This window comes from Coffea eugenioides, chromosome 5 (genome assembly GCF_003713205.1).
Source record: "Coffea eugenioides isolate CCC68of chromosome 5, Ceug_1.0, whole genome shotgun sequence".
NCBI lineage: Eukaryota > Viridiplantae > Streptophyta > Magnoliopsida > Gentianales > Rubiaceae > Coffea > Coffea eugenioides.
In genome coordinates, this window is record NC_040039.1 from 39,985,141 (window position 1) to 40,057,229 (window position 72,089).

General features: G+C 37.4%; 4 protein-coding genes across 5 annotated transcripts; 1 reads left to right on the forward strand and 3 right to left on the reverse strand.

Moving 5' to 3' along the window:
* Positions 1-33,053: 33,053 nt before the first annotated feature.
* LOC113772286 (disease resistance protein At4g27190-like) lies at positions 33,054-36,118 on the reverse strand. Of its 2 annotated transcripts, XM_027316871.1 has the most exons (4): positions 34,613-36,118; positions 33,933-34,029; positions 33,661-33,841; positions 33,054-33,390 (listed from the first exon to the last, which is right to left on the reverse strand). In XM_027316871.1, exon 1 carries the CDS (start codon positions 35,974-35,976, stop codon positions 34,672-34,674), a length of 1,305 nt encoding a protein of 434 aa, XP_027172672.1. In that variant the 5' UTR covers positions 35,977-36,118; the 3' UTR covers positions 33,054-33,390; positions 33,661-33,841; positions 33,933-34,029; positions 34,613-34,671. The 2 variants fall into 2 exon arrangements, with proteins under 2 accessions (XP_027172672.1, XP_027172671.1); XM_027316870.1 differs by having other exon boundaries at positions 33,054-33,841.
* A 274-nt stretch (positions 36,119-36,392) lies between these two features.
* On the reverse strand, positions 36,393-38,070 carry LOC113771627 (disease resistance protein RFL1-like). Its single transcript, XM_027316200.1, has 2 exons — positions 38,035-38,070; positions 36,393-37,616 (listed from the first exon to the last, which is right to left on the reverse strand). The coding sequence occupies exons 1-2, from the start codon at positions 38,068-38,070 to the stop codon at positions 36,393-36,395; spliced, it is 1,260 nt and encodes a 419-aa protein (XP_027172001.1).
* A 6,340-nt stretch (positions 38,071-44,410) lies between these two features.
* On the reverse strand, positions 44,411-47,668 carry LOC113770837. The gene is made up of 2 exons (XM_027315434.1): positions 47,463-47,668; positions 44,411-45,022 (listed from the first exon to the last, which is right to left on the reverse strand). The coding sequence occupies exons 1-2, from the start codon at positions 47,531-47,533 to the stop codon at positions 44,587-44,589; spliced, it is 507 nt and encodes a 168-aa protein (XP_027171235.1). The 5' UTR covers positions 47,534-47,668; the 3' UTR covers positions 44,411-44,586.
* A 241-nt stretch (positions 47,669-47,909) lies between these two features.
* On the forward strand, positions 47,910-56,239 carry LOC113771628. Its single transcript, XM_027316201.1, has 6 exons — positions 47,910-47,984; positions 52,117-52,283; positions 53,671-55,454; positions 55,548-55,752; positions 55,855-56,024; positions 56,118-56,239. The coding sequence occupies exons 1-6, from the start codon at positions 47,910-47,912 to the stop codon at positions 56,237-56,239; spliced, it is 2,523 nt and encodes an 840-aa protein (XP_027172002.1).
* Positions 56,240-72,089: the final 15,850 nt, after the last annotated feature.

The following is a 72,089-nucleotide window of genomic DNA, read 5'->3' on the forward strand; positions in this document are numbered from 1 at the left end:
AATAATGGAGGTTGTGAAGAAAAAGATACTCAAACTCCTGGAGGTGGGGATCATCTTCGCTATTTTGGACAGTCCCTGGGTGAGCCCGGTTCAGGTGGTCCCGAATAAAGCGGGAGTAACCGTAGAGGAGAACCAAGAGGGTGATATGGTCCCGGTTAGGAAAGCTAATGGTTGGCGTCAATGCATTGACTATCGGAGATTAAACTCTGTAACAAAAAAGTACTATTTTCCTCTCCCCTTTATTGACCAAATGATTGAGAGATTGGCAGGTCGTGTTTACTATTATTTTTTAGATGATTTTTCAGGGTACTTCCAGATCGCGATAGCACCGGAGGACCAGGAGAAGACCACGTTCACATGCCCATTTGGTACGTTTGCTTACCGTAGGATGCCTTTCGGTCTTTGCAATGCTCCAACAACTTTTCAAAGGTGCATGATAAGTATTTTCTTAGAATATGTGGAAAAAATAATTGAGATGTTCATGGACGATTTTAGTGTGTACGGGGATAGTTTTGATGAATGTCTTAAGAATCTAACTTTAATTCTGAAAAGGTGCATAGAGACGAACTTGGTTCTTAACTGAGAGAAGTGTCACTTTATGGTAGATCATGGCATTGTCTTAGGGCACATTGTGTCGGTTAAGGGAATAGAGGTAGACAAAACTAAAATAGACCTTATTTCTACTCTACCTTACCCCGTATGTGTACGGGAGGTACGTTCGTTTTTGGGCCATGCAGGTTTTTACAGGCGGTTCATCAAGGATTTCTCGAAGATCGGAGTACCCCTGTTCAGGTTACTGCAGAAGGACGTGCCATTTGATTTCACTAGTGAATGCAAGGCGGCCTTTGATACATTGAAGGAGTCGTTGACATCACCACCCATCATTCAACCCCCAGATTGGAGCCGGCCATTTGAGATAATGTGCGACGCTAGTGATTATGCCGTGGGAGCCGTATTGGGGCAAGAATTGAAAAAGCGCCACACGCGATCTACTACGCATCGAGAGCATTGAGTGGAGCTCAACTTAATTACTCCACGACGAAAAAAGAATTACTGGCCGTTGTTTTTGCACTAGAAAAATTTAGGTCATATTTACTGGGTGCAAAAGTAATTGTTTTCTCTGATCATGCAGCTTTGAGGTACCTGTTAGCGAAGAAGGATGCCAAACCGAGGCTTATAAGGTGGATCTTGCTTCTGCAGGAGTTCGACTTAGAAATCAGGGATAAGAGCGGAGCCGAGAATTTGGTGGCTGATCATTTGAGTCGGTTGATCACAAATCAAGAGGATCTGCCGCTGAGAGAATCATTCCCTGAGGAGCAACTACTAGCCATTGATTCGTCGGTACCTTGGTATGCTGACATTGTCAATTTTTTGGTAACGAATCAATTCCCTGCAGGTTGGCCAAAGGCTAAGAGAGATAAACTGAAGAGTGATGCCAAACATTATATTTGGGATGACCCGTACCTGTGGAGGCAATGCTCGGATCAAGTACTTAGAAGGTGTGTAAGTGCCGATGAGTTTCATTCTATTTTGACTTTCTGCCATTCGTTTGCATGTGGAGGGCATTTTGGTCCAAAGCGGATGGCTTGTAGGGTGTTAAAAAGTGGTTTTTATTGGCCTACTCTTTTTAAGGATGCATATTTGTTCTGCAAATCTTGTGATAAGTGTCAAAGGGAGGGGAATATCTCTCGTAGAGACCAAATGAGTCAAACCCCCATATTATTTGTTGAGATTTTTGATGTCTGGGACATAAATTTCATGGGACCTTTCCCCTCGTCCTTTGATTTCTTATATATTATACTCGCTGTCGATTATGTTTCCAAATGGGTGGAGGCAAAAGCCACCCGAACTAACGATTCGAGAGTGGTTGCAGAATTTATCAAATCTAACATATTTATCCGTTTCGGAATGCTAAGAGCCATAGTCAGTGACAGGGGCACCCATTTCTGCAATAAGACAATCACGGCATTGTTTCGTAAGTATGGTGTGCTCCATAAAGTATCCACTCCATATCATGCACAGACGAATGGTCAGGCCAAAGTGTCGAATAGGGAAGTTAAGTCCATCTTGGAGAAGATAGTACGGCCTGATAGAAAAGACTGGAGTTTGAAGCTGGAAGATGCTCTCTGGGCCTACCGCACCGCCTATAAAACTCCGATTGGAATGTTCCTTTATAGGTTAGTCTTTGGGAAGCCATGCCACCTCCCGGTGGAGTTTGAACACAGAGCGTTCTGGGCACTCAAACAGTGTAACATGGACCTTATGGAGGCCGGAGGACATAGAAAGCTCTAACTACAAGAATTGGAGGAGTTAAGGAATGAAACCTATGAGAACGCCGCAATTTATAAAAAGAAGAGCAAAATTTTTCATGACCAACAAGTCTCAAGGAAGTCATTTGTCGTTGGGTAGAAAGTCCTACTTTATCACTCGCGACTTGATAGGTTGTAATTTATTCATTTATTTTATTACTAATTTCCCCTATTACCTGACTTGATGTGGGTTAATTGCTGGATTCTACTCACTTTTAGTATTTAGCACTTTTTTCAGGGAGTAGAACGGAAATAGGATAACAAGTGAAAATTGAGCAGAAAAAGAGTCCAGGTGGCAGAACTTGTTCTAGGGGCCTTTTTGGAAAAAGGAGTAGTTGTGCCCATTTTGGTAAATTGCGGAAAAGGGCAGCGGACGAAGGGGTCTTCTATTCTTGGGGAGCCGCCGCACAGGGGGGAGCGAGCAATAGATAGGACTAGAATTAGATTTGCAGGAGATGACCACTAGCTTAGTCTTTGATGGTTGACTTTTCCTTTGGAATGCTTTTTGCTTTCTTCTTATTCATGGCAGGCATTAGCAATTCTTAGCTTTTGACTTTTCTTCATGTTGGACACTTAGAGCTTTTCTTTTCTTTCCTCGTATGTCGTCCGTAGTGAGACAGGGAATCACTTCATGTGACTTTGCTATTTCCTCCTGATTGGAACGGATTGAATCCTCAAAAATCAATGACAATGGCCGCAGCTTTATCTTCAATTTCGTGTGGGTTTTTCGCACCAAATATGAACTAATCTCTCCACTCTAGTCAAGGGACAACGGAGGCTTTGGTTTACCTAAAAATTGTGAGATCGATTTAATTTAATGTTTTTCTTTTATTTATTGGTATTCGCATATCCCTTGATTGCTATACTTATGGTTATTTAATTAATTGATTGTCTTCGATCCGGATAATTAATTGATTTGGTAATCTATTGTCAATTAAGGCATTAAATCCGTAATTGTTTAATTGTCTTGAATTAGTGACAACTAGCACGTTTAGGTTTGTGTCAGGGGGATACGCGGGCTAATCTGAAATAACCCTGGTAGTGCGTTATTTGGTTAGAATAGGGCTCCTCTAATACGTAAGGCAATTAGGGAATTAAATCTTATAAGCGTACCTATGATTATTTCCTAATTAGAGCAGTAATTAACGGGTGTACCTTAATCACCGACACAGTAAGGAGGGGTTGACTGCCATCGCTTGTTTGGTAGTTATAACCTATTTATTGATAAATAATTGGGATTGCCTTTGCATCGATGATCAATTAGGTGAACCATTGCTGAAGTTAATCATTGGCTAGATCTTTAATTACTATTACCTTGTTTTTAGTGAATTGCCGTTTGATTTTTAGTTACCTATTTTATTTTATTTTTAAGTGTTTTCTTGTTTTAATTGATTTAGGCCTTTAATTATTGTTACTCTGAGTTCAGTGAATTATTGTTTAATTTCTAGTCAGTTACTTATTTTTATTTTCTTATTTGAATTTATTTGATTGTCATCGTTCCTACAAAATCACCGCCTGTGTTATTTTGAATTTCTTAAGAGACAAATATACTCAGCCCCTGAGAATACGACCCTACTTGCCTGTCTACAAATTCATAATTATTTGTGAAAAAAATAACCATCCCATTCGGGTATATCGGACCAAGCAAACTCTTCGGGAACAGGGTGAATCAAGTAACCCATTGCACACTTAGAGTCCCTGCTCCAGTGCTTGGAATTGGGTTTTGGTCATTTAACTGGCAATTAGGTTTAATTTTATTATTGTACAGGCTTCAACACCCTGTCACGACTTAAGCTTTTTCCGGATAAGTTACGTTCACGTTGGATTGGTCTATTTGTTATCTCAAATATTTTTCATTATGGTGCAGTGGAGATCCAAAGCTTAAAGACGGAGAAGAAATTCGTGGTCAATGGTCACCGTTTAAAACCCTATTATGAAGGGTTTAATAGTGAACAAGTGGAGGTTATACTCTTTGATGATCCAAGTGATGAGATCTAAACAACCGATGGCCATGTCTAGCTAAAGACGTTAAAGAAAGGCGCTGCTTGGGAGGCAACCCAAGGATTACCACATTGGTTGTGATCATTTTTCATTACTTTGCAATTTTTCAGTTTTATTTTTCTATTCTGATTGTTTTGTGATGCTAGACAGAAGACTAGCAGTTCCAAGGCGTGCCCACGCCTTCCAACCGTTCCGATAACGAAAGTCAAAAAAAATTTTTTTATTATTTTGACCCTACTTTTTCCACTTTCCCTTCTTCTTTGGCTAGTCTTGGACAATCCCTTCCAAATTTCTTTTGCCTAAGCTCCAATACTACCTCTCCCGGTCTTGACCAAGCCGCCGCTTCCTATCACCGCCCGTCGCCGTCCGTCGTCCGCCGCCGTCTACCCACTCGCGCAACCGGGCCGCCTGCTCCACCACCGACAAGATCTGCGTGCGCCAAGCAGGCGCGAGCAAGCCGCGCACCTGCGCCTCTCCAGCGCACGCCCCGTCGCACCAGGCAGCAGGCCTGTGCACGGTCCTCGACGCCTCAGCCGTGCGCAGCCCCAGCAGCAGGCGCGCTCAGTCCCAGCAGCGCGCAACCTCAGCGAGCACGACAGCAGCCCCTGCGCGCCTGCTTCCTCTCCTCTGCTGCTCCATCGCGCGCCTCTCCAGTGCGTAATCCCTCCAGCGCGACCCGTTTCTGCGCCCAGCAGGCTGCAACCCCCTGCCCGCCTGCTCCCTCTCCTCTGCTGCTCCATTGCACCCCTTTCCAGCACGCAGTCCCTCCAGCGCGACCCGCCTCTACGCCCAGCAGGCTGTAACCCCCTGCCCGCGCGAGCACCTGCCCGCCTGCGCAGCCGCCTAGCTCCAGCGCACTAGCCGCGCGCGAGCATCCGTGCGGTGCCCTCAGCAGGCGCGCTTCAGCCAGCACCAGCGCGCAGCTCAGCACCTACCAACTCCCCTGCGCTTGCTCCCTCTGCGAGCAACCTCAGCGCGTGCGACAGCAGCCCATACGCACCTCCTCCAGTGTGGACCAGAGAGTAAAAGTGATACCCCTATTTGTCTCTCTTGTTGAATTAGTGACTTCGATTTGGGACTTTTATTGCTGAATTTTTGCCTCCTGTCGGGTTGACATACTTGTTGATTTTATCGGGGGACCATTTGACTGTTGACTGAAAGGGTGAGATTTCATATCTGTCTTTAGTTAATTATCTGTCTTGGGGGCATCTTTGGATTCTGGAGATCTAAAGTGATACACGTGGCTAGTGGTTTCCCCTTTGCTAGACACAATTGCCTGTTAACTTCTTGTGTGAGGTGTTGAATTGGTTTTCTCGATTTGTGTCGGGCACGTGACGCAAGTGGGGTATTTTTGGTGTTTGTTGGCTTGTCGTTGTTTTGGGGAAAATATTTGTGTCTCTCTGTGCTGAAATATTGACTGTTGAGCATCACTTATTGCCTGTGGTCCCCTACCCCCCTTTGGTTGTTGACTAGCTGTTTCTGTGCTTGATTACACTTTGTCTGTGGCCTCCGAATGCCTCCAAAGAAGGCAACAACTGCTAAGCTATCTGGGTCCCAATCTCGTAAGAGGCGAGCCCCAGTACAGCCTCCTATTCAGTCCCGGTTGGATCTCAACAAGACCACTATATCTCCTGGGGAATGGGGGGAGCCTATTACTGACCTTACACAGGCACAAAAGGACCGATTAACTAGCTTAGTGCAGCGTCCTTTTGCCCCGTGTAAGTGTTTCCATGCTCCCACCCTAGATCATTTACAGATTGCTCGGGAGGTTGAACAGTTGTTCTCGGCGATTGGTTGGCAGAGATACCTGACCATTGACTACCCTACATTTGAGGAGCTGTGTTATGAATTCTACGCTACCTTTGAGTTCAAGACAAACGAATTCATCACTTTGGATGAGTCAGGGGTAATTACATTTAGATTAAGGGGTACGCCGCAGGATATGTCCATCAATGCTTTCAATTTGACTTTGGGGTTTGTCAGTGAGGATACTCTTTCCTCAGGGACGTACATCAACAGTGCCTGTGATTACACTCGACCCTTTTCTAGTGAATACATTGGCATATGGAGGGAATAGTCCACAGACCGTCAACTCTATGATCCGACTCAGTTTAAGGCATCCTATCTTATGGACCCGGTCTTAAAGGTTATCCACAGATTTTTGGCTTATCACTTCTCGGGCCGAAAGAACTCCTCCGACACCCTTACCAAGGCGGAGTTCTATTTTCTTTAGTGCATGCGCAACAAGGTGCAAGTTAATTTTGGGTGTTGGACTGCCACTCAAATGCAGTCCATCGTTCAGAAGCGGCATAAGCCGGTGATTATGGGTTCACTCATTATTCACTTAGCCGTTCGATTGGGATTGCTTGACCTTGATCAGGAGCACAAGTTCACTCTTGCCCGTTCAATTGAGCCCCTGGATTTGCGCAGTTTGGAGCGAATGGGGGTTATTTCCAAAGTAGGCGATGTCTATCAGTTTACGCCCCTTGGTGAGGGTGGGCCACAGCCCCGGATGCCTCCGACTGCTCCCTCCACTGACTCTCCACCCCATCCGGATCAAGTGGGTCCGTCCTCCTCTCATACTCCTCCTGTTTGGGACCCCCGCTACCAGAACCTCCAAGATTCCTTTGATGAGCTAAACACCCAGGTGTCGAGATTAGATGGCCGTCTTGAGGCGCTACAGGTTTTCGCCCGTATTCAGGCAGAGAACCAAGCGGCCTTCTTCGCTCACATTGGATTCACCCCGCCTCATCCTCCTCCACCTTAGTGTCTCGGTGCCCCTTCTCGGTAGTCAGGGAAGTTTCTCTTCTTATCCCTTCCTACTTCATTTGGCATTTCTACATTGAGAACAATGTAGATTTTAGGTGTGGGGGGTGGTTGCTATTATTTCGTTCTGCTTATTTCTTTCTACTTCCATTATTTCCTTTTATTCAAAAAAAAGAAAAAAAAAACAAACTGAAAAAAAATGAAAGAAAAGAAAAAACGGCAAAGGGTAGTTAGTTTACTTTTTGTTTGCTATGATTAATTATACAATCACAGTGCATGGGTGTGTGGTTAAATATACTAGTTATGCATTTTGTATTCCCTTGACAGTGTTGTTAGATGTTGAATATGCTGGACTTGACTCATTCTTGAAACTTTTGGGAGCTTTTGGGCCTTGCATGAGCACATTATCCTTGTTCGCTCTATTCCTGTTTGATTGAGTGGGTATCACACATGGTACTGGCATTCTAGAACTTGCTATTTTGTACATGTCGAGACCACATTTTGTTGAATTGGATGTATTTGAAATGATAAGGGCATTTAGGATTAAACCTCCTTTAACTTCCTAAAAATCATGCCTTCATCTTGTCTCCCAATAGTAAACCAATTTGAGCTTTTATCCGTCGAGTTTGTTTGTTAGCCATGTTGATAACCCAGGACCTTTTTAGACTTTCTTGTTCAACCTTATGTTATTAAGAGATGTCTGAAATTCATTGCTTGTGCAAGGTGAATAAATCTAGGGTCACAAGTGTTATCAGAATAGATGCTGTATGATGTTGTTTCTGTACATCTGAGATCGAAAGAAAAAGAAAAAGAGAAAAAAAAAAGTGAAGAAGAAGAAGAAAAAAAAGAGGGGCTCGTGAACAGAAGACTCCAGCCTACAAGGCATGCCCACGCCTTGCAAGCCGCCTGTTAAAAAAAAAAAAAAAATTTTTTTGGCGACACTTGCACAGTGGGAATAGCAAATGGAAATGCCCTGTTTGTGAAATTTCCCCGGTAAAGCGTTGTGATTATGTGGTGGATATCGGACATTCTCTTGACACATTACATCTTATTTGCACCTTCTTACCCCGCTTTTTACCTAAACCCCATTACAACCCTATTAAAGTCCCTTTGATTTGTGTATTTAGTTCACTTTTGAGTGGTGGAGATGTGATAAATGTGCAACCCTATGGTAATGTCATTCCGTGATGTTGATTTGAGCCTTCCCAGTAGTTATACATTCTCTTGAAACTGATGAATATTACTGAGCACATTCTGTAGTTAAATTGCCTGTCCAGCACATTTTCATTTTGACGACCTTGTCAGGGTTGCGGGATGCCTATGTTAGTATAAATTATTGTATGACCCTTGCTTTCTTGATTGTGTTTTTGAGCTCCGAAATGCTTGAGGACAAGCATTGTCTAGGTGTGGGGGGATTTGATAGAGCGGTTGTTTGGCATATTTTGCACTATTATTTTGTCTTAATTTTGGCTAATTACTGTGCTAAGTATTGAGGTTTTGCTCATATTTCATATTCGTATGAATTATAGGTGATTGGCGTTAAAAGTAATCTCTTGAGGCAAATTTCCAGAAGACCCTTCATCTCAGGGCGTGTCCACGCCAGAAAAGGTAGATGTTGCCGAAAAGTCGGATCCGCGGGACCAATGACAGGAGACCCAATTAAGAAATTCGGTCTACGTGGACTACATGCGTGAGATCAGAGCCATTGGACAAAAAGCCTTGTTCCTAATGCTTTTCTATGGGCGGCGCTACAAATAAGAAGAAGCCAGATTCATGTGAATGAATACATTAGCTTTAGTTTTCTTTTTCTTTTTTTTGTCAGACGCTTTTGGTCCTTTCTCTTTAGCCGCAATTAGAAAAAAAGTGAGATTGACGTCTAATCAATTAGCTGAGCTTCAATTTCCCTTTGCCCATCGGTCAGAAGAGGAGGATTTCTCCATTGCTTTTTGGGCTTTGTATGAACGACACTCCTTTCGCTCGACTTTGGCTCTGAACAATTTTCATTAGTTTTTGTTCTTGCACTCGCGGCTCCAAAACAAAGGCGAAGGCAGGGCCTTCTCTGTGGTTACTGCAATTAATTCCCCTTCCCCAATTCTTCGGCAAATAAGTGAATGAATTCAATTAAATCACGCGGGATTGACACGATAAGGAGCGGCTACTTTTCTCCTCTATCCAAGGGTCGAAGCGAAGGCGCGGTCCATAATATCTGTGAGATCTAATCGAATCTTCATTATTTCTTTCAATTTGTTGCTATTCGTGCGTTTCCTGAATTAATTGTTAATGGGTATTTTATTAATTGAATATCAACGGCCGGGTATTTGATTTAATTCAATAGCCTACTGTCACATTAACTAAATTGAATCCGTAATTGTTCATTTAGTTGATACCTAGTGGTAACCACCATAATTGGCTTTATGTTGGGGAAACGTAAGATCTAGTTTAAATGAACCCTCTTAGCGTGTTTATTGGTTAGGGTTGGGTTCTTCTAGCTTCAATGCAATCAGATAATTAAATTCCTGTGGTCGTACCTAGGGTTGTTATCTGGTTAGAAAAGCAGTCAATGGTCGTACCTTGACTGTCGAAAAAGTAAGGAAGAACTGGTTGTCAGAGTTTATTGATAACTATAACCGACCTAGTGATGAATGGATGAAATATCTTTGCATCGATGATCATGTAATTGGACCGTGCTTGAGTAGTTGATCATTTGGGTAGAATTTTATTAATTGCTATTTTTAGTAAATTGTACTTGTGGAGTTAGTTTTTGAATTTTGTTTGTTTTATTTTCATCTTCATTCCCTTAAATATCCCCCAATTTTGTTCTATTGATCTGGAAGAAACAAATTATCCCCAGTCTCTGTGGATTCGACCCTACTCACCGCTATATACAAAATTTATAATTTTCTTGAGTAGGTAATTATTATTGCACAGGCTCGATACCTGTCATTTATATATGCATAATATTGATAATAAATTTACTAAACATTCTTCTGAATTTTTAACCAAAAATTCAACTTGAAATACAATTTAAAAATTATTTTGATCTTTGTGAATTCATTTCTTCATATTTAATTTTAGATAAAATCTAAATCAATTATCATTTTTTTTTTAAAAACAGCATGCCCTACGTAAACAAAAAAAAGTAATCTAACGTTCAAAAAAATCCTTTTGCCAAAAAAATAAACAAGAATGATTATATTATTTTACCACAATTTCATATTACATATATATAATCATATTATGTTATCTATTTTATATTCCACACACACGCACGCACACACGCACACACACACACACATATATATATATCATTTAAATTATTGGTAGGGTGGAGTGTGAGGTTTCCTTCCCCATCCCTCACTCCATTTAAAGTTGGGGGAGAAAAATGCCCCCCATCTTCTCCTCCCCTACCCTCTCTCTGCGGCGCCCCAATCCCTGTTGTCCTCATCGTTATCTCTAAAATTGTTAGGTGAAATTAGAATGAAATAATTGGCATCTAGTAGGTGATTATTTTGCAAAGTAAACACTAGTATTTGTGTCCCTAAAATTTAACTGATAGAAACATTAGTCAAGTAATGATCAATTAAAGGTAAGATTGAAAATCTTCTCAAGCTCCCTTTTCTCTCCTGCCTTCTTCCTCTTGGATTTAGTGTCTTCCTTTGAATTAAAAAAATACTAATATTTGTAAGGTATCCATTAATAGTCAAGGTTTCCTTACCTATTTTATGCCAAGTTCTTGGAAAAATATGATTCTATTTTTTTTTCCTTTTCCTTTTTATAATGCAGTTGCTACTTTAGTTAAGACGCAAAACTTGATAGTTAATACCCTCACGTCCAACTTTTCTTGTAAATACCAGGTTCAACCCTTCAACTATTAAATAGATACATGTGCATAACCATTTTGCTTCTTCCTTTTTGTTATTTTGACAAAAATGTAGGTGCATGTCTGTGACTCCCTCATAATCAGGCCATAAAAAATTTTGATGCAGTACTTGTAACATCCCGAATATTAGGAGGTTGTTTGTGAAGAAAATATTAAAGTGTATTTCTTTGGGTTTGATTTAAAACCTAATTTTGTTTTAAAAAGACTAGAAACCCTAATATTGTAGCCAAAAACCCTAGTTTACTTGTGACTAACCGGTTTTCCTAAATCTCTCATATTTTAATTGAAACCCTAATTTTAATTACTGGAATTGAAAAATTTCTCACGTTTTCTTAAAAATTTCTTTTTATTTGAAAACTATCATTTATTAAAGCCCTACTATCCAATTATTCCATGATAAGTGCAAATGAATCTAGAAAGTAGAGTTTTACGCTTCGGTTTCAAGTTTGGAGCAAAATTAGGGTTTCGCGATTTTTTTTTCGCCGGATGAATTTTCGGTACTGACCAAGGATCAATTTGGTGATTAAAAGTGACTTTTAAGTGAGAAATAATATGTGAATTGGAGCAATGATATAAGGTTAGTGAATGGGAAGAAAAAAACCCTAGTACGTGTGTTTTTAAGAAAAACGGCGCGAACCGGCGGGTCCCGCGCACTACCGATTGAACGCACCACTTGACCACAATTTTTCTTACCAAACAAGCTTATTGACTTTTACACAAAATATCTTCCTAATTTGCAGCTGGTTTGACCGGAATTATGAGGCTAGAAATGTAAGGGAAAGAAAGAGAAAAATGGAAGGTAGTGGTGGCGACACTTGTCGCCACCTTAAGGCTTCTTGACCAAGACTTAGTCTTTCCATTTAAACACCAAAATTCAGCAACTTTCCTCTTCATTTTGCTGCTGCTGGCCGAGAGGAAGGAGAAGAAAAACACTAAGGGAAAACACTCCATTTCCTTCTTGATTTGCTTCAACCCAAGTAACAAATCCAATTCTAAACCGATTAAAGTACTAAGTGTGGGTTGGGAAGCTTGAGGAACCAAGAAATATCAAAGGGGGTGAAGGATCACTCTACCAAGCCTTGCTTTTGAGGTACCAACATTTGATCATGATCTTTGTTGCTTTGAATCTTGCTTTAAGATGTGTTTTTAGCTTAAGTTTTGGCTTGATTTCATGATTATGCAAGTGGGTGTGATGAATTTGGAAGTTTTCCCCTTTTATATGATGAACTAGGGCTTGAGGAATTTCTGCCCAATTTGTTGTATGATGCTTGTATGTTGCAATTAAGGTTGTATAAGGTGTTTTGGTAGTGATTAGAACAAGAAAATTGAGAAAGTTCCATTGATTACAAAAAAATTCCAGAATCTGGAAAATTTTTCCCAACATTCTGTTCGAATTTGTAACCCTATCATAGAGGCCGAATTGGCCTTAAGTTAAAGAATAAAAGTTGTAGAGAATGGTATTTTATAAGTTTCTACAAAATTTCAGCTCAATCGGAGCAACGTAGGTCATGAAAGGTCCAAAATACCCTTACTGTTTTAAGTATTTCCCCAGTACTCCGTTTGGTCAGTTTGTCCAGTTTATCACATTTTTTCACTAGGATCCGTACTGATTTAGCTTTTTACCAAAACATGAAAGTTGTAGTATTCCGACTTAGCTTTCAAATTCCTCTGAGAACACCTGAATTGGACTTTTGTAGCCTGAGATATGTCCATTACAGTGTAATGCGGTTAAGTAGCCGACAAATTGGATTTTGGTTCTGTAATTTGAGGATTTGGCTAAGTTACATTAGGAATTGGACCAAGTGACCTTCATGAACATTGTAGCCCTGAGTCTTAGCTTCGAAACGGCATAGGTTGCGCCTCAATCCGATAAGCGTAGCCTCGGATATGTTATTTTCGCATCCACACGTCAAATCTATCTTGTGCTAGATTGTATTTCTGCACTTGTTATTATTGTGATTCTTATTCTTATGATATTATGAGTCTATGGAACGGCTTTTGACTTGAATTATGATATATGTGACTTTGGGTTGTGGTTGAGGAAAAATAATGAAGCCTAAATGGCTGGGAAAATTAGGTAAACACAAAGGGCATGCTGCCCGAATTTACACTCGAGGACTAGAAAACTATATTTGCAACTTGGGTAAATGTTAAGTGAATATCACTTGAACTAGCGGGAACCTTTGCTACTATGTTTATCGAGGGTTATATATTAGGACTTGGCTGAACTTGTACGCTTGAGGAAAAGACATAATGGTCAATGTAAACTTGTATTTCCTTGTACTTTCAACTCAAGTGTTATTTCCAGGTATCTATGCTACAAAACCTTACGATTTGAAAAGCGAGCAAGTATTTCACGAGGGTCTTTCAAATGAATTTCAATTGGTCGATTCTTAATGAACGGAACGTTTAAGTTTCGAATCCTACTCGTGTTTCAAAGTTCTTAAACTGAATTTTTATCGCAGATCTGGACTCCAAGCCTGGAGTATAATTGAACGTGAATACTTGAGGCACTATATCTTTTGGTGAGTGCTTTCAAATACTGAATTGCACTAGATACTTGAACTTGATACGTGACTAATATGAGTACATGTTATATACGTGAATTGATAGGGCAAGAGTGTACTTTATCGCACTTGCCCTTACGTGATATACTTGTTTATTGATTGCAATTGACTTGATATACTTGTTTATGAGGTGCGCACTTCCTGGAATTCCAGAAACCCTATGGCGAGTTACTCTAGTCGAGCCGGCAAGGGCTTGGTCGATTGGGTAACGAGCCCTGGGTCTCTTGCTTTGTCGAGTGGAGTGATATCTTCTCGACTAATCGGTATACTCGAGTATTACCACCCGTGTTTATTGAGGATTTTGGGTCCAGTAGGGGGTGTGAATGGTGGACGGAGAGTAGTGTAAGTGGTGTTCTACTGAATTGGTTCCTTTACTTGAAAGTTGACGGAGTGTCAACTACTACGTGATCAAGCTCCTGATGATGAATGGAAGTTGGCTCCTGAGAGCCATTCGTATCCTTATGCTTTGGAATGATTATTGTTTATTGGATTATTGGTTCTTCTGAAAACTTTTACACTCGCTCATTTTGAGATTGCTACTTGAAGTGTTATTGCTCACTTTTATGAACTCTGTATGCTCGTTACTTTGCTATATCGAAAACTTGTACTTGTAAATAATGGTCAATTTGCTATTTGGAACCTCACTGGGCTTTTAGCTCATACCACGCTATTTGTTCTCCTTACAGGGGTACGAGTGACGCGAGAGACTTGTAAAAGACTAGTGTAGTCTTTTGTTTTTGATTTTCGACTTTTGGTCTTGTACTCGCGCTATTCCTCGATTGGAACATGTTGTACTTAGATTGTATACGTTTTGAACTAGTTTGGTGTATTGAGACTTTGTACCTCGATTCCTATCAATGTAAATTATAAGTTTGAGTTGTGAATGTTATTTATGGTTCATGGATGTGTGTACATGACTCGATTGAGATAGTGAGTGAGTCCTGGCGAGAGTTGGGCAGGCGGTCCGCCGAACCCTTTGGTACGCCTTAGGGGGAGGTGGGGTCGTTACAGTACTTCTACTTGTTTCTTTCTCTAATTACAATAATAGGTCATTAGAGATTAAGAAAAAGGAAAAGCAAGTAACACGGATACCAATTACTAGCAATGAAAAGGCTAAAAATAGCTATATAAATGAAGTACAATATTTCCTTTAATCTTAGGCCTCGGTTTCAAATTGTTACCCCATAATTGTATTCATATTTCGTTGCTAAAACACTCACAGAGTCAAGAGAAGCAACCAGAAAAATAAAAAAAAATAAAATAAAAAGAGAAACCTTTATGGAAATTAATTTGTACTTTATAGACAATGCCACATTTTCTCGAAGTTTTACTTCAAAATTCATCAAATATGTATTAATTTTATTATTATTGAATTTATTCCACGTTGATTGTAGCAGGAGTAGGCTGCTTGGATATAAGTGCGAGAGAAAGTCTCACCCTTGGCCTAACTTTTTTTAGGTGGGAAGGCCAACATCGTCCAACAATCATCAATTGCGGTTTTTCCTGATTAACAAGCACAGCTTCACTTGTCCCTATTCTCCTGATTAACAAGCACAGCTCCCTTGTCGTTGTAAATGAACAGTTAATAGCGAGAAAGTCTTTGGAAGGTACCTGACAAAAATGCTTTTTGACCCTTTTTCAATTTAAAAGAATGGTTGTTGTATCAAATATATTGATTACTAGTTCCTATTCCCTTATCAGTTATCTGTTACTACATTTTTCTGAACACAATGGAAATGAAGGCTTCTTTTGATCACCAATTCACAACTAAACTGGAAACACGAATCAATTGAATTCATGTCAGCTTTGGGATGTCCATTCATCTATAACATCCCAATAATGTTTATGGGGATTGGACTGCAACCTTTTGGAGCGTTACCATTTCCTTTTAATGGTTGAGGACTATGGTCACAATTCACAAGTAATATTACCGAACTGTTATTATCTGAATAACACGTCTCTGTTGCGAAAGCAGAGAGTCCTTTACCACTTGCCAAGCACTAGATTGTGCTGCCTGCTTTGATTTCGTAACGTGATTCCTGATTACCACAACCACCCTCGTGTGAACAGATCCACAATGAGAATCTCATTTTCATGTAGCTATTTTCTTTAAGTTTCAACAGAAGTTAATGGAACAAGAATCAAGCGAAGCACCAAGGAAACTTCTCAAACCCTACTTGGATGTTCATCCAAATAACAGTAGTACTATTAATTTTATCATCAATTATGGTTCTCCAACTTCTCTTGACTTTCGGGGCTTTCATTCTTCTCGTTAAAATGCCGGCTTTGTTCAGTTAATTCGTCCGCCTGATTTTTCATCTTCCTGGCATGGCCTCCAATCAAGAGACGGTTCAAAAATCCCATTGAAGTCATTGTCCATTGAAGTCATGGGAAGAAACTTGGTAACTGGTTAGAAACCTGGTATAAAATTGCTAAGATTCTCCAGTCGATAAATCAATTAATTAACAATAAGATTAATTAGAAGTCCAAATTAATTAACAATAAGATCCTTCTGCTTTGGATTGAAATCCGCTGCTACATGAAATATGGTTGAGAATACTTGTAATATCATAGAAATCATTTCCAATTAGTTAGGTAGTGCTCTTTTTCTATATTGATTCAATGAAACAACAAAAGTAATTTTTAAACTTTTTTATTTTTATTTTTTGATGATCATAATTTTTCAAGTGAACCTAAGACGTACAAGTAAAAATGAAAGACTTGAAAGTCAAATACGAGTTTCGAGTTTCAACAGGACACGATAGATTTACCAGATGAACCCGGTTGGGTCTTGTCTCGTAGAGCAAAGTATTTATCTCATGATACAATAGATCTATAAAAGATTCTTTAAAATTCAGCAAAAGCCCACAAGTCCACAAACTAGACCAATCGATGAGGTCCCTACTTACCATTTTTCACTTTCGTAGTTAAGTTTCTTGCAGAAAGGCCCAGAAGGTTGTCAAACCCAACCTTTTTTTATCTTATACTCTATTGGCTTTTATTAATAAATAAACAAGTAGGCTTCTATTAAAAAGAGTAGGCGTGTATTAAACTCCAACTATATTTTAAAAAAAAATTATTGGAGTCTTGTATTTTTTTGATGGAAAATAATTCAATCCTTTTCAGGATGCCAACTGTATTAGAGCGTCATATAATGTTTCTCCCTAATTTCAAACTTTGTAGAGGGATTTTTTTTTTTTTTGGAGTCCTCACGATCATCTTCTTTTACAAATCTTTTCTTTTATATCCTTTTGTCCCCCCCAAGTCCCAATTGAGCTATAAAAAATAAAGGGAAAATGACCGGTTTCATCCCTCACATTTAACAAAATTATTTTTTTCGTCCCTCACTTTTAAAACGAAGCAATTTCATCCTTGACATTTAAAAACTGAAGTTATTACATCCCTGAACCCAATTTTCAATATGAATCAAACCATCTATCTACCTAATTACAAATTTTGGGGGTATAATTGGTAGATCACTTGACTAACTCAACTTGATATTCACGTGAAATTTAATGAAACCAAAAATAAAAAATAAAAAATTATAACATAAAAAAGAAAAATTAATCTTTCCTACATTGTCATTGTATACACTGATGGGTTTATGTACCTGCCATATCATTTCAATTTAAATTTAAACACCAAATTTTGTATTTATGATATACATGTAGACTCACAAGGGTATATACTAACGGTACATGAAAAGATTTACCCAAAAAAGAAATCCTATTATTCCAAGACAAAGAATGACCTTTTATGTTATACTTTTTATTTTTTTTGGTTCAATAAATGTCATGTGAATATGATCTATCAATTCTATCTCCGAAATTTATTACTGGGTTATTGGAAGGTTTGATTCAAATTGACAATTAGGTTCAGGGATGTAATAGATTTAATTTGTAAATGTCAGGGACCAAATTGCTTCGTTTTAAAAGTGAGGGATGAAAATAATATTTTTTGTGAAATGCAAGGGATAAAATAGGTCATTTTTCCAAAAATAAAAGCATTTTTAGAAAGAATGTCCCGTCAAAGGCGTAATCTTACAACGTTAAAATTCAGAACTGCCAACAACGCTTTTATTATTTGATTTTCCCCTATAAAAGTAGCTAGCCTTTTCCATCTTCTCCATAAAATAAGTTTTAAGTTTGAATCTTTTATCAAATTAAATATAACTACATGCTTGTGCCACTTTCAGAACCTTACATTACTCAATAATTTGACTAGTTATTGTTGACTTTTGTTTTTTGTTCAAGTAGTCAAAATTTTAGGAGGATAAAATTAAGAAAATAAAAGATGATAAAACTAATACACAAGCAAGCCTTCTTTTCTACCAGAGCTTTTCCGAATAGTTGTATCATCTTTGTTGGAATAGAGAATACAAGAATGTTTTAAACAAAAATGCATAAAGCAACTTGAAGCAGATCTGAAAATTAAAATTGAAGAGAAAATCTGACTACCCAACGTTTTGTAATGAAGTAGCTTACTTTTAATGGAACCTTTTTTTTAATACCAAAAAAGGGTTAGTATGCACATAGCCCTTGTTTAGTACAGTTTATGACACGAGATTTAGTTGCAAAAAAAAAAGTTTATTTAAAAAAAATCCAATAATTTTGCAATGCAAGCTCATCTAGGTTTCTCCAGCTGGCAAAAGTAGATTAGTTCATACAATGTTTGTAAAATTTCAAAGAAAAACTTGGAATTTTGAAGCACTGAAATTATCAAGAAGCTTTAAATCCACAAAGTGCGGCCTATGAATAGATTCATCACCGAGCGCTTTTACAAATTGTCTTTGCACATGATCGGAAACTGAAGAAGACGTGCATGTACATTATTACGTAAAAAAGGGTCTAAGTCCATATGAGCCGAAAAAGTCGAAAAAAAAACCGAAAGAAACTTTGTTTCAATGGGTACCCATTTATTACTCAAATATTCCCATTAGTTGTTTGAGATAATCCCATTTAAGGCCCAATTAATCCCCAATCTGTTAGAGTCTATCCTGCACAAAATCCCTTGGGACATGGACAGGCCATTGGACTTGAAATCATTTGCCATCGTTAGTTGAAACCATCAAATGGGTGGAAAATATGACAAAACTTATTGTATTTGACAATTGAAGGGGGAAAATTACCACCAAACTAAACTACAATTTGAATAAAAAAATCATATCCCTAAGACAGAATTTGGAATCCTGTAGTTCACCTTTCATACAACCTATCAAATGTGTAAATTAAAATGTAAAATTCTATGAGCCATTTTTCATTTTTATTACAGAAAAAGTCCAATTCTACAACATGGAACTTGTACTTGCGATTATACTAACCTCACTTAAATATTTCTTGGCAAGAATGAAAAGTTTAACCATCAAATAAATGTTCTTTTTAAAGAAACTTGGTGCATTATAAGTTCAGATTGATACACAGAATTAAGATTCAACATCTTTTTTTTGAGCCCTTGAGTTTATGTGACAATGTTCACCTTTGGTTTCTCTTGCTTGTTGCCCCAAGCAGTGGTTTATCATTCCTTTCATTTTCTCCAAAATTAGTTATTGGTTTCTCTTGAAGTTCTTTGACTTTCGTTGTTTCATTGTTTCGCATATGAATTGAACTTTTATCTGGAGAATTATGCAGCTAAAATGGGAAAACACTTCAAGGACAGAAAACTATAGACCATGAACCCCAAAAAAGGAGAAAAAAAAATGCTGATAACTAGTCCCGGTTACCTTGAAATGCTGGAAAACCAAAAAGCTTTTACCAAAGAAGTTGCACAGACTAATGATGAGTTTACACACCAGGAAATTCCTTGAAACTTTCCCCTTTTTTCTGCTTCAACTTTGTGGAATGGTATTGATTAACACTGCAAGTAGGGAGATGGATGAATGAGGAAGCAGTCAAATTACTGAGAGCGGATAAAAATTGAGAATTTGGCTTAGGTTCCAACGTCCAGAGACGTGGGCGTGCAAGAAAAATGACAGGGAGATTATGATCTACATGTATAATTTCAAGGGGAAAAGTCGATGAAATTTTTTAAACATACATTTCTTTTGTGTCCTTTCCGGCCTAGCCTTTCTATATATGGCCTCATCAACCATGACTTGCTGAAGTATATGATCAGTAAAGAAAATTTATAGGTATTAAATCAAGAGAAAAGAAAACAAAAAATCAAAAGTCAGCTTTCAAAATTTTCTATAAACTTATCTGTGACTTAAATAAGGCAAGAATTGAGGCAAATTTTGGTATACTATTGAATTGAAAATGCTGGAAATCACGACGATCACAAGAAGAAGAACTGCAAAAAGTTGTGACATCGTCCAAACAGGCGGTCCCTGCGAGTAAAGAGAGAGACTCAGACGTTGATGACAAAAATTATGAAAACCAGATGACTTCGCATTACAGTGATGGACTATTAAATTATTAAGATTGTCCAGCAGGCTGATTAATTAACAAATGGATTAGATGTCTAGATTCCAGATTAAAAATTGCTGCATCAAATTAGACTAGTCCAAGAGCATAATCGAAATCAAAACTGAACTGGTGTTTCCCTTAGAGCCATGGTCAAGTAAAAGAGTAACTTTGGGTGATAATCACTTTTGATATGGTTATGTTCTGAAAACCTGCCATGTGGATGTCCAAATATGAGAAATACCGCATCATATTTTTTTGGGTATATCTAATGGGTGCCCAATAAACACCGGTTAAAATATAATTTAGGTGTTATATTATTGAAAATATAAAATCAATTAGGAAAAATAAATAAATACAAGTGAGAGTAGCTAAGATTAAATACGAAAAGTATATAAATACAAGGGATGGTAATAATTGTTAGTATGTGTGTGTGTATATATATACATGATAAGTTAGGTAAATTTTACGTATGTTAACTAGTATCCATTGGTTAACACTAGTTAGGAAAACCCTTTTTTTTCACAAATTCGAATGATGTATATTATGATTTTGGAAAAGTTGAGTTTAGGAAATTTTATAGTTTGATTGAATTTCCTCATACACATATGAAAAGTCATTGTATAGGAAAATTTCAACTTTAATTAATTTTCTTTCTTCATGGCCCTCCCTTCAATCCTTTCGATCTGCTCCACCTTCTTGTATGAATTCCGGTGGACTCTATTGACAATTTTGTTCAAGAATAGTGCAAGTTCTGACACATTTATTTACAAATAAATGAAAATTAATGATAGCAGTTTAATTTACAGTTCAATGCAACAATTCTTCTAACTTAGATTAGTTTATAGAGACAGAGAAACTAAAGTTTTGTAATTTACACTTGGAGCACATGATGCAGAAAAACATAGTAAGTAATTTTGGCAATTTTTTGGCAACTAGTGGCCATCTCTGAGGACTTTTGAAAAATTTATGAAAAATAATATTCTTCTCGATGTGTTTCGTTGGCTATTCTTAATTGGTTGATTGAGATTGAGCACATGATGCTGATTTTTGTAGGAAGTATTTAAGGTGAAATTGGAGCATTAAAAGTTACATTAAAGAAAAGTTAGTGTTTATTCATTAAAATATTGCTACATCATTACTCCACATCATGATCCAACATACTGTTAACTAAGACGCCAAAAAAAAAAAGAAAAATTTAGCGTGTAATTTTGAAATATTAATTGCGCAATAGAGGCTCACATTGTCACAAAATTTGTCATCCAATTAGTATTTGGGAACATATAATGCAAGTTTTTGGCCCGGAAACCAATTGAGTGCCATTCCGTATTCCCTGACGTGCCATTTTGGCACTTGCATTTTTCAGGGCATAATGGAAATGAAAGCTTATTTTGATTAAGAAAAATTCACAATTTAATTTGGAAACTAGAAACGATTTAATTCTTGTCAGCTTTGGGATATCCAGTCATCTATAACATGCCAATAACTTTCATGGGATTGACTGCAATAATATGATTCAAAAACAATTTGTTAAAAGAGCAAAATAAATGTGATATAGGACATAGATAAAATTTGTGATTGAAGTTGAATATTCTGAAATCCTACACCTTTTTGCGGAATTTTTCCTTAAACTAAGACCAATCATTTCTAATCTAATAATCTTGTTTTTATATTGTTTTAGTATATTAATAAAATCAACTTTTAAATTATCTTTTCATTCTTAACAACTGAAGTGATCCTCCAAACTGGATAAGTGGGAAATGGGAGACGGGGCAAATTTGCGAGTATCATTGATCTTTCAGCCACTAAACTCTATTTGGGCCTTGGGGCAAAACCATTTGATTAATTATTTTATAATTCCATAAAAGATTCTGAAATTTAGGAATTTACCAAAAGCCCACAAGCCCACAAGCCCACAATGTTGACAAATAGCTGGTGGTGTTATGCCTGAGTTTATTGTAGTTAAGTCCAGGAACTTATATTCTGCAACATACGAAAAGTCTGGGTCGATAAATTTGCTCCGAATACTTCGGATCTCCAGAAACATCGACTTTGCTAGGGCGACCTCCTTGCATGGCGGCCGTTGTGCCGCCAGTAACGACTCCGGATGGGGGTCCCTCACCGCCCTCCTTCGCTGCAGTGGTGTCGCACGGTCGGCTGGATGCGGCAATTGCGGCGCTGGGGGAAGTGTCGACATACAGAGAGGAGCCGGCACTACGTCTGTCGAGACAAGATATCACAAAACTCTCAGAGCCTTTCCAGAATGCTCTGGTGGGGCGGTTCTCTTTCACCCGTCCACCTATGGAGATCATCCGCAAGTTCTTCACAGCCTTGGGCCTCAAAGGTGAGTGCTCCGTTGGTTTGTTGGACCCAAAACACGTACTAATACGTCCTTCTTTGGAGGAGGATTACACCAGAATCTTCGCTCGTCGGATCTGGTATGTGAGAAGCTCTCCAATGTCCGTCTCCAAATGGACTCTAGACTTCAAGGCGGATCAAGAGCTGGCGGTGGCGCCGGTGTGGGTAGCATTCCCGAACTTACCCATTCCATTCTTCCAGAAGGCCCAACTGATGAAACTCGCTGCAACTTTGGGTCGCCCGCTGAGGGTGGATGCAGCGACCTGCGAACTTCGCCGCCCTTCGACGGCGAGAGTGCTAGTGGAGATCAACGTGTCTGCACCCCCGGTGAAAAGGGTGTGGATCGGAGACGACAATTTTGGTTTCTGGCAACTAGTGGAGATGGAACGGATGCTAGCTTACTGCGCATACTGCTCCATGTTTGGGCACGATGTTGCGGCTTGTTTCCGGAAAAATCCAGCGTTGAGACTGGAGCACAGGCCCTCGACTCAGACTGAGAAACAGAGACCTCTGCAGAGGTATAAGCCGAAGAAGGCTCGGGAACGGGACAACATCCAGGAGACCCATGGCCCTGATCCCCTTCTGCTAGTGAAGGGAGTCGGGTCTGGCGCCATGGACGTAGGGGAGCCACACTGTTCGGTGGCTGTCCAAGGCCCAGCGCCACTGCCGCTGCTACCAGAGGGAGCTGCTGAGGTGTCTAGTGGCAGGGGAGAACCACAGACGGAAGGTGTGCCACAGTCGAAACCTCTCCAGTCCCTGCATGGGGAGCTCGAGGATGGAACCGACGAAGTGATACGGATGGGTGTGCCCCAACGGCCATTGCTGGTGGCGGCATCCTTGGAGCAGCAACTGCAACAGTCCATGGTACAGCCTCTGGATGGCTCGAACACTGGGGAGAACATGGGTCTTGGGGGTCGCCTAGAGATTGCACTTCCCCGTCTGGGGGCGGCTCCGGAGATGCAGTTTGTGGCCTCTGGGTTGAGCGTGACTCGGGAGGGAGGGAGGCAAAATCACTTTGCAGCACTTCAAAGCCTAGCGGTGGACAAATCGGATGACACCTTGTCTGAGTCACCTGGGACTTCCCCACGCTTGTTACGCAAACGGGACCTCCCGCGGCGCCTGTCGGCGGATAACCTGGGGGAGATGGGGGAGATGGCCATCACAAGGCAGGAGCTGGTGGAAGCCCATGCGGAGGTGAGTCGGAAGTGGGCTTCTTTCTTGGCAACGGATGGAGGGGCACACGGGAAGGGTGGAGGGAGACGGATTCCGCAAGTGAGTCACATAACAATGGCGCGAGGCGACGGGACTGGCCTCGTAAGGGTGGTAGGAGGGAACAGGTACGGTCAGTAGCTCAGAACTATTATTCCCTCCGTTCTTATGTTAAGCCCACTTAATATGTTGTGTAGGAATATTCGGGGAGCCTCCCGAACGGATTCTATCCGGTATGTGGGAAAGCTTTGCCGGGATAACTCAGTTCGAATACTGGCGTTATTAGAGCCAATGTCAGAATTAGGGCAAATGGAAGTTGTTCGCCGCAGCCTCAAATTTGATAATGCGACTAGCTTTATCGATCGAAAAATTTGGCTTTTTTGGGATTCGAGATTCAGTCTTACTTATGTAGAACATGCGGAGCAGTTGGTGCACGTAACGGCCTCCTTTGGCTCGGGTGTGTCAGTCGGTATCTCCGTAGTTTATGCCAAATGCACCAGCGTGGCCAGACGGCCACTCTGGGAGGCGTTAGAAGGCATTGGAGAATCAATGACTCACCCATGGATGGCAGTGGGAGACTTTAATGTCATTGCCTCGGCGGACGAACGAACCGGGGGGTCCCCCCCAAATCTGCGAAACATGGAGGAATTCAATAGTTCGATGTTCAGATGCGGACTATCCGAGATGGACTTTGACGGTTCCCAGTTCACGTGGACAAATGGCACAGTATGGCAGAGATTGGACCGTGCTCTGATCAACGACAAATGGGGAATGGCGTACCCGCTTTCAAGGGTGTCGCATCTTGAAAGGGGGCGATCGGACCATGCCCCATTGCTGGTGAAATGCGCTCCGGGGACTGGCTCTCCGCATTCCTTCCGGTATCTGAATGTCTGGGCTCGTCACCCTAGCTTTCTTACAGTGGTGAAGGAGGCTTGGGAAACGGCAACACCAGGGGTTGGGATAGCCCGTTTCTCCAGGAAACTGGTCCAGGTGAAGAAAACATTGCGGGTCTGGAGTCGGGTCACGTTCGGTGACATCTCTAACCGGGTAAAGGTGGCGGAGGGCGCCTATAGGGTATGTGAGGAGGAGTATGATAGGGTTCGGACTGACTCCGCTAGGTCCCGTCTCAGTGCGGCTCGGACAGAGTACAATAGGGAGCTTGCCTCCGAATGTGAGTTCTAGAGGCAAAAGGGGGCAGTGAAGTGGCTGAGGGATGGGGATGCTAATACGTCCTTCTTTCACTCGGTGGTTCGTCAGCGCCGGAGCACAAATTTCATAGTTAGGATTAAGGACACGGATGGTCAGTGGCACGATGATGCGCAGCATATTAAGGACTCTGCAACGGAATTCTATGCCAAGTTGTTCGCGTCAGAGGCGGCAACTCGGGGTGGCTTTCCGGATCCTGCTTTTGCGCTCCCGTCGGTAGATGGCTCGCACAATGCCAGGATTCAGAGTATTCCTTCAGTGGAGGAAGTCCGGCAGGTGGTTTTCTCGATGGAAGTAAACAGTGCTCCTGGCCCAAATGGCTTTGGAGCGGGCTTCTACCAAAAGTGTTGGGAGATCATTAAGGACGATCTGGTGGAGGCGATACAGGAGTTCTTTCAAGGGGTGAGGCAACCGAGGGGTTGGTCGAGCTCGTTGATTGTCCTAATTCCCAAAGTGGAGGGTGCGTGCCAGTGGCGGGATTTTAGGCCTATTAGCTTATGCAATGTAAGTTCTAAACTCATATCTAAGATCCTAGCTGCAAGAATCAATGCAATCCTTCCCGATATCATATCTCCGTGGCAGACGGGGTTCGTTCCAGGGCGGGATATCACCGACAATATCTTGCTAGCCCAAGAGCTGGCACAGGACTTGGATAGACGACTGAAGGAGCCAAATCTGATACTTAAGTTGGATATGGAGAAGGCTTATGATCGGGTAGAGTGGCCATTCCTGCTTTACATGCTTCGGCAGTTTGGGTTCACTGAGCAGGTGGTTGATTTGTGCTTCAGGACATTTTCGAATTCCTGGTTCTCAGTGCTCATAAATGGCGAGCCTACTGGGTTCTTTAAATCTACACGGGGTGTACGACAAGGGGACCCGCTGTCTCCAGCGCTATTTCTTCTTATTGCTGAATTCCTGGGACGGGGGTTGCATGACTTGTTCCTGGCTCGAGAGTCCAAATTTTATGTCTCAGCTGGGTCCCGAGTTCTCTATTTGGCATTTGCGGATGATACCGTGATATTCACGCGGTGTTCGAGAGATGCGTTAAGCGCGATTAAGCTCTTCTTAGAGTTATACCAATCGTGGTCGGGGCAGAAGGTAAATGTCGGCAAGAGCTCGTTCTCCCTACCCTTTGGTATATCGCCGGAGCAAATTCAATTGGTGCAGTCCATCCTCGGGTTCCAAGAGCAGCGGCTTCCTATCAGATACCTCGGGGTCCCGCTAACAAAGGGGAGGGTGAGTTGCGTGATGTTTGATGGGTTGCTAGCAAAACTGTGTCAGAGGCTGTTTCACTGGAGCTCCAGGTTGTTAACCATAGGGGGTAAGATTGTTCTTATCCGTCATGTTCTTACCTCGATTCCGCTCCATCTATTACAGGCGCTGCAGCCCCCAAAAGCGGTGTTAGTGGCTCTGGGCAGAATTTGCAATGGTTTTCTGTGGGACCACTCCATCATGGAAAAAAGGGTGCATTGGGCAGCTTGGGAAAAAGTTTGTTTCCCGGTAGAAGAAGGAGGGCTGGGCGTGCGAGCGTTCGGGGACATTGTCCAGGCATTTTCCTGCAAGTTGTGGTGGAAGTTGAGGAGAAAGGACTCGGCATGGGCAGAGTTTATGCACTGCAAGTACATAAAAGGGGTACATCCGGCGCTTGTGAGGGTTGATCGGCCCCCCGCGTCTTGGCGACGGCTGTTAGAGATCAGGGGCTTTGCGGAAGGGAGGATTCGCTGGTGTCTGGGAGAAGGCCTAATTGATTTTTGGTGGGATCGCTGGTGTACCGAGCTGCCGCTGGCTCAGCTCCTGGATAAGCCCCAGGCGTCAGTTGTATTAGTCGGGGAGCTATTGTTGCAGAACGGATGGGACGTTGCTCGGCTCCGGAGCTGGCTGCCTGACTGCTATGTATCACGGATTCTAAAACTTCAAGTTTATCCGTCTCTCAAGGATCAAATGATCTGGGAGGGATCTCCTTCTGGCAACTTTTCGGTTTCGACGGCGCTGGAGGGTCTCCGACAAAAACAGCATGTGTCTTTGGTAAGTCAATTCATTTGGAGTCCAGCGCTGCCGATACAGATTTCTTTCTTTGTTTGGCCCTTAGTGAGGAGGTGGGTTCCCCTGGATGACCAACTGCAGCGGAAGGGGGTCCATCTCGGGTCTATGTGCCCTTGCTGCGGATGGGCGCGAGAAACAGTGGAGCATTTGTTCGTGACTGGGCCAGTGGCCGTGAGTATCTGGGGGCATTTTGGACAGCAGTTTGGTACCTCGTGGAGGGGGGCTCATGGCGTCTCCTCCCTGTTGGTAGGATGGTTTCTTTCGCATCGAATGGTCAAGGCGAATCATATACGAGTACTGGTCCCGATGGCCGCCCTATGGTTCATATGGCGTTCTAGGAATCAGGCGAGGTTTGAGGGTTCAAGGATGCGAGCGGAACATATTATTTGGGAGGTTGGGAATCTCATGGAATTTTTGGGGGAGGCGCAGAAGCTAGGGCGCTCTTTTCAGGGTGACGAGGATTGTATCTGGGCAAGGGGAAGGAGAAGAGTGGGGGTGTGCCGCCAGCCAATGCTGGTTGCTTGGTCCCGGCCACCAGAGCAGGGTCTAAAACTGAACACGGATGCGAGTGTCACATCTTTGGGGGCGTTTGGGGGAGGGGTGGTCCGGTCCAACGAGGGGAGAGTGATATTTGCTTTTTACAAGGAATTTGGGGAAGTCAGGGTGCTTCATGCTGAGGCACTGGCGCTGTTGTCGGGACTAGTATACAGCCAGGATCGGGCAATAGCAGGTGTAAGGGCAGAATCTGACTCTGCAGCTCTCGTTCGACTGATCGCCTTGGGTGTGCCAGCTAGTTGGCCGTTTTGCAACGTCCTCCAGAAGATCCGTTTTCTGCTTCACGAGCTTGGAGGGTCACTAGGACATGTTTATCGACAAGCAAACATGGTTGCCGATGCGCTTGCTTCGGCGCAATTGACTTGTGACTCGGTCTTCAACGGCGAAGGGGAACTTCCATGTCGGGTTAAAGCTCTTGTAAGGCTAGATAGGCTAGCAATTCCATATGTTAGACTCTAGTCTACTCGTGTAAACCTGGTTTTATAATTTAATGTCATTATTTATTTAAAAAAAAAAAAAGTCCAGGAACTTACTACATTCATTTCGGATAAAGGGTTTAAGATTTTCCTCTGGAGGTTAAGCCTAGTTTCCGGGCTAATGAGAGAAAAGTGTTGAGTCGTAAATAAATATGGATTTATATCATGTATAATTTAACACATGAACGGGCATACCGATATTTATTGTACCTGTCAATGGGGCTCTTACCAAATCAATTATACTTTTTCCAAAATTAACACTTGAGGTACCTATTAGTCAAACCCAATAATTAATTAGAGGAAAAGGAAAAACCAATTTTCAGTGCATGACCTCTTTGCCTTGCTTAGTAATATAAGACAAAAAATATGACGACATTTTACTTATTTCCATTCATAGTTTTTCTCTTTAGGATTCAAAGAGCAGTTTGGATTCGAGACTTACCATCTCACTTTCTATCACAATGTACATCTAATTATTTTGTCATATAATTTTACATGCAACACTTTGTATAAAGCATGTCGTATATTCATAAGTTATGTGGAAAAAAATAGAAATTGACATAGAAAGTAGGACAAAGGATTTATGATCTGTAATTTGGCATCTTTTTCTCACTCTTTTTTCATGTAATTTTACATGTAACACTACAATCATTCCAAATTACCTTAATTTTCTGAGCTCCCAATTGAAAGAAAGGCATGCCTCCTCCAAAATCCCGAACTAGCCATAAGAAAAGCCATTAAGTGAGAGGCTTAGTTATGTTGTCCCACCAAAGGGGTATCCTTAGAACACAAGAACCCAGAGGCTAAGACCACGCCTTCAGTACTTGGGATTTCCCTAAAATCTACCAAGCTTGAATATTTCACTTAATTAAGTATGATTCCAATTTGTGCCATTTTGACACTGTCATTTTGCTCGATAAGTTGGGTTTCTGTAATTTTTATGTCTATTGGTAGACAAATTGTTGTTGACTTTTGTTTTTTGATCAAGTCATCAAATCTTTAAGAGTAAAAAATAAAAAAAAAAGGATGTGGAAAAACTAAAACACAAGCAAACCTTCTTTCCTTTTTAGGGCTGGGTCGAAATTACAAGCAACCATCTAATTTTATGCATCCTAAACATGAAGATAAATGTTAAACATTAAAAAGTGAAAAAAAAGGGAAATGTTTTTGTTTAATTTAAAGGTTGTTTGCATTTCTAGCAGTGTCATCAGTGACGGAGCCAAGATTTTTTTTTTTTTTGGGGCCAAAATTTTTTCCTAATAAAATTATCTGAATATATTATGTTCAAAATAATTTTCTTCTGTTTAAATATATGACATCTAAAAATATCAAATATTAAATTTAATTATAAAGGTATGTCTATTCATAAATATGCGGTACAGTCATAACAAAAATTAACAAAAAAGATAACCTTTGATTAAATATCTTATAACATCACAAACCATCTAATTTGCACATTATGAGAAGATGCTCTCCAATATGTCACCTATGCAATATATATATATATATATATATATATATATATATAACCATGTAATATAAATGTAACTATGTTCAATTGAAAAAAGATAAAAGTTATGTTAACATACTTTGAAATCTCAACATCTTTTCTTAGAAGTAAATTGAGCTCTACGCTTTTTTATAGAACTAAATTCATCTATGATTGAATCACTGCTAAATTTTTCAACAACTTCTTTTTCTATATATACAGTTAGACAATCATTCAAGAAATTAGCTTCCATCTTGTTTTGGAGCTTTGTCTTGATTATTTTCATAATTGAAAATGCCCGCTCTGTAGTTGCAGTTGATACAGGAAGAGTAAGAACAAATCTAATCAATTTGTCAATAAGAGGATATATCACTGATTTTCTTGTCTTCACCAAACCTTGACATAACTCATGAATACCAGATAATTCTTGCAATTCAGGATGATTTGGAATGTCGAGCTCAAAATGTTGAAGTTCTATTATTAGACGTACTAGTTCTTGTTCCATAAAATCATTTGGATAGAACTTCTATGCAAGTTTACAAATATCATCAATCTTGAACAGCATAAATCTATTTCTAGGATCTAAAGCAATGCTCAAAACAAGCAATTCAGATAATTATTTTTGTTTTAGCCCATTAACAATTATGAATTGGGTCTTTTTATTCGAATACATCACATTGGACTAATTTACTATGGAACATCAAATTATATGTTTAATTTTTGAAAGTTAAATAATTAGTACAACAAAAATTAAATAACTTTTTTTGAAGAAAAAAATTAATTCAAAGATGACTAATTCATATATATATATATATATATATCAACTCTCATAATATAAACTAAAATTGTAAAAATTTAGGGGAGACCAATTTTATTTTACACACATATTTACATATTATGAATTAAAATTTTCAAAAACTTAGAGGGCCATGGCCCCCTCTGCCCCTCTTGGCTCCATCATTGTGTGTCATACAGTTCAATTTCCTCTAATGCCTTAATGTCATATAGTTCAAATCCGAGTTAATCAGCACGTGAGTATCATCTGACCATACTTCGCAGTAAAGTGATCACACTTGCTTATAATTGCCATTTGCCACTTTTTGTGAGTTGTGTTTAACTGCGAAGGATGGGAAATCTCATTGCTAGAACGGTTCAGGTACAAAAAGTGATTGAGAAAATACGAGAGTCCATATGATAAAGTATACATAATGTGGGAATATATATTAAAAAAAACAAGAGGTAGACTATCTTTTGCTTTGTTTCAATCACATTGAGATAATGATTGTTTGAATTTTTTTTTAAATTAAGTTTTCATGTCCTATAGAGAATTTTTTACACTAGCAAATATAGTTGTAGGTCATGTATACAAAAACTGAATTTCAAATTTGAAACTAGATTAAGTGCCATGCATCTACATCAGCTCATATATATAATAATAATACATAAACAATTTATTCTTTTTAAAATTTGATATTTACCGACTCTTTTTATTATTTTTTTTACTTTTACCATTTATCTCAACATGTCTGTAATGTAGAAACTGTGAGACATTTTCTCATTATTACAGGACATTCTATATTGCTGTAAGCAATTAGAGCGGGTAATTATTTTGCCTCAAATATGATTTTGGGAGGTAAGCAACTTTGTACTTTTCATTGGAACTAGAAAAATGAAATATTATAACAGAAACACTATGTGAATAACTCAAAATGTCAACTTATTCAGGGAAAATTGCACAATTTCGAAATTCACTGGCGAGGCCTAGCCCGTCCCTGGAGCTATATATGTATATAAATATAACGGCTTGCCAAAGTTTTCAGGCACAAAAATGTTCACTTTTTCTTTACGTGGTTTATAGTTCTCTGCTTCAATACAAGGATTTTAGTTCTTGAATGTATTAGTCATGTATTTTAACTCTTACTAGTTTTTTCAGCCTCACGCGATGCGTGAGGATGCCCTGAGTCTGTGTTAAACAAGTTCAAATGAAGACAAGTGAATTGATATAAAATAGTTATACATTAAATACATGATGGGTGCTAGTAACTATGGAGAATTTAACTTTAAGTAAATTGGTTATTGTCGTTATTCGTTTACTCAATTTATTTATGAAGTTGAAGAGATTTTTGTACCTACTGGACTTGGACTACTAATTGACTTAATGTGAGATATCAATACGATATATTAGTATTGATATATTTAGTATTTCATATCTACAATAAATTATCAACGATCTAACAGTCGTCATGTGTGTAAGTGTGTATTTTTTCCTAATTGCACTGCTAAATAAGACCTTGAAATTAGGTAATTTAACATTCTTAATGTAGCATTTATCAGTAAGTAATGACTAAAATTAGGTAGAATTATAAGGCATGGTTATCTAACTTTTTTAATGTAGCATTAACCACTAAATAATGCTTACAATTATAAAATGGGTTTATCATTTTCTATTGTTTGCTATACTTGAATGAGCTTTCAAACATATTTAAAAATATTTTTAGACCAATGTAAAATTAAATTAATTTTTTTTGTATATTCAATGGCTTTTTTCTTTTACATTAATAGGTCTGGATGCATGACATATAATTTTTATTCAACTCTATCCCACCATGAGCTCGGTTTATATATACTATCATTTCTCCTAATCAAGATTTCATATTGGATCCTTTTTTTTTGTTGCAATTCAAATGATTGTTTGATTGATAGATTAAAAGTGTTCAAGAATGAAGGGAGCAACAATGGTTTTTTTGGACAAGACATCATCTATTGAAAATGAGTCTCAGACTCTCAATATTGAACGACTTCAACTTGCAGGGGTAAATATACATATTTTCTTATTTTTCTTTCTTTCTTCCCTTTTTTTGGTTGTCTATTCTTTGTTTATTTTTGGAGATTTTAATGATTTTGGTTTTGATAATTTGTATAGGAGGTAGCACTTTATGTGGTGAGTACGAGAAGCATGGAAGAAACTCTTTGAATTTTCACTAAGATAATGGCTTAGATATATACAATATCCAACGATTTCTTGAGTTAAAAATTTTTCCATTCTATTTTCTAGGTTCTTTGGATCTATAATTCTAACTCATTTGATGATTTTTTTGGTAACTTGGTTGATATTTTTTTTTGTTGTAATCTATATCATAAGCTGCAAAATTATAGGTTATTTTGTATTCTTAAATCATGTGCTAAAATAGGTGAGTTTCTCTGTTTCTTTTTCTTTTTTAATAAAAGTGGCATTCAAAATCAAGAGATAGTTGGAATCATTAAATGGTGAATTGCAAATCGACTTGTGTTTACGGATAGATTGAAATAAAATGCTAAGAAATAAAGGATGGATTAATTTTACAAATGGGGTGACAAACTTGTGTTTAAAATTAGAAAATATGTATTTATAGAATTATTTTTTCATACTTGAAAGAAAAAATTGGGACCATTGTAAAAGTTCAAAAACTATGTGTGTTGTCCACAAAAGAGAACAATAAGTCAACAAAAATTAGGGTCAAAAAATAACAAAATTACAAAACAACCAAGCAAATATAACATACATGTTAAATTTAGGGAAAAATAAATGGCATGATTGGAAAATATGGCAAACACCTAAAGCTAAACTAATACTTGTAAATAGCTAAGGTGGCCCATCTCTCCGGATCACAAGGGCCAACAATGACTCAAACAAAAAAGGTACAAAGAACAAATAAATTACAAAGGAACCACAATAATATAGCATGCATCTTCCGGTGTCCTAAGTAAGAGAGAAACAACAAATGGCATTATCGAAAAATGAAGCACCACTAAGGCTAATGCTAATCACATGAAGAGGAAATTGCTGACCAAGAGGAAATGTTTCCATGCAAGAGAGCCACGCTGACAGAAGTGAATTTCCAGCAAAGCGAACACCACTGAATGGCAAAAGACCAAACCGCCCCACAAGCTCACACAAATCGCACTATAACCAGCCCAATTTTACTGTAGCAATCCGAACTCCCGCTTTTAGTATAGTAAAGACTACAATAAAAGTAGTTAGTAAGAAAAATGGCTGGCGACTCCAGTTCTCAGTTAACAAGGCCCTCTTTTTGACCAAGATAGCCCACCAGTCATGGAATTTCAGTTCAACATATCCCTGCCACCTTAGAAACCTGAAATAAAATTCAAACTAAGAATAAGTGGTATTTCATGAAGGTGAGGTTTTACCATTTCTTAGCAATATCATAGGGCTTGTGCACTGTTACATAAAACATTAGATTTCTGTAACAGAGTGGCATCTGAACTGATTGTATCAAGTCTTGTGATTGACGAAAATTTGATGTACAAGGATGGAATAGCAGAAGAAGAGCCGAGTTTCAATGACATTCATTCATCCAAAAAAATCATTCTAGTCTTCAAGTTGCTTTAGTCTTCATGTTCACCTAGGTAAGAGGTTGTTATCAATGGCTGATTGATTGTGTGTTTGATTTTTCAGGGCATTGTATGTTGAACTTTTCCTCGACTGAAATTATATTGAGTGCACAACATTGGCTAAAGATTGCTGGTCTTCCCTAGCTCCATATCTTGCAAATGTGGTTTGTTGTCCTCAAACTGAGGCCAGCCCTGTATAAAAAAAACATCATCTAGGTAGGAATAGAAAGCTACACATGATGAAAAACAGCAACTGTAATATAGCTAAAGAAGAAGCATGTACTGAAAGAAATTTGGCGTTGGTGGACAAAGCTTCATTTAACACTTGTTTTTGCAACATCAACTCTCTTGCAGCAGCAATTTTGTGGCTACCTGGTAACCTGAGAAATATTGGCAAACAACACTTGATCAGTATAGTCAGAAACACAAAGCAAAGTCATCCATGATACTAACGCAAGTACAATCATGGAAATTACGTTGTAATTCTACTTCCTTCCAACTTATTGTGGCTCTCAATATGAAATTTCGAATTTAAACATATGCAAACATATATACCCTTTAACTTTATCTAGAAAGCCTCTTAAGAGAAGGGGAAAAACAAGACAACTTTCAACAGCGGGAAATGAAAAAAGGAAAATAACAAACAAACAAGAAGAAGGAAAGAGAGAAAATAAAATATTTAAATTTACAGAAATAAGAAAAAAATTTAAAAGCTGTATGCAGTAGATTATATGCAGAAAAAAGAAAAAGAAACTAATGTACCTTGAGCTCAAAAGGTGTTAGCAATTCTGCACCTCAAGAAAGTTAAAAAAAAAAAACCTTGAGCTCATTACAAAAAATGTTAATCTCGATTCCTACACAATAGCAAATTCTATGCTAGTGGAGAAGCAGATCATTTTGGGGAAGAAAGCTCAAAGAAAGGGGATAGTTGGTAACATTTAAGGAAGGGAAGAAAACACGTACATGAGAATCCGTCAGGATTTTGATCAAACAGGTGGTCTTCATCAAAGAAATGGGATCCGCTACTGCGTGGTAAAATATGGGTCAAGGGCATTTTTGGCACAAGGATTTTCCCACTCTAACGATTCCCACCACTCTTTATCTCCCTTGATTTTATGAAGAGTGCTAGGAAGAGATGGTAGTCCGTTGATGGTAGGAAGAAACAAAGGCAGCCTCTTTGCCTTTGGACAACCGGATATTTCAATCTGATAGATTGAATTGCAGATCAAGGCTGCCTTGCAAATATTATTCAATTGTGGCAGCCAACACAGATTCAAAAACTTTAATTTTGGAAGGATGACTGTTGCGGTGGCTCCACTTGAAGTCAATTGGAAGCCATCTGCTGCTATCTCCTCCAGTCCTTCACAATCTTCAACTCCTAATATTTCAAGATTTTGAAGGTTCTGCAGCAACTGCAGTGTGAATAGCTGCTTCATGTTGTGACATCTAGAAATCCACAATTCTTTAAGGGAAGAAAAGGTGCTAGCTGGAAGCAAATATGGTTCTGAGTCTCCGTAAAATAGACCAACCAGATTTGGCAACCTGTTGAGGCTTAGCACTTGGAGATCACGGAGTGGACTAAAAGACGAGACTTCCAACTGATCACGTGGAGAAGCGAAGGACAATTGCCAGAGGAACTCTATTCCAATCAAATCCTCAATAACCAATTTAGATAAGTGGCTTAAATTTGTAAAATTCCTAAAAGCATCTGACAAGCACCTAATGACCATGCCCTCACAATCCTCGATTGTCAAACTTTTCATGTCATCTGGCAGATAGTTCCATCCTCTACCAAGCTTAAACTGATGGAAATACAGTTGTTTCTCCTGGTCCTCACAATCACTGTCCCCGTCATAAAACGGATCCTCAGTTAAGATGTTATTGATATAAACATTATAGTATTTTGGCCACCGAGTAATTTTATAAAAGTCCGTAAAAGGCAAACATCCTATAAAAACTTCTAATTGGTTCAACACTTCTAAATCCATAACTTGTACCCTACCATATGGCAATAATAGCCATTGAAGACGGTGCAATTGGGAAAATGTCCCTTTTGGTATTATCTTTCGTCTTACAGCCCAACACTCACGCAAGTTAAGACTTTCGAGGTTGACCAGTGACTCCCAGCCTTCAGGTAAATCCTCAATCTCAGTTCTGGATAGATCCAAATCCCTCAATTGCTTGAGCTTTCCCAGTGGTGGCACAAATCGGAGGCCTCCACAACCCTCCAAAATCAGAGCAGTGAGATTCACCAAGTCTGAAACAAAATTAGGCAGTTCTGTTATATTGTAGCACTGAGATAGATTCAAAACTTTAAGTCCACACATGTGCCGAAAGAATGAATCTGGGATTTCTTTTATGGAAACCCGAGAAAGAAGCAAGGTTGAGAGCTTAGGACAATTTGGTGACCAGGCTGGTGGAATTTTTATTCCTTTTAAAGTTTGTGAATGGAAGGAAACTGCACGGAGATCTTCTGTCCACTTTTCTCGTTCCAGTGTTGTTGCTTGTGAATCTTCCTGTCCTAAGCTTTTCACCAAGAATCGTGGTACATCATCTCTGCTGCTCTCTGGTTTGGAGTTTCCATGCGTGATCCTTAATGCCATGTCTCTGACCAAATCATGCATCTTCACACAGTCATCCCCTTCAGAATCTCTAGTTTTTTCCAGCAAGCAAACTCTTATCAGTTTGTTTAATATCGTTTGACCTTGATCGAATGCTTTTGACGTTGAGCCCCGTTTTGACATCAGTCTATTAGTTCCTCTCTTTGTATTTTCCGATCTTCCGGATAAAGACAGCAATACAAGAAGCAATTCTTTTCACATTTGTTCAGGCGATTGAAACTCCATTCCAGAATGGGAAACACGTCTCGTTCCATCTCATCATACCCTATTGAACATGTTTTCAATTGTTCCAATGCATTTCTCCACTCACAAATATCGCTCACACCTCTCATGCTTCCAGCCACTGTGATAATACCAAGAGGCAAACCACCACACTCTTCCACTATGGACTTGGCAATATTGTCCAAATCTCCTTGAAGCAAGGTCTCGCTGCCAAGTCTATACTTGAACAAATCCCAAGCTTCGTCTTTGTCCAAAGTTTGCAAATCAAACTTTCTTTGACATTGTATCCTGTTGCACACTTCCAGTGAGCGTGTAGTCAAAATCAATCTGCACTTGTTTGGATGAAGAGGAATCCCTACCCTGTCTAAACAAAATTCTTCCCAAACATCATCCAATATGAGCACTAATAATCTCTTCATTTTCCTGAATGCGTCACGCAATATTCTTGCCCTGGCGTCTTCCTCGTCCCTACTTGATAGAGTAATGCCTAAGACATTGGCAATCTTATCCTGCAAACTGGTGATACTGAAATTTTCTTGAGATACTGTAACCCAAAGCACCCGATAATTGTTCTTTTCTAAAAGATGGTACTCAATGTGCCTCGCCAGTGTGGTCTTACCAACTCCGCCCATACCATAAATCCCAATGCTTGATATATCATCGGTCACCAAGCATGGCCAAATTCTCTGCAAAGCTTCCTCGAACTTTACTCCAAACAATTTGGTTGGCAGGCATGGCTCCCCAATTTTGTCATAAGTATCGAGCACAAGCCCATTGAAATGGTGGCTCTGCTGAATAAGTTCTTCCACCTGAAGCTGCAGCTTTCCTACAGGATCCTCCTTTAGTGGAAGCCTCCAAGATGATCCTCTTCTTTCCAATGCATCAATTTCAGGACTTAATTTTTTAACGTCCTTCAACCAACCATCAACTTCACGTTTCCTTTTCTTTTTACCTGACATTTCTTCTCCCTTCACTTCTTCTTCTACGTCAGATGCTTTGCAGCACAATTCTTGCCATTTCCTTTTCAGCGATTGCATGTTGTCCATGTCGCTCCTTCCCATGTAATCTACTACAATCAACTCTGCCGTCTTTTCTACCAAAGCTTTCCCAAATACTTGTATCATCTAGAATGCAAAAATATATCAAACTTAGGTGCAGAAGGCAAATTGAAGCAAATATGAAAATTAAAATTGAAGAAAACATCAAAGTTACCATGAAACTGAACTTAGTCTACACATTGTTTAGGTTTTTTTTTTCTTTTTCTGTGGGTAGGTCATTGTTTAGTAAATATTAATAACCAGAAAAAGAAAATGTTTGTCACTCAATTTAATAATTGTTTTGGCAATAAGCTAATCTAGGATTCTTCTGACTGACAAAAGTACAATAGTTCATTCAATAATTGGAGAAATGACAAAAAATTCTGAAGATTGATTTTGAAAAACTAAGAAGAACAAATTTTTGAAGCACTAAATTGATCATAGAATATCTAAACCCACAAATTTTGGAGTTTCAATAATTTTACCGAACACTTCTATACATTACCTTACGGATTCTCATTATCCCACACCCAATCTCCATTTCTCGTTTATCTTTGTAAACATTGAGTTCGTCGAAATACTCTTCTTCTGTAATATTTAATTCCGAAATACTTTTCCTGTGTAATATTTAATTCCGAACTTTATGGGATTCTGAAGAAGAGTTGGCATAAATTTTTAGGCAAAAACTAAGGTCTAAGCCCACATCACATGTACAAAATATCTCGAAGAACCATAATCAGTTTGTTGGCGTAAATTTAACCCACTTGATGCAGCTAACTATTTTTTTTAAGTGCATGATTCATGTGTTAAAAAAAATTCATCAGGAAAATGCATGTTCTTTGTTTATCCCAAAAAAAAAAAACGAAAAGAAAAACTATGCACGAAAACCTAAAAAGAAAAACTATGCACAAAAACCTTTGAGTTAGATAACTTGTGCAAATTTTTTTTTTCATTTTTTTTAATTTTGAGTTCATCAAATTAAAGATCTAAACAGAATAGGCAATAGGAGTGTACCCTAAAATATGTTAGGATAAAAATGGCTCAAGCACATTTTCAAACACATTTTTCCTAAATATTTTTTTTTTCAAAAAAGTAGAAGGAGTAGGAGGAGGAGGACATGTTTCATTAGTGTAGTTTTGTTGCTTATTTGTATTGTCTAATTTATTAAATGTGAACTTTTTGAGTGGTAATATATATGTATTAATTGTTTTTAACTTTTAAATATTTTTTATTTTTTTTACTAATACAACTTATATACATGCATAATGGGTATTTATGGAATAAAAGGTTCATTTCTCTCCTTAAAGTACTTTTCTAATGTTCCTTTTTTTGATTGGCCTTAACCTCATGGGAGATTTGTGTAATTTTACAAACTTCAGGGAATGTTAGTGAAATTACCAGACACTTCAGGGGATGTTTCTGAAACTGTCCCTACTATCTATTGAGTAGTGTACACTCTCTTCAAAGAATGTCTACTACGTATACTAAATATTAGGATAGAGACAAATTTAACTTAAATACCATCCATTAACCGTAGTATGTATATGTGTTTTTATCCTTTGGCTTATGCAATACGATTTCTTAAAAACTATTTCCAAGCTATGAGAAATTTTAAGATATTGTGCTTTAATTATAAGAAAAATTACATGACTATTTAATTTTCATGCATATTGATTCAGCACTCATGCCAAGTAATTAATTGACAGCATCTTTTAATCGTATACTATATTTTGTTAGAAAACTGTTCGAATAGAAATTACCCATGCATCTTATATAATTCTAGACAAATTGATCGGTAGAAAAATCAAAGTGATCACAACTTAATAAAAAAAACTTTAAGACATAAGCATGAGGCATGAGAAAGCAAATTCTGTCAGGATTGTTTTTTCATTTTCATATAAAACTTTGAAAGGGCTTTTCTTGGGTTTAGTTAGTGAACAAATGTTTCAAAATTTAGTTGGAATGAGCCTTCTAACAACATAAGATCAATTAGTCTAAGGACCTACGGGTTACTACAGGACCTCTTCAGGCTCTCCCCTCCCCATAGTGTAGGGAGCTATCGTATCCGATCAAGAAAAAAAAAAGATCAATTAGTCTAAGGGGGAAGCAAAGATTCTTTGCAGGATGAACAGCTAGTTTAGTCGTTCGAGTGGGTGCTTAGAAGGAGCTGTGGTAGTGCATAGATGTTGCAGATGATTTGCTTTTCACTTTTCATCATAGCATGGACAATTAAAATTTAAAAGCTATCACCGCCGAAAGGGAAAAGACTTGGCCATTGATGTTGACGAATTGTCCAGAGGAAAAATCCAGGAAGTTGCAGGCAGGCTTTTCAAATTTTGGAAATGAAATTATCTAGGGAAGGCAACTAGTGGGCTTGGGAGCCTTCCCCCTTGTCCCTCGCCAGTCTCCCAAAAGCTCCGTCCGCCTCCACCCAGCAACCCCTGCACGTGCACGCATGGGTGGTCCACCTCTATTTTTATTTTTTTATTTGACTTTATTTGTATGTATGCAATGCTGATAATAAATTTACTAATTATTTTTTTTGAATTTTGAACCAATAATTCAACATGAAATAAAGTTTAAAAATTATTTTGATCTTTGTGAATTCATTTCTCCATATAATATGAAATTTTGGTAAAACAAAATGTAATCTTTCTTTCTAATTACCTTTTGCTTTCTTTTTATTTATTTGGTAAAAGGATATCTGTCTATGTTATCTATAATCATATATATATATATATATATATAGATATATATAATCATATTATTTTATCTATATTATATTCTCCTGATTAAGAAGCATAGCTTCACTTCTTGTTGTAAATGAACAGTTATCAATTTGTTAATTGGACGAGGAGAGGAGGTGGAAAGTTTCCAGTGAACAGCAAGAAAGTCTTTTTGGAAGATATCTGACAAAAATACTTTTGAATACTAGTCCCTACTCCTTTTTTTTTTTTCTTCTTTAACTTTTTGGTAAGAAAAGGAGAGTCCCTATTCCTTGATCTGCCCTTTTGGCACTTTATATTTTTTAGTGCATAATGGAAATGTAGCTTTATTTGATTCCAAATTCACAATTAAACTGTAAACAAGAATCAATTTATTTCTTGTCAGCTATAGGATGTGCATTCATCTATAACATGCCAATAATTTCATGGGATTGGACTGCAATAATTTGGGTAATGTACACTTATTATCTGAATGGCACGTCTCTGTTGCAAAAGCAGAGTGTCCTTTTCTACATGCCAAGCACTAGATTTTCCTATCTGATTGATTTACTACTTGCCAAAAAAAAAAAAAAAAAAAAACTTTGAGGTCAATGGCATCCAAAAATTTTGGCATCACGCCACCAAAACCTAGCTAAAGAAACAAACAATTATCACCAAAAAAAGTTGCTACTGGTAGAAGAGGCTTCATTTTTTACTTGATGTAAAATGTACAATAACTGCACAATTATATCAAACTCCCGGTCTTACTTGCTCCAAATCAATTTACTACATATGACAGGCAAGGAACTGGGAGATATTTCAAAGGATAAATTACATGTAACTTTCTGCGATTTCATCTATTGTTACATGACCCACTAATATTTTAAAATGAATACTTAACCTCTTATGATTTTGTGTAAAGTAAAAATTTGATGAAAAATAACCTATGTGACGTCGTTAGTTAAAATATTAATAGTGCCCTTACTTAAATGTTAAATCAATCAACAACTTAACTACCTTATATAAAAGTATAGGAAGATTACATGGATAAATACAAAAATCACAAGAGGGTAAAGTGATTATTTATATAAATCATAAGGGAATTACATGGATATTAATACTTTATCACATGCGCCTTTAAAGCGCACTTGGTATAAACGCCATAACTAATGATGCATTTCATCAATTTTTCATTTTACATAAATTTACAGGGAGTTATGTGACTATTTTAAAACCTTACGGGACCATCTGGCATTAGGTAAATTCACAGCGGATAACAAGTAATTTACCCTATTTCAAAATATTACAAGCTAACTTCAGTAGCTATAGTTCACCTTGCGGTTGATGCTGTACGGATGATCACTACCTCTTGGACCAAGGTCCCTTTAATCAAGGAGAATTGGACCCTTGCTTTGCAGCTTAAAATGGAGTACCTGATTCTTTCAATCTTGTTTTAGCTAGTTTTTTTTTTTTTTTTTTATTTCACTGGTACAAGTTTCTTCATTTTTGTAACGGAGTGTATAGTTTCGTTAATATAACTGATGTAAGTATATGAGAGTTCTCTCTTTTAGTCCAACTTAGATGCTAATTAATGAAAAGCTATTATTAAAAAAAAAAGGTTGAGCCACCTCTTGGCATTAACAACTCTGATTATCATTTCAAACAGTAAACACGTATGAATTCTTTTGAAATTTTCAGTTCTGCAGTGCAATAACAAAAGCCAATCTTTGATTCCATAAGCCAACAGCTTAAGTGATATTAACAATTTATGTGATGACAAGTAAAAATTGCAAAAAGCAAGTAAACGAGACTTTCTTTTAAGTCAATGATATGCAACTGACCACATACTTCTTTTTATGCAATTTCAGATGTCCTTAATTCCCAACTGTTCATGCAACAATATACACAAAATGATTTTTCAATAGTAAGCAAGTATGCAACAAAAATAAAAGCAATAAGACGAGACAAAATGAACAAAAAGCCAGAAAAAAAAAAGATAAAGAAAAAATGCTAACCAATTTTTGGTTACCTTGAAATGTTGGAAAACAAAAATCTCAGCCCTTATTTGTATGCTTCGACTGGAAGATGTTGAGAAAGATGATAAGCTGCCAAATCCGCCAATACTTCCCTTTCTGGCTTCTACTTTGTGGGCTAGTTTTCAATACCTTTTCATGTAGAGGCACGAATGAATGAGAACATGATCCACATTGGTGAGAGAGAGTAAAAATTGGGAGATCACGGGGAAGGTTTTGGAAATCAGACTCATTATGAAGGAATCAGTCGAAAGTTTGTAAACATGCATATCTTTCTTTGGGTAAGTTTTATGAGCGAAATTATATATATCCAGCTAGTCCTTTTCATCCATCCGTGTAGCTTCTCAGCAGGAACCACATTGTTCAATTTATGAAATTATGATTCAAGACTTTGCTAAAGTCGGTCAATGTAAAAAAGGTGGAACTAGTAAAGCATGCCGAAGTGTTTAAAATTGAAACAACAACAAATGCTCTTTTCACCTTCCACCCTCCTTCGTGCTAAAGCTAAAGTTGAGGAGTCGGGGGAAAATGAAAACGAAAAAAGAAGGGAAAAATCGTTTTGTTGCTGAACTGTTTAAATTTTAAAAATGCATTTGAGTCACGCCTTCTCTGCATGAGGATGCGTGGCACTTAGTACCATTTCCATTTATAATGAAAAGTATATGTCAATTGTGTTAACGTTATATGGTGCTATTTGGAACGTACATTCTAAATTTCTTTTTTAGCCACAATATGATATTTAAAAGTTGGGAACGGTTGTCACCAGCAACCATTCTTGCCTCATTTTCTAGTACGTTAACATTAAGTTAGTTTAATTGGTAATTTGCCTCATTTTCTACAGCATAGTGTGGATTTTTCCCAATTACTCTAGTATGGTTATTAGTACATAAGTTAAAGCGTTTTTTGAAAAAGCTATTCAGTGAATACAACTTTTGAGCAATAAATGCCTAGACAAATAAAAATTTTTTTTTTAAGAAACATATTATATTTAGTGAATGCAATTTTTAAGAAATATTATATTTAGGGTCCGTTTGTTTCGGGTGAAAATGTTTTCCAGGAAAATATTTTCCTAATTTCTCGTGTTTGGTTGCACAAAAGTTACTGAAAACATTTTCCTATGTAAAATATTTTCACTCATCTTATGGAAAACAACTTCCCTTCCAAACTTACTAAAGTTGTTTTCCGAAATGCATGCATCCCGCCTGTAGTATGTTCCAAATTTACTGAAAACATCTTGTAGTATGTTCTTTTTTTTTTTTAGTGTAAACAGGAGGATTCGAATCCAAGACTTCTTCCTTACACTCCCTCCCCCGTACCATCCAACCCAACCCAACCCCCCGCCTAGTATATTCAAAATAAAAAAAAAACCCATCCTGCTCATCCTATGCTAGTAATTAATTATGTATAATAGAAACATTCTTTTCTAGAGAAACTTTCAGCAGTGAGAGTGCAAGATATATGTCACAATAAGCATTGCATATGATTGATTTTTGACACTAAATAGCCAGCAATTTGTTTATTGCTTTAGGAGATATTTTTTATTCATATATACATTTCTCCAAGATTTTTTAAAGTTAAACAATGAGATAAATTTTCTTATTTTGCATGGAAAGAAGTATGTAGTTATAATGTGTAGAAAGTAAAGATAGAGATAAAAGTGAAAATATTTCAAAAGTTAAACAAACACCAGAAAAATGAAGTAAGAAAATATTTTCAATAAACTAACCAAACACCTGAAAATGATGAAAGGGAAATGATTTTTATGAAAAATTACTTCCACGGAAAATATTTTCCCAAGGAAAACATTTTACTTCCAACCAAACAGACCCTTAGTGAATACGTTTTTCATCTTTTGTATGAAAACTACCACTCTTTGTAAATTTCCTTTAAAAGATCATACTCTTGGGAATTTACTCCTCAAGAGGACCGTGTGCAGCCTTTCAAACTACTACACAGATAGAGGTGCATATTTATCTAGTATCCACAAAATCTTAGTGAAGTACTTATGTTTTACTATATATTTATTTGTTATTACTACCAGACTATGTATTAGACCATGAGAAAAGAAAAGGGAAAGCAATTAGCATTTATACTGTCAATCAAAAGACTAAAAAGATTTGCGTAAATGAAGTTCACTATTTCTTTCAATCTCAGGCCTTAGATTTCACCTCAATTTTATTTTTAATTCTCTTCCCTCTGGCTCAACCACTTAGAGTCTTACAGAATACAGAGTAATAAAAAAATTTAAAAAAAGGGAGAAAAAAAGATCCCGAAGGAGATCAATCCCATCCTAATAATGCTGTCTAATCAATTTTATCATCAACTGTGGTTCTCCAAATTCTGCTGATTTTCCAGCAAAAGCCCGTCAAAATGCCGGCTTTGCTCAGTAAATTGGACCACCTGATCTTGCATCTTTCTCACATGGCCTCCAACCAAGAAAAGTTTCCAAAACTTCTCCTGTTGTACCCTTCTCTGCAATGCAATGAAATCATTCTCTAATTTTCCAACATCCTCCAACCAATTCTTCACCTCTGATTTCCTCTTCTGTCGTCCTGATAGCTCAGCTCTTTCCACTGTCTCCTCTAAGTCAGATGCTCTGCTGCTCAACGCCTTCAAATTCCTAGCCAGCAATTGCATGTCTGATCTCCAACCCAAGTAACTTGTCCCCGTATCCACCGATACATCTGCAGCCCTTTCAACCGCTATGTCCTCTACCTTCTCTTTAAACTTGCCAAGCAGTCTTGCCACTTCGGATATAAGCATGGTTCGCCAAATCGGCCGAGTCTGAGTTGACTCGGCCGAGTCATAACCGGAACGGGACTCACCGGTACGATACCGACCCCCGCATCGCCGTTTCACCGGAATCCGAGTTGACTCGGATTGACTCGGTCGATATTTACCGAGTCAACTCAAATCAATAAGAAATCAGTAAAACTTACCGAGTTTGGCCGAGTCAACTCGCGAGTCAGACAACAAAATCACCCACATGATTTCTTCTTTCTCCCACCGGTTGCCATCCTCATTCCATCACTTCTGCTAGTGCAACCCATCATAATTAGTTGAGGTTTCTTGAGGGTTGTGATTGTAAGACTCGTAATTTCGTTGGGATTGATCATAATCTTCAGATTGGGAGTACAACAAGAAGAATTGGAGCAAATTTGGAAGTAAGATGAATCTGTAAAAATTTTGTGGGATTCGGGGTTTTGGAAATTTTTGTAGGTGGTGGTAAACTGGTAATGGTGGTGGATCTTGAGAAGAGAGAGACAGAGAGAAATAAAGGGGGGGAGGCGGTGGAAAGATGAATCTGTAAAAATTTTGTGGGATTCGGGGTTTTGGAGAGGGAAAATCATCCAAAACGTCCCTCACATTTTGTAAAATAACTTTTTTCGTCCCTCACTTTTAAAAGTGTAATTTTATATCCCTTACATATTCATATCGGACAAATTTAGTCCCTAACTAGATTTCCGATCATTTTTTGGCCGGAATCCATCATGTGCAAGGCACGTGATCATTTTTGAAGGGTAAATTTGTCAAATTATATTTTACACAATCTGATCTATAGTCCTTCACATTTTATAAAATAATTTTTTTCGTCCCTCACATTTTATAAAATGATTTTTTTCATCCCTCACATTTCACAAAATGAATTTCTCCATCCCTCACATTTCAAAAATGAATTTTTCATTTCTCACTAATTATGTGTGTGAATACATTTTTTTAAACACATGTATATGTCTATTTGATTTTGCTTAATAATAATAGCATAAACACATGTATGTAATTGGGCCCAACTTGTGGGCTATCTTCTCTTTTTGTGTGATTATGACTAATATTTACCAATAGAACCTTAATTTGCATATTCTTATTGTATTTTGACCGAAAATAGCTTTATTTGCCAACTTGACAATGAATGCAAGATTATTTACTGGCTAATACCAGATGAAATCAAATGATCGCGTATAATATATGGTATTCGTATTGTTAAGTGAAATCAAATAGACACATACATATATTTATGCTATTTGTATTATTAAGCAAAATCAAATAGACATATACATGTGTTTAAACAAAATGTATTCACACACATTTTTTTTAGGGTTTCCCTCACATACATAATTAGTGAGGGATGGAAATATTCATTTTTTGAAATGTAAGGGATGAAGAAATTCATTTTGTGAAATGTAAGGGATGAAAAAATCATTTTATAAAATGTGAGGGACGGAAAAAATTATTTTATAAAATGTGGAGGACTATAGATCATATTATGTAAAATATAATTTGACAAATTTACCCTTCAAAAATGATCACGTGCCTTGCACGTGATGGATTCCGGCCAAAAAAAGATTGGAAACCTAGTTAGGGACTAAATTTGACCGATGTGAATATGTAAGAGACATAAAATTACACTTTTAAAAGTCAGGGACGAAAAAAGTCATTTTACAAAATGTGATGGATGTTTTGGACGATTTTCCCTTTTGGAGATTTTTGTGGGTGGTGGTAAACTGGTAATGGTGGTGGAGCTTGAGAAGAGAGAGACAGAGAAATAAAGTGGGGAAGGCGGTGGAATGGAAACGTTTTCTAGGGATTATGGGAGGCAGTGTGGGTTGTGTACGTGGGAATGTGAGAGGATAGAATGGAGTGAGGAGAGAGAGAGAGATAAACACCCAACAACAAAAAAAGAAAAAGAAAAAATTACAGCTAAATTACAGCTCAAAGGCTACCAGATTCTATCTCACGTCCTTTCCAACTTTCTCTCTAACCCGAACAAACATTTCTTGGTCAAAGGGGGATACCTAAAACTTCATTCCTCTGTTTTTTGAATGCATTCACGTTTCCATTCATTCAACATTTCAACCCCCCTGACACCAAAGGAACAAGAGATTAGAATAGTCCAACAAATATTAAATTGGATTAGTTAACAACAAATGAACTGGATTTTTTTCAACATCTTTTGTTTATTAATTAGAACTACGTCATTTTTTTTAAAGACTTACATGGTATCTATGTTAACTTAGGTTTTTTATCAAATTTAATTTGATAGTTGTATTGCTTATATTATTTTTTATTTTTAATAATTTTTTTTAGAATTTTTGAAAGTTTTATATACTTTAACTCGCGTATCACCCGATATTTAATCGATATACCGTGACGGATGTGGAACAACCGCGACCGCAACGCGACCGCGAACCATGGATATAACCTTCGCAATGATGTTCACAATGATTTGCAGCATCTTATCCACGGCCTTCCAAATTGCACCTGCCATCTAATACAATCCGACCAAAGAATGTTAGATTTCAAAATATAAAGAATTAACGAGAGTAACTGTGCCCTCTTGACCTGCAAAGCACGTGCCTCGTTGCTAGTTTATGTGTGTCAAGTAATATATAAAACCGTAACAGGAAAGATCTTTGACAATATAAACTATTCCTTAAAGTTTTGGTATACTGTTCAATTGAAAGTGCTGAGTATCTCACAAGCATGAGAAAAACTGGTGATGGATAAAAGGGATTGATAGACTTATAGGGGGAGAAGGCAATTCTCTTTAAGATGTTGACGTTGACGATGAAAATCATGGAAAACTGGTGAGAAAGTCTTGGGAAGAAACTTGGCAAAAGTAGAGGTGAGACCCACACTACAAAATGAAGGGTACTGAAATTGTTAAGATTTCGCAGCCTATATCAGTTGATACAAGATTAGATGTTAGAGAACTAATTGTATGCTTTATTTGTGAATGCTTTATTTGTATGGTTTTTAGTGTTATGACCAAATATTGTGGGCCAGCTTGAAGTTTTGCCGGTCATTTGGATGTAAAGTGGGCCGAGCTTGAAAATTTTGTCGATCATTTGGAATGGAATCTTTATTTCCAATATGGACTTGGACACTGATTATTTAAGTTTAGTACTAATATTTAGTTTCATTTTTATTAGTACTAATATTTGTTAGTATTATATTCTAAAAAGAATCCTAATCCTTTTAGTGATAGGAAGTCGCGAGTACCATTATATTGGGAGTAGGTCATAGGTTTTTGAGTTGGACATTAAAAATGAACGATTATATAGGTTTCTGGGTTAGACATTAAAAAGCAACGGTACTTCGGCCTTTGTGTTTCTTTCATTAGACAAAATAAACTTTCCCTTGTTCCTTTACTTCTTTTTCTCTTCAACAACGAACTCTAAAAATAATTTTGGCTACGAATCCGCCATGAGGAGTGGCTGAACTTTCTTTCTAGTTGGAGGATAAGCAAAGGTTTGGTTCGGAAAAAATTGTGAGATCTAACTTAATTTTGTTTGTTTTATTTATTTATAAATATTTATATATTCGTTATTGAGATGAATGTTTTGTTTGAATTAAATAAAGTCCTCTTATTTGGTTTGAGAAAATGATCTACTGCCATCTAAAATACCAAATTCGTGATTGTTTGGTAGGTTTAGGTTTTGTGGTGGGTGATATAATTTGATTATAGTAGAAACTTTCAAAGTATTGTCACGGGAGTATATAATCTAATCTAAATAAATTGAACGAACTTGTGTATTTGTTAGTTAGAACTAGTAGGCTTTCTAATAATTAATGCTGTTAATAGGGTAAATTCTACGAGTTTGTTTAGGATTACTTAATTGACAAAGGAAATAATCACATAATTTGGCAAAGGAAATAATCACCTAGTTTGTTGTGATTATCAAGGCAATAAGGAGAGTCAGGTTGCAAGAGTTTGTTGACAATCATAACCAATTTATTTATAAATAAATGATTTTATCCTTACATCAACGATCAGTAAATGAATCAAACTGGAGATTAGACCTTTGACATTGCAAGTCATGGGAAACGTCCAGCGAAGTTGCAAGAGTGGCCTATGAAGTTGACTGGCATGTAGAATTCACGGAAGAGTTAGATTGAATATTAGAGTCAGTGCTCTTCATTTGATTAAAGATTTTGAAATGCTAGAAAACCACCAAAAATATTAGATCTAATTCTTATGCCTGTATTCAAAATTGAGAAAACATTTTTTTCCATCCTACCACCTCTTCCCACACCCCTCCCACTCTTAACTGTCAGGTCTAATATTCGAACTCTGAACTTTTAAGATTTCTTTATAGATCTAGTGGTCAAGTTGAAAGTTGATAAGTTTCCAAAACTGCAAATTCAATGAATGAGTTCCTCCGCTTCCACTTTGTGGACTAGTATTTATTTATAATTTCATGGACAGAGAGGCTAATTACTCAGATTATTGACCAAAAAAAGATTAATCGCACATGTATGGCTCTGACAGGGTTTTGGTACGAAAATTTTCAGTCGTCTTTTGGGTGCGATTAATCTTTTTTTGGTCAATAATCTGAGTAATTAGCCGGACAGAGATGGGATGAATGATAACACAATCAACACTAAGGACCACATAGGGTTGGTGCTGGGAAATCACATTTATAATTTCAAGTGGAGAAATTCTATGTTATAATTATAGGTGGTAAACCAACACACTTAAATAAATTTACTCATACCTGCCCATAAATAGATGGGTATGGGTATCTTAAATTTTTGTAGATGGATATAAATGGGTTACCCAATAATACACATTAAATGGGTATTATTGAGTAACCCATCAAACCCAATTAACCCATTTAAAATTCTCTTCCCCCACCCATTTTTTTTTCAAATTTTTCATTTTGTCATGATGTTAACTACTTTTGTTTCATTATTATTATTATTTGTTGATTTTATCTTATTATTTTATTTTTTCTTAGTTTGTTAACTTGCTCTTTTTTAGCATTACCAATTTATGATAAGTTTTAGTCTCTTTTCTTATCTTTCTAAAATGAATTTTAAATTTATTTATGAAAAAAATATTAGGGGTTCAAAATTTTTGGATTAAGTTTTTATATTAACTTTTAGAGTACTTAGATCAAAATTTTTATTCTTATTATTCAATTATTAAATAATTTGTAATTTTGCGACATAGAGTATAAATGGAAAAAAAATTGATAATTAGACTTATTGAACATTATACGTAAATATTTAAAATTAATAATGGGTACAAAGAGCGGTATAAATTGATAACTTAGTTTGCAAAAATAAATTTAAATGAGTTTACAAAAAATTAAAATAAATGGGTTATAAATGGATAATTGGGTTACCCAATTCATTTTTTGACTTACCTATTTATATCCATTTAATTAAATGGGTATAAATAGATTAATTCACTTATACCCATTACCCATTTTACCCAACCCAAACCCGTCCAAGTCACCCATTTTGGCACCTCTACCTTGAATCAAGACAAATTATCTTAAAAATTTGAAGAAGTTGAGAACCGCTAGACTCTGCTAAAAGACAAAAAAGTTTGTATCATATTTCGATCTCCCTTTCGCTGCTACAGAGATTATGATCGTCAAGTTTTGGTGAATGAATATTATAATTGGATCAAGATGTTGGTGTCAAGCAAAGATACGAAAACTCCTAAAGCTACTAAAGTCAGACGGATATGAGCTCATTATACCTGAATTGACAAGAAAACTTGAGGAAGCGGAAAACCTGGAGACTCTACCGAAAGCATGTATTATGACTGTTGATTGTTAAGGAAAGGATCGTAGAAGTTGAACTTAACAGCAGGCCACCAAAGACAGAAAAGCTACTAGAATTGCAATTGTTAAATACCTCATTTTCAACCAATTTGCTAGAGGTTAGTTGGCGATCGTGCAGAGTATAAAATACAACTTTGCCTCCATCCAAAGTACTGTATATATTTTTAAATCCAAAGAGTACGTTGCAACCCTAGAGAATTGCACTCTAAAATTTAGGCTAGAGTATTATTTGAAATATTATTTAGAATAATTACTGTAATACTTTTTGTGATATGATATATGTAAACTAAAAATGTGGTTGGAAATATAAAAAAGGTGGATTGAAAAATATGTTTATGATACAAGTGAAATAATTATTTGGAGTAATTGGCTATCCAAACAAACCCAGTAATACAGGCTCTCTACAAAAAATGTCTATTGCATATACTAAATATTAGGATAGAGACAAATTTAACTTAAATACCATCGATTCTCATAATATGTATTTCTCCTTTTGCTCGTGCAATATGATTTTTTAAAAACTATTTCCAAGCTCTGAGAAATTTTAAGATGTTGTGCTTTAATTATAAGAAAAATTACATGACTATTTTATTCACATGCATACTGATTCAGCACTTATGTTAAGTAATTAAGTAAGGGTTAATTTCACATACCTCCCCTGAGGTTTTTAACAATTACAGAGAGCTCCTCTCAAGTTTTAAAAATTACACTTACCTCCTTTATTTTCACTTTTAGGTAACATTTTAGGCCCAAAAGACTATACTTTTTCTCAAAATTCCTATAATGCCCTTGAGTTATAATTGACAACAAAAATGTAAAGGAAAAATATGGTTCACAATCTCTATTTCATTTATCTTTACTTATTATCACTATTACCTATTCATCAACATTCAAATTACTATTAAATAAATACTTATCTTTGTTCTAATGTTCCTTTTTTACCTAAAAATTTCTGATATAGACCATTGTATCAACTATAAACCTGTGTTTTCAGGCTCGGACCGGTCGGACCGGGAACCGGCCAGGCATCCGGTCCGAGCTAGCTAAAAAACTCGGCTGTTAAAAAACCGGTCAAACTCGGTCATAACTCGGGTTGGACCGGTGAACCGGAATTTTTGGTTAACTCCGATTTTTTATTTTTTTCCATTTCCGGCCTTTTTTTGGGTCAGACTTTGACAAATTGACCAACTAAAAACGCTAAAAATTGACTGAAAAAATAGAGCAAAATTGACAAAAGCTTTCGTGAGCTTCTGTTTGAGTGTTTCTTCTTCAGCCAATAGGCGATAACCTCGCCGATAACCACAGTAGTTCAGCCACCACCGCCGCTCTTGAGATCCATCGCCGATTTCTGGCCTCCATCGCTCTTGAGATCCACAGCCTTCAATCTCTGGCCTCCACCGCCGCAACACCACCAGTTCGTTCAGATTTCAAGAGAAGCAAGTAGTTAGCAAGCGGGTGAACTGAAGCTAAAGCCTAAATCTGGTAATTTTTACAATCTGAAGGCTATTATTGCTGATTTGTTATGCTAAAGTTGATATGTGGCTGGAATTTTTTGATTCATTATGCTGGGACTTCGGGATTGGATATTGCGGGTGTGAAACTAATACGAAGGCCACAACTGTTGTGCTCTGTTCTCAGTTCTCTCCCTTTCTTTTATGCACGTTTCTCCCTTTCCAGCTAACTGAATCACCTAGATGAAAGACAAATGTATCAGTTTGCAAATTTATTGTTGCCCGAATATGATGCCTGTGATTTTTCAAAAACTAAACTATTATGGCGTATGTTAAAAACTTTCTACCATTTTTACATGGATGAAATGGATGAGGATTACATGGAAGGGATGAAATGGATGAGGATTACTTTGAATGGAAGATGATTTTGAGAGGACAGACAAGTATGATAAACCTCCAGGTCCTATAATTTAGCACCGCCAATCATATGCATATTTTAATAGCTAGACCTTCTATTTTTGTTAACCATGAGCTTTAATGGTTTTATCCATTATAAAACGATAAAATGTTGACTGATTATGTTTCGTTAAATTGGAGATTTTACATTACTGGCTTATGAATCTGAACCCTGTCTTAGCTTATAGGAATAAGGTTTATAACTCTGGCATTTTCTTATGGCTCTAGATATTAAACAGGCAGCAGCCCTAATTGCCAAACTTGAAGGAAATCCACTATTTGCCAAATTTTGTTTCTTGGGCACTGTAATGGTTGTTGCTCAAGAAACAAGACAGGCCAAATTTTGTTTCTTGGGCACTGTAATTGTTGCCAAACTGTAATGGTTGTTTCTTGGGCACTGTAATTTTTGGAATCAAGGCAGGCGCAATTCCACTGGTTTAGTAACAAGACTCCACTGGTTTTGTAAACAAGACAGGCGCAATTCCAAAATGATTTAGCAATCAAAAAATTTTTCATTCCTACTCTTCTTTTTTTAGTAATTGAGCAATGATAGTGAAATGGGACTTGAAGTTGTTGTCTCTCTTAAATTAAATTAAGTCTCTGTTCAAGACCTGTGAAAGCCTTCTTCCACTGCCTTGGTTCCTTCTTTTTCCTGTTGAAACAACTGCTGGAGTTTTACACTTTTCATATACGCTTAATGTCATTGCCAACAAGCCTTTGAAAAACCATATAGTTCCTGCGGACTTCAATTTCAACATACTTTTAGCTTTGATATTCTTTTCTCATACTCAATGGCTGTGCATATATGGCTAATGATAGCTAATGTCTGTGCATATATGGCTATGCATAATTGCTGTAGATTTTCATTTATAGGAGATTTTTTAAATTATTTAATATTTTCAATGTTCTTTCTAATGTAGGACAATGGAAGGTACCGATTCACAGTCCACACCAACAAATGAAGGATCGGCATCAAAGTCAAGTTCTGAAAATGTTAGGCAAAAAACTGATATAGCTTGGAGATATGCTATAGAAGGACAAGATTCACAAGGTAGAAGAATTTTGATATGTCAATGGTGCAGTAGTATTTTTAGAGGGGGAGGTATTAATCGAGTGAAGCATCATCTTGCAAAAGTAAAGGGTAATGTGGCTCCATGCAAAAATGTGCCAAATGATGTTCAGCAGATAATGGAAGATTCATTGAACGAAAATGTTAAAAAAGCAAAAGAGAAAAAAGGGATATTTGAAATTGGAAATCCATTGGGCCGAAGTGTAGCGGGATTTGAAGATGATGATATTCAAGAAATTCCTCATCTAAAAACAAAGACTCAAACTAACATGAGTGGGAATAAGGGAAAAAGAAAGGCACATGGCATTGAATCTTATATGACAGGTAAATCTCTTGATCGCTCTCAACCGAGTATCAAGTCTTGTATGCAAAGTAAAGAGAGATGGCATGATACTGACATGGCTATAGCTTTGTGGTTTTATGATGCATGTATTCCAATGAATGCTTGTAATTCTCCCTATTACCAACAAGCAATTGGAAAAATAACAAGTATGGGTCATGGTTATCAAGGACCTAGTTATCATGCTTTAAGGGTAACTTTGTTGAAAGATGCAAAGAAGCAAGTTGAATTAATTGTTGACAATCTACGTAGTAAATGGGCTGAAACTGGTTCCACAATTATGGGTGATGGCTGGAAGGATAATAGGCAAAGAAGTTTGATCAATTTTTTGGTCTATTGTCCTAGTGGGATCTCATTTATCAAATCTGTTGATGCTTCAGATTTTGAGTCTAATGCTGAATATTTGTGTAATCTGTTTTCAGAAATTGTTGAGATTGTTGGATCTAGTAATGTTGTTCACATGGTCACAGATAATGCAAGCAATTATAAAGCTGCCGGTCGATTACTTTCTGAAAAATATCCTACAATTAGTTGGTCTCCTTGTGCAGCACATTGTTTGAATTTAATTATGAAAGATATTGGAGAAATGACTCATGTGAAAGATGTAATTACTCTTGCTTCAAGAGTCACTGTGTATGTTCATAATCGAAAGTGGATTCTTAGTTGGTTAAGAAAAAGGCCTGGTTGGAGAGAGATTTTTCGTCCTGCGGAAACACGATTTGGTACTAATTTTATTGCTTTGAAGAATCTTCATGATTTGAAACAACATTTGGAGGCTTTAGTGACTTCTAGTGCATACAAGAGAGAGTTGAAAAATGAAAAAGGTAAAGAAGTCAAACAAATTGTTGTTGATGGGAAGTTTTGGAATAATTGTTTGATTATTGTGAGAATTATGGGTCCAATTATGCGCTTGTTGCGCATTTGTGATTCTGATGAAAAACCATCATTGGGTTATGTATATGAAGGCATGTGGAGAGTTGTTAATGGCATTAAAGAGCTGTTTAAGAAAAAGAAAAAGTTCTATGGTCCATACATTGATATAATTGATAGGAGGTGGGATAATATGTTGGAAAAAGATCTTCATGCAGCTGCCTTTTGGTTGAATCCGGCCTTTCAATATGATAAGGATAGCCCTTGTCACATGCCTGAGATTATGAAAAGTGTTTTAGAAGTCATGCAAAAGCTAAAAATGGATGGACTTCAATATATGATGGATGAAATATCAATGTTTAGGTCAAAGGATCAAAGTTTTGGATTTGAATTTGCTCAAAATACTCACAAAACTGCCCGTCCAGGTATGCCTACTCTAATTTCACATTGATTATGTTAAGAATTACTTTTGTTGGTTTTTTTTAAAAAAGATTACTAATTATGTCTTACTAATATAGATGAGTGGTGGAAATTGTTTGGTAATGATGCTCCACATTTACAAAAGTTGGCAATTAAACTCTTGAGCCAAACATCTTCTTCTTCGGGATGTGAACGCAATTGGAGTGTATTTGAACGCATCCATACCAAAAAGAGAAATAGACTTGAGCATCAAAGGTTGAATGATCTTGTTTATATTCATTATAATTTACGTTTGAAGAATATGTATGGAATTACTATTATACATGCTTACTTTCTTTTGTAAATTTATTACTTTTTTAAAATTACTTACTTCTTTTATTTTTTTTGCTCTTTTTTTCATTGTAGGCTTTCATATAAAAAGAGGTCTTATGATCCGGTGGATTATGAAACTATTGATAAAGTTGAATTTTGGGTAATTGATGAGGAACAAGAAGGAGAGCTTGATTATGATGAGTTAGAAGAAATGATTGAAGAAGAATTTCCCAAAACTAGCGAGAAAGAAGCCTCTCAATCACGTAAGTTTATATTTACTAACTTTATTTAAGTTTCTTTTTAATTTGTGTCTATTTTTGAATATTTTTATTTATGAGTATTTAAATGATTTGTAGATAAGAAAGACACAAATATTGTGCAACTTGATGATGAGGATGATGTTGATGATATCGACTTCGAAAGTTATGAAATTGGAGATAAGGATGATGAGGATGAAGATGAAGAATGGCTTAGATAGTTCTGTGGAACATGGTGTTTTATTTAGATTGATATTATCAAGCATTTGAACATGAACTTGTTACCTTATTTGGATTGCTATTTGTTAATGATTGAACATATATGGGATTTCTATTTTATAAATTTGTGAGTTTGGATGAATTTGGTGAATTGTTTGATGAATTAGATATAAATTTAGATGATTGGGTTCTTTGGTTATATTTTGTAAATTTGATTTGCAGGTATGTGTGTGTGTATATAATATATATATATATATATATATATATATGACGTATATATGACGTCATCCGAGTCGACCCCCTATCGACCCCGGTTGAACCCATTAACCCCTGACCCCCGACCTCTGCCGAGTCGAGTCCCGGTCCGAGTTTGAAAACATAGCTATAAACGCTACATCAAATACCAAAAAACTTACTAACAATCTCATATCAATCTCAAATTTTACTTAATACACAACAATATTCATCAATATCTCCAAATTTCAATTCCATAACTGCCACCTTTCTAATACAAAATAATCTAAGTCATTACTACCAATATCAATATCTGACAGGTGTCGAGCCTGTGCAATAATAATTACCTACTCAAAAAAATACAAATTTTGTATATAGCGGTGAGTAGGGTCGAATCCACAGGGATTGGGGATAATTTGTTTCCTCCAGAGTCCGAAGTATGGGGGATTTTTGGATAATATAAAATAATTAATTAACTAACTAATGAAACTACTGATAGAATTAAACAAGAATCAATCAATAGCCAATACGGTTCTAGTCAAAGGTGCAACTTTTCAGACACTGTCCATTCAACTGATCATCGATGCAAAGATAATTCAATTACTCATTACTAGATTGGTTATAGCCATCAACAAGCTCTAATAACCAACTTTTCCTTACTTTATCGATAACCAAGGTACGATCGTTGACTATTTCTCTAATCAAGAAACAACCCGAGGTACGATCGTAGGATTTAATTTCTCGATTGCATTAATAATTAGAAAAGCCCAACCCTAACCAACAAACACGCTACGAGGGTTTGTTTAAATTAGATCATACGTTTTCCTAACATGAAACCAATCACGCTAGTCGTCACTGGTATTAATCAATTGAACAATTACGGATTCAATCAATTAATATGACAGTAGATTATTAGGTTAATTCAAATATCGGGCCCTTGATATTCAAATAACAAAACAATCATAAGCAATTAAACCAGAAAACGTACGAATACCAATGAATAAAAGAAATAAGTAAAATAATTCGATCTCACAGATATTTGAAACCGCGTCTTCAAATTAACCCTTGACTAGAAAAATGAGTTATTTCATCTTCATGGAGGAAATTCCATGCAAAATTGCAGAAGTCATTCTCTCCGTTGGGGTTCGTGCCGAAGCAAAAAGTAAAAGAAAAGCACTCGCCGAATCGTACAGAGTCTAAAAAGCAAGAGAAAAGTCTTCAATCTCTGACAGAGAGGAAAAAGAAAACGAAAAGCTAATCTAATTCTTTTTCATCCGTGAATCTGGCTTTCTTTTGCCTTTTATAGCCGCCGCAGTAGAATTCCACAAAGAGTCTGAAGCAAAGTTTTTCCTTTTTGGGGTTTTAATCCCACGCATCCGGTGCACGTGGACCTGATTCCTTAATTAGTTCTCCTGCTGTCACCAAGCCTGCGGGTCCGGCTTTTGGGGAGTCCTGTACAATTTCTGGCGTGGGCATGTCCTGAAATAAAGGGTCTTCTGGAAATTTGTCTCAAAAGATTACTTTTAACACCAACCACCTATAATTTACACAAATATGAAATATAAGCAAATTCCTAATTCTTAGCACCATGAGTAGCCAAAATTAGGATATAATAATAGTGCAAAATATGCTAAATAACTGCTCTATCAAATCCCCCCACACCTAGACAATGCTTGCCCTCAAGCATTTCAGAGCTCAGAAGCACAATCAAGATAGCAACGGTTTCATAGTCATCTATACTAGCACAAACATCCCGCATTCCTGACAATATTGTCAAAATTAGAACACTACTCCTAGGTTGGTTTTATTTATTCAATACGTTCGTTTTTGGCAATGAATTACATATTATATTATTTGACCAAAGAGGTGCTAGTAAACTTACAAATACAACAATTTCGGACTCGGACCAATTTGCTTTGCTGAGACTTTTATCCTTCGGTTTTATTTCCTTAATTTTTAGTTGTTTCTTGTGATGTATGCAAGAGAAATGTGTAGTAATTGAGATTGCATATAAAATGGAACATTGATTCCAGACAGATTCCTCTCTCTTTATGAGCTCATGCAACCTAATTTTCTGATTCTAATCATATTGCTCTAGGTGGTTGTAATTTTTTGGGTTGTGTTCATGCTATTTAATAGGTTCCAATGGATCAACAAGGTAGTTTAGAACCTGAAGATGACTATAGTCAAGCAAGCCATGCAAGTTCTTCTAAGCGAGGAAGATATTCTAAAGTTTGGGATGTTTTCAAAAAAAAAGAGGTTGATCCTGATGGAAGACAAAGAGCCGAATGTATGTTATGTGGTGCTGTATTACTGGCAGACGGCATATCAGGTACATCAGGAATGAACCGTCACATATCTAGAGGATGTTCGAATAGCAAAGAACAAGCAGCACAATACTTGATGGTTGACCATGACGTGTATCGAGAGCATATATCTTTGGCAATAGCACGGCATAACTATCCTTTTAGCTTTGTAGAACATCAAGGTATAAGGGACTTGCACAAATTTTTGAATCCAACTGTCCAAACTCTCTCAAGAAATACAGCCAAGTCTGATATATTAAAATTATACAATAGGGAAAAGGAAAAATTAAAAAAGGAATTAGAGATGATTCCTGGTAGGATTTGTTTAACTTCAGATTTATGGAGTTCGTTAACTACAGATGGCTACATGGCTGTGACAGGGCACTATATTGATGAGAGTTGGACTTTGAGAAAAAAAGTATTGATTTTTCGCCACATACCTCCCCCACATAATGGTCCACTTTTAGGTGATCAGTTGATTCAGTTTTTGAAGGAATGGGGTATTGAGCGAAAAATTTTTAGTGTTACATTAGATAATGCAAGTTACCAAAGTGGGATAATAGAAGCACTAAAGGATCATTTTTTGGTGATAGATTCTTTAATATGTAATGGTGACCATCTTCATGTGCGTTGTGGTGCATATATTTTAAATTTGATAGTTCAGCATGGTCTTAAAGCTATTGATTCTTCTGTGGTCAAGATTAGAGAGAGTGTCAAATTTGTTAGAGGTTCGGAGATGAGAGGCATGAAATTTGCTGAATGTGTGAAATATGTTTCCTTGGATGCTAGCAAGAAATTACAACAAGATGTGCCAACAAGGTGGAATTCCACTTATTTGATGTTGGATAGTGCGTTACCTTATCGAGCAGCATTTCATCGTTTACAGAGAGTAGATGGACTGTACGAACACTGCCCATCAGATTATGAGTGGATGAAGATTAAGAAGGTTGCTGAATTTTTACAACCTTTTTATGAAATGACATTACTGTTTTCTGGGTCATATTATCCTACTGCAAATTTGTATTTTCTCAAGGTGTGGATAATAGAATTGTTGATTCGAAAAAATCTTCATAGTTCTGATGATTTTATACATGGTATGGCTGAGTTTATGAATGAGAAGTTTAAAAAGTATTGGGACTGCTACAGTGTCATTCTATCTTTGGCTTTCATTTTGGATCCGAGGTATAAATTACGCTACTTGCAATTTTGTTTTGAAAAGCTGGATCCTTTGACTGCTGAGGAAAAGGTTAAAAATCTTAAAGACAAGTTAGAAGCATTGTTTGAGGTATATTTACAAGGCCAGTCTCTTGCTTGTTTAGAATCCCAAGATAGGATTGCTAATGCTGAAAATGATGGTGAAATAAGGGATGAGTTAGATTTGGAGTTTGATTCCTATAATAGCCAACATGAGGCATCTATTTCCAAGTCCCAATTAGGTATTTACTTGGAGGAGAAATTACTTCCAAGAGATAAGAAATTTAATATTCTTGATTTTTGGAAAGGAAATATGCTGAGATGTCCTGAACTTTCCTTATTAGCAAGAGACATTTTGAGCATTCCCATTACAACGGTTGCATCTGAATCTGCATTCAGTCATGGAGGTCGAATCCTTGGAAAGTTTCGAAATGCACTTTTACCAAGCAATGTTGAAGCATTGCTATGTTCTCGGGACTGGATTTATGGTGGCGAAGGTAATATTAATTTGAAATTTTAAATGTCAAATATGTTTATTTTCTTTTCTATTAATTTTGGTTCTTTTTAAATAATGGCAGGTTATGATGCTTCTGAGGTACAAGAGGACGCAGAAATGAGTGTTGATGTCCAAAGATTGGTGGCTAAACTTGGTAGTGGAGTATAAGGTACAACATGACAGTTTGTAATCTCAGAAGTTTATATTGCATGTTCTCAAAAGTTTTCTTTGTCAACCTCTTTACTCTTTTTGCTCCAGGAATCCAAATCTTTGGTGGATACCAAAGTCAATGGCAACAATCCGTGTTTTCCATATTGGTTGAGAAGATGTCTATTCTATAGTACCATTTCTCTGTTTCTGCCACTGTTATGTGGATTTTTATCTTTTGCAAGCCTTGGTGAATGGAAAGATCACTTCTTGATGGACAGCGTCTTGATGACAGAGGCTTGATTTTGGACTGATGACTTCTACACACAGATTAGCTGCACAGTGTAGTAATGCTTGTTGTATGTATTTATGTGCTATGATAGAAGGTTTTGAAGTTCATTTTGTTCTTATCAAAATGTATGTCTTTGTGAAGTAATTGTTGTTATTTAAAAAGTGTAGAAGATATTAAAGTTATTTAAAAAATAAAAAATGAATTAAAGGAAAAAAATATGTAGAAAATAGATTTGGGTTTGGGCGGGATCAATCTAAACCCATCCCAAAGTGATCCCGCCCAAGTTAATTCCAAATCACATATGGGCAAGGTTAGGCCCAAACCCATATGACTCGGTTCCATATTAAACCCAAGCAAATCCCGCCCATCCCGTCCATTTTGCCACCTCTAATAACTATGGATTTATATCATGTATAATTTAACATATGGATGCGCATACCGATATTTATTTAACACTTGAGGTACCTATTAGTCAAACCCATTAATTAATTAGTGGAAAAGGAAAAACCAATTTTTAGTGCATGACTTCTTTGTCTGGCTTAGTAATAGAAGACAGAAAATATGATGACGTTTTACTTATTTCCATTCATAGTTTTTTCTCTTTAGGATTTAGAGAATAGTTTGGGCTCTAGATTTACCATCTTTTACTTTCTATCACGATGTTCATCTAATTATTTTGTCACATAATTTTACATGCGACACTGTGAACTTAATTTGTGAATAAAGCATGTCGTATATTCATAAGTTATGTGGAAAACAATAGAGAATAAAATAGAAATTGACATAGAAAGTAGGATAAAGGATTTATAATCTGTAAATTGGCATCTTTTTCTTACTCTTTTATGGTGTAATTTTACATGTAACACTACAATCATTCCAAATTACCTCAATTTTCTGTGCTCCCAATTGTAAGAAAGGCATAAGAAAGGCCATTTAGTGAGGGGCTTAGTAATGCTGTCCCACCAAAGGGGTATCCTTAGAATATAAGAACCCAGCGATTAAGACCACGCCTTCAGTACTTGGGATTTCCCTAAAATCTACCAAGTTTGAATATTTCACTTAATTAAGTATGATTCCAATTTGGGCCATTTTGACACCGTCATTTTACTTGATAAGTTGGGTTTCTGTAATTTTTATGTCTATTGGTACACAAATTGTTGTAGACTTTTGGTTTTTTGATAAAGTCATCAAATCTTTAAGCGTAAAAAAAATTTAAAAAAAAGGACGTGGAAAAACCAAAACACAAGCAAACCTTCTTTTCTTTTGAGGGCTGGGTCCAAATTACAAGCAACCATCTAATTTTGCGCATCTTAAACAAGAAGATAAATGTTAAACGTTAAAAAGGGAGAAGAAAAAAAGGAAAGGTTTTTGTTTAATTTAAAGGTTGTTTGTCATACAGTTCAAGTTCATCTAATGCCTTAAATAGTAGTGCAATGGACAAATCCGAGTCAATAAGCGCGTGAGTATCATGTCACCTTGCTTCGCAGTAAAGTGATCACCGTCTAATGCCTTATAGTTGCCATTTGCCACTTGCCACTTTTTGTGCGTTGTGTTTAATTGCGAAGGATGGGAAATCTTATTGCTAGAATGGTTCAGGTACTAAAAGTGATTGAGAAAATACGAGAGTCTATCATATACAATTGCGTATAAAATATCTATCATTCTTCTTGCCTGATAGGTTCTCTATTTCTTGACAAATTTTAGTATGACACAAAGTTATGGACTTGGGGGACTAGAATATATAGATTTTGTGGGGTTGATGTAGAGATAATGATTGTTTGAATTATTGTTTTTTTTTAAATTAAGTTTTTATGTACTATAGAGAATTTTTTACACTAGCAAATATAGTTGTAGGTTATGCATACAAAAATTGAATTTCAAATTCGAAACTAGATTAAGTGCCATGCTAAATTTGATACTGATAGGGTATAATTTGTTAGTATTTTTATTATTAATTTTCCCTTCTATCCCTGACAAATATTGTGTTAATTGCTGATATTTACTCATATTTGGTATTTGGAATCAATTTCAGGAATGAAGCAGAAAACTACCAAAAATGAGGGACTTTGTGAAAAATATGGAGACTTCTAAGGGCTTCAATCCTTGGGCCCTTGAATTGGTGGGGGACCACAAGCTAGTGAAAGGCATTTGGTCATTTGGGCTTCAAAGAAAGCAACGTAGAGAGACTTGGAACAAGAAGTACTTGGGAGGCTTTGTCCACATGTGTGGGGACCACCTAGATAGCTTTTAGTCATTTTCCTTTTGTTGCTTTAAAAGGGGACAACGTACAGAAGCAAAAGATATCTAGGGCTTTAGTTTTAGTTTTTTTAGTTTAGTTCTAGTTTTCTTTCTTTGGACTGGCCTCTGACACACGCCAGGTATTCGACAATATTCCCCAACGGGGAGATTTTCTCATGAGGCGTGGTTAAGCTTTTCTAGTCAAGGGGACAACTGACGATTTGGTTCGACAATTACTGTGAGATCGAATCTGTTTTAATTATTTTCTTCATTTATTGGTATTTATATGTTCCTTGATTTTAATTGCTATGGCCTTGGCCTTGTGTATGATTGATTAGTGCGCAATAATTAATTATTCATATAGGCTATTTTTGCTAAATAGGGGTAATTGAATCCGTAATTGTTCGTTATCTCTACCTCAGTAGCAACTGGCGTAATTGGGTTTATGTCAGGGGAGCATATGATCTAATTTAAACAAACCCTCGTAGCGTATTTGTTGGTTAGGATTGGGCCTTTCTAATTATTAATGCAATCTAGAAATTAAATCCTACGGTCGTACCTAGGGTTATTTTTGGGTTAGAGAAATAGCTAACGGTCGTACCTTAGCTATCGAAAAATTAAGGAAGGGTTGGTTGTTTATCGCGTGCATGACAACTATAACTAATCTATTGCTAAATGTTGGAATTATTTCTGCATCAATGATCAGTGCATGAACCATTTCTGATGTGTACCCTTGGCTAGAGTTTCCCCAATCATTTCTTTTAATTAATTATTTTCTGCAGTTAATTTATTTAGTTAGCATTTAATCCAAAACCCCCCATACTTTGGACTCTAAAAGAAACGAATTATCCCCAGTCCCTGTGGATTCGACCCTACTCACCGCTATATACAAAATCTGTATTTTTCTCGAGTAGGTATTTATTATTGTACAGGTTCGGCACTTGTCAATTTTTGGCGCCGTTGCCAGGGACTGGTGTCAGATTAATTTATTTCTTTTTGAGTTCATCTTGTTTTTATTTTATTTTATTTTATTATATAGTTTATGGCTTCTAACACTCCATATTTTGGTGATAGTCTGGATTTTGTTTCCGGGGAAGGCGATGAGACTAGTTTCTTTTCTAAGTTTGCATATTCAGAGGCACTGAACTCTATTAGAGAAAGAATGGCTGCTGCAACCTGTAAAATTTGTTATGCCAGGGATCATTCAACCGGTATGTGCCCCGAATATCAAGATAATCTGAGTGTCCCCCTCAATAATTATGGAGATTTTTCACCCTGGTCTCAAACGTGGTATAACCCTAATCCAAACGGGTATGATCAAGGATGGTGGGATAACTCCAGTTATAATTATACAACAGGGCCAATGAATTTTCAGCAGTATGAGTCTCCAGAATCATCATCAATGTCAGGTATGTCTCTTGAAGAAATAGTTGAATCATTAGCTACTAATACATACCAATTCCAACAGGAAACACAAATGAGGAATGAGATGATGAAGGATGCAATGAGTAATCTGGAAGATCAAATGTGTCTATTGACATCCAGAATAAATCGATTGGCTTCTCAAATTGAAGAATTGCCCTCGGAAACCATTGTTGATTTTGAAGAAAACGAGAGTGCAATTTGCTTGACTAGTGATGAGGAGATGCAAGAGTGTCAAAATGAGAAATCTGCAGATGCAGTTGAAAAAGAAGCCGAAAATGAAGAAATGGAACCCCAACCGCAACCCATTCTAATGAATGAATCCAGTGAACAATCTCCAAATGCGGTGACATCTTCTCCACTCCTTAATCAATATTTTCCTGACTCCTATTCTTCAATTCCTGTTACTGAAATTAATTTTATTATACCAGAAAATTTGAAATTTCATGACAGGAATAAGTTAAGAGTGGTAATGGAAAAATATCTTGAACCGTTGAATGCTCTTGATGGAGGAGTGGATGAAGAATTGCGATCAATGCTTGATTGTTTGGCGCAATCTACTGGTCCATGGAAGACTGTAGCTCGTGTACTCAAGAATTACTCCATCTATGAGGGTTACCAGGATCACATTGAAGATGAAGCATTGAAGCGAGCCACAAGATTTTATCCTCCATGAGCAAAACATGATAATGTCTAGCTAAAGACATTAAAGAAAGGCGCTTTTTGGGAGGCAACCCAAATATTGATTTTATTATTTTTTGTTGTTCATTTCTTTCGTTTTTCGTTTCTCGATTGAGTAGTAATTGGTTTTCATATTTCCTCCACTGTTATCAGGAAGTGAAATCTTGGCGTGCCCACGCGGTGTTTGCGTCTCCTGAGGTCAGAGGACGAAGACCAATCTTGGCGTGCCCACGCGGTGTTTGACGACCCAAAAACAAAGGAAATAATTTTTCACTTTCAAAAAAAAAAAAATTTTTTTCCTCTTTCTTTAAAAAAAAAATTTCCTTTTTCATTTTCAGTTTTGGTATTCAAAAATCGAATTTTCCAATCTCAATTCAATTTAAAAAAAAAAATTTCTTTTTTTCTTCTTCTTTTCTTTCTTTCTTTTTCTTTCTTTTCTTCTTCTTCTCCACCGCTCCCCTGTTTCCCCTTTTCCTTCTATTCCTTCATCCGCCGCTACTGCGCCACAACCTTACCCACGCAGCACCTCCTCCTCTTCATCATCCACGGCGCGCCGCTACCAGCACCAAGTCGCGCCCCACCTGCGCGCCGCTGACCACCACGCCGCACGCGACCAGGAGCTTCCTCGCGCGCTACCAGCAACGCTGCAGCCCTCGCGCGCAGCCCTCTCCCCTGCGAGCCCGTTGCGCCATCTCCACCTGCGCTTCCTCCGCAAGCTCTTCCCCAGCTTCGTCCGCAACACGCCGCGCTGCATCGTGCACACAAGCAGGGGACCTCCACCAGCCCCCTGCGCTCTCTCACCTCTCTCTCCGCTGCTGTTCACCACCAGCTCTGCACCGCCAGCTAACTCTCCTCTCGCCGTGAGTTCAGCTTCCACCGCCAACAGCTCCACCAGCTCGCCACATCTCCGCGCGCAACTCCAAGCGCGTCGCTGCCTCCTGAGCTCGCGCCACCAACAGTTCGCCCAAGCTCCGCGAACTGCCACCCAGCTCCCCCTCTGCTCTCTCTTCACTTGGCGAACGAGCTGCACTTCAGCTCACCTCCACCAGCTTGGCGCCCTTCTCCGCTGAGCTGCGCGCCGCCGCCTGCTCAAACTCCAGCTTGCCCGCCACCACTACAGCTCCTCTGTCCGCCTACTGCCGAGGTCCTAGCAGAGGTATTTGGACTTTATTCCCCAATTTCTAACATTGATTGGTGTTGTTAAGGATTTTCCACAATTGGTATTTGTGGCTGTTGGAGTTTATTTCTTCACTTGTGTGGTATACCTATTGGGCGTCATTTCTTGTGGCTACTATAGATTCGTCCTCTCTTATTTGCTGCTTAATTGGGAGCTGGAAGCTTGGGGTTCCTTTCTTCACTGATTAATTCGTCCTTTCTTCACTGAAAGCTTGGACTCGAATTGCTGACTTTTGGAACTATCACTGCGAATTCGGTTGATTGAGTTGTACATTTACTCTTTCATTCCAAAAAAAAAAAGGGGGGGGGAAGGCACTGGTTGGGGTATTTTCACTTGAATTTATTACTTCTTTTGGGTTGGGTGCAATTGTGCATTAACTGGCCACCTGGAGCGATTTGTTCCGATTGAGGTTTCATTGATTTTGGCCTACGTTTTTACCCCCAGTGGTACTGGAGGGAATATTTTCAATTGAATTTGTTTACCCCTAGTTGTTTGGCGGAGTTCTTATTGACAACTTTCTGGGCTGTTATCATTGAAATTGCTAATTTTTGGGTGGGCTGGATTCGTGAAATTGTCTTTTGCTAATTGGGAGGCAACTTTGCTTGTGTTTTGATTGTTGCGATTCTCAATTATGAGCAGTGTTAATTGTTATTTTGGTTTGTCGGTGGCCTGATATTGGTGGTGTGTGATTTCTCTTCCATAGTTTACTACACCAGTGGTACTGGTGGGGTGATTGGACCTCAATTGGGTACTTCTATTTGGTTGGCTAAGTGATTATTGTCCAAGCCCTGAGCTGTTATCCTTGAAATTGCTGATTTTGGGTTGCGACTTCTACTGGCCAACTGGAGCCATTTGTTGAGTATTTGGGTGAGCTGAAATATTGCACTTGTTTGTTAAATTGGGAGGCTTCTATACCCTCTACATTGCTTATTCCAGTTCAGTGCATCTAGTTGAAATGCTGGGGGTTTGAGATTCAGTTGTTAATGTCAGAGTTTTCCACTACTATTGCTTGACTTGTTCACTTCTTGAGGCTCACCGCTGGGGGCATTTGTTCAACTTTTGGGTGGAATTGTTGAGTTTTTGGGTGAGTTGAAATACTGTGATTGCTTGTTGAATTGGGGAGTTTCTATGACACTTGCTTGGCTTATTCATGTTGAGTGTATTTAATTGAAGTTTCTACTGTGATTTCGGTTGAGTTATCTCTGAATTGCCTGTTGACTTGGGAAACCTGTGCCACTTGCTTTGCTTGTCAAGGTGGGTACATCCAGTTGAATTGTTGGGCTGCATTAATTCTGCATTTGAGTAAATTAGGACCACTACTGATTATTGATTGCAATCGCTGCTTTGTTGGGACATTTGTATAGACCTTGGGTGCCTCACATGTACATTTTGTTGATTGGGTTTGCCATTTAAGTTGCTTCATTATCTGTGGGGTGCACCAATGGTACTGGTTGGGATATTTTGACTAGATTTGGTAATTCCATCTGATTGGCTGTCTAATTGACAGCCAAGAACTTGTGACTGAATTGTTATTGTCAAATACCTAAACTCTCAATGTTGAAATTTCTGATTCTGAGTTAAGGCATTAACTGGCCAACTGGAGCTATTTGTTGAGATTTTGGGAGGACAGAGTTTTGCATTTGCTGGTTGAATTGAGTATGATGTCTCAGAACTTGGGCGCGTACTTCCACCACATTGGTTTCCTCCACCGTCCCCGCCTACCTCTTGGCCACTCAAAGAGGAAAGTTTCGTTGTCCTCTTCACTTTAATTGCTTTAATTCCTCCATTGAGGACAATGTAGGATTTAGGTGTGGGGGGAGCAGTTATGGTGCTAGTATCTTTCGTTCATTTTCATTTTCTTCTTTTTAGTGATTGGCTCGTAAGTGCATGCCAAAATTTGATGTTGGATTGTTGCCTCTATTTCTGCTATTGCCAAATTTTAATAATAAAAGGGTATCAAGTTAATATGGTTGAGTCCAAAAATATCTCTTTGGTGAATATCGATGATTGTTTTACTCTTATAATTTTTGGTTAACTTTCCTAGGCATAGGGAATGATTATTGGCATTTTCATGTGAATTGGTCCGGTTATTAACTTTAGTTCTCCATGTTTGAAAATGAGGCTAGCTGATGCAAGTTTTCTTTTGGTTCTTGTGTTATATTGAGTTTTTGTGATTTTTAGCTATGAATAAACTTGACTGTACTCCGCTATTAGTTACTACTGAGTAACCGGGGATCTGCACCTAAAAGTGTTGATTCTCGCGTCAAAAGGTAGTAATTCCTATGAGTACGTGGTCACGTGGCGATAGAAGCTGAGTAACCGGGCTCCTTCATCTTGCCAATGTTGGAGTTCGCGTCAAAAGGCTCTAATGGCTAGCGACTAAGTCTTTTGTTACTATTGAAAAAAAAAAGAGAAAAGTAGGAAAAAAAATGTGAAAAAAAGTGAAGGTTGTGTTAGTGTGTAATAAAAATCAGCTTGCCGAATTATGGATTTAATGTTGAGATTTTGGTTAATAATTGGACCATTTGCTGATAAATGTTGTACATTATTCCTTTTTCTTAGATTCGTTAACCTGAAATTGGAAGAGTTTATGGTTTAGAAGCTAACCAGGAGTGATGTTTCTTGGACTTGACCATTGATGCTTGATTATTATTTTTCTTGGTATCTTGGCAATTAGGTAGTTAGAGCTATAGCCATTGTCAAAATTTTGGTGTTCAATTGCTGCTCCCATGCTTGAGGGCAAGCATGATTCAGGTGTGGCGGGGATTGATAGGGTATAATTTGTTAGTATTTTTATTATTAATTTTCCCTTCTATCCCTGACAAATATTGTGTTAATTGCTGATATTTACTCATATTTGGTATTTGGAATCAATTTCAGGAATGAAGCAGAAAACTAACAAAAATGAGGGACTTTGTGAAAAATATGGAGACTTCTAAGGGCTTCAATCCTTGGGCCCTTGAATTGGTGGGGGACCACAAGCTAGTGAAAGGCATTTGGTCATTTGGACTTCAAAGAAAGCAACGTAGAGAGACTTGGAACAAGAAGTACTTGGGAGGCTTTGTCCACATGTGTGGGGACCACCTAGATAGCTTTTAGTCATCTTCCTTTTGTTGCTTTAAAAGGGGACAACGTACAGAAGCAAAAGATATCTAGGGCTTTAGTTTTAGTTTTTTTAGTTTAGTTCTAGTTTTCTTTCTTTGGACTGGCCTCTGACACACGCCAGGTATTCGACAATATTCCCCAACGGGGAGATTTTCTCATGAGGCGTGGTTAAGCTTTTCTAGTCAAGGGGACAACTGACGATTTGGTTCGACAATTACTGTGAGATCGAATCTGTTTTAATTATTTTCTTCATTTATTGGTATTTATATGTTCCTTGATTTTAATTGCTATGGCCTTGGCCTTGTGTATGATTGATTAGTGCGCAATAATTAATTATTCATATAGGCTATTTTTGCTAAATAGGGGTAATTGAATCCGTAATTGTTCGTTATCTCTACCTCAGTAGCAACTGGCGTAATTGGGTTTAAGTCAGGGGAGCATATGATCTAATTTAAACAAACCCTCGTAGCGTGTTTGTTGGTTAGGATTGGGCCTTTCTAATTATTAATGCAATCTAGAAATTAAATCCTACGGTCGTACCTAGGGTTATTTTTGGGTTAGAGAAATAGCTAACGGTCGTACCTTAGCTATCGAAAAATTAAGGAAGGGTTGGTTGTTTATCGCGTGCATGACAACTATAACTAATCTATTGCTAAATGTTGGAATTATTTCTGCATCAATGATCAGTGCATGAACCATTTCTGATGTGTACCCTTGGCTAGAGTTTCCCCAATCATTTCTTTTAATTAATTATTTTCTGCAGTTAATTTATTTAGTTAGCATTTAATCCAAAACCCCCCATACTTTGGACTCTAAAAGAAACGAATTATCTCCAGTCCCTGTGGATTCGACCCTACTCACCGCTATATACAAAATCTGTATTTTTCTCGAGTAGGTATTTATTATTGTACAGGTTCGGCACCTGTCAGATACCCATGGAAATGAAATCAACTAGCATTCAGTTAAGTTCACTAAATTGAGTAATCCTTTTTTTGGCAGATATTATCCTTCTTTCTACGTCATCAGGCACTTAAAGATGACCCTTTGACCCCTTAAAACAATGAAAAAAACGGATGTCCTGACATTGTGATATTTGTTAATCACCAGCTGATATGATGGTTACATTATATGAAGGGCAAATTACATTTTACCCCCTGTGATTTACCTTTTTTTCATAACCCCTATGGTTTCAAAAGCTATACATAATCCCCTCATGATTTGGATTAAAGTGTCAAAGTGACGAAAATAGCCACTCGTAACGGAACTTCTAAAAATGTCAAATTTACCCTTATAAATACACGACAAATTAACCCTGTATGATTTTTATATTTTACCATATAACCCCCTTATGGTTTAATACTTTACCATATAACCCTCTTATGATTTTTAAAATATACACATAACCTCCCTTGGTTCATACATAATTTCCAACTTTACATAAGGGTAATTTTGACATTTTAGGTGACGCCATTATGAATGATCATTCCCGTCACTTTAACACTTTAATTCAAACCATAAAGGGGTTATGTATAGCTTTTGAAATTATAGGAGGATTATGTAAAAAAATGCTAAACCACATGGGGATAAAGTGGAATTTGCCCTTATCTGAAACCACATTCCTTCCTTCACCTCATCGTACACCAATTGATATTATATTTCCTACCCTAGGCCAATTTCTGTTTGTCCTTTGTTCCTTTATTGGCTGCATATGACTCAGTTCTTTGTGGTGTGAAGACACTGAATTAGGCTCAAACTGAAATCAATCAACTATAAACTGGAGAATAATTAGTTATGATTGTTCCTTGATTTTGCTTCTTCATAAATTACAGGACTGCAGATTAGCAAGTTGATGCTTGCTTTACTGGCCATCTCAAACATACTTTGATTTTTCACAACAAAAGCCAATACCATATCAGATGACATATACAGTGCATGGCTCTTGCAAGACAAAACTACATCTGATTTTTTTTTTTGTTAAATCCATTTGTTTCTGAAAAAAGGAAAAAAATCATTCCATACAAGTTTGATCTATTTATAAATAATCGCTGCCAAAGAAGTCAGAGATAAAAGGCTCAAGTCACATAGAAAAGTTGATGTCAAAGCTTCTTCTATTCATTTATTCTAAATGTAGATATTTAACTCTAGAAGGGATTCAAATATTATTCTGATCCTTCTTTAACATGCACGTACAATTCTAACCCCAATAAAAAGGATTTAGCTAAAGAATTATCAGTGGAACTGGACATATAATTGCTTGAAATGGAAATCAGGGAAAAGCACATACGTAGAATGGTTTAAATTGATAGAGTGAGAAAACATTCTTGGAGTACCCCAACCAGTTTTGTCGATAATCAAGGAATAGTCACAAAAAACTGTATCGCTGCTCCAGTTACAATCAAGGTCAGGAAAAATAGCAACTGTAATACAGCTAAGGAAGAAGTTTGTACTGAAATGAAATTTGGCGTTGGTGGACAAGGCTTCAATTAACACTTGTTTTTGCAACATCACCTCTCTTGCAGCAGCAGTTTTGTGGCTACCTGAGAAACAGCACTTGATTAGT

Bases quoted from the DNA above. Each gene is read 5' to 3' on its own strand.
- LOC113771628 (XM_027316201.1), top strand. From the start codon at position 47,910: ATGAAGGGTACTGAAATTGTTAAGATTTCGCAGCCTATATCAGTTGAT. The intron at 55,753-55,854 runs GTATGGAATTAC...TTTTCATTGTAG, and splicing joins AATTTACGTTTGAAGAATAT to GCTTTCATATAAAAAGAGGT. The intron at 56,025-56,117 runs GTAAGTTTATAT...AATGATTTGTAG, and splicing joins GAAAGAAGCCTCTCAATCAC to ATAAGAAAGACACAAATATT.
- LOC113772286 (XM_027316871.1), bottom strand. From the start codon at position 35,976: ATGTGTGGACTTAAAGTTTTGAATCTATCTCAGTGCTACAATATAACA.
- LOC113770837 (XM_027315434.1), bottom strand. From the start codon at position 47,533: ATGGCAGGTGCAATTTGGAAGGCCGTGGATAAGATGCTGCAAATCATT. The intron at 45,023-47,462 runs ATCCATGGTTCG...AACCATGCTTAT, and splicing joins AACATCATTGCGAAGGTTAT to ATCCGAAGTGGCAAGACTGC.
- LOC113771627 (XM_027316200.1), bottom strand. From the start codon at position 38,070: ATGGAGATTGGGTGTGGGATAATGAGAATCCGTAAG. The intron at 37,617-38,034 runs GTAATGTATAGA...TTTGCATTCTAG, and splicing joins GGATAATGAGAATCCGTAAG to ATGATACAAGTATTTGGGAA.